The sequence below is a fragment of the Halichoerus grypus genome, chromosome 6, assembly GCF_964656455.1.
Source record: "Halichoerus grypus chromosome 6, mHalGry1.hap1.1, whole genome shotgun sequence".
Taxonomy (NCBI): Eukaryota; Metazoa; Chordata; class Mammalia; order Carnivora; family Phocidae; genus Halichoerus; species Halichoerus grypus.
The window spans coordinates 121,004,187-121,076,275 of NC_135717.1; the positions used below are offsets into that span (position 1 = coordinate 121,004,187).

The window sequence follows — 72,089 nt, forward strand, 5'->3', positions numbered from 1 at the left end:
ATATTAATTTTGGCAAATTCCTGGACACGGAGTGTTTACCATGAGAATGAGAAGATACTGAGGATTGTTGTAATACTAGATTTTGCCCCCACTAGTCCCACCAGTTCCTCAAGCTGAAGAACCAAGAAAGATCTTCTCTTGACTCAGGCAAGGACAGGGAAGAGTAACCATTCTGAAAAAAATCCCCGAATATTCTTCACACAAATGCCTACACTCCAAGGGAAAAGATTTTACCAGAAACACTTATGAAGGCCTAGGAACACAGGCTTACTAAGACTGAGATTTAATCATAAGATTATAGAATGCTATCCCTATGCCACAATTTACAACTATACCAACATATATTCAAAGTATCTCCACCAAAATACTTGATAATTTCAAAGGGGAACTTTATGATGGAGAGACCTGGAAGACACCCATTAACCAAGTTAACAAAGTTAACATCAGTAATAAGATGTAGATATCATATACTCCCTGATACAATACACTGAAAAGGGCATACGACCTCTGTGACATTCTCCACAAAAATGTATAACCTCGATATAATCATGAGAAAACAGTAGACAAACAAAATTCGGAGGCATTCTATAAAATACCTGATCAGTACTCTTCAAATACATTAAGGTCATGAAAAACAGGGAAAGACTTAGGATCTTTCACACATTGGAGAAAACTAAGGAACATGATCTCTAATACAATGAAGATTCAGGATTTGATCCTCAGCAAGTAAAGAACGTGGACAGAAAAATTTATGAGAACCCAAATAAAGTCTGTCCTTTAATTATTTGTATGGTACCAAAGCTAGTTTCTTAGTTTTGATAATATTCTATGGTTGAATAAGATATTGCACTTAGAGGAAGCTGAGCAAAATATATAAACAAATTTTGTAATATTTTTGCAAGTTTTCTAAATCTAAAATTATTGCAAAATGAAGATATTTTTAAATCCTATATCTAATCCCATCTTCCTAAATGCAAGAAACCATCCTACTAGCCATGAACAACCTCATAAAATGATACATGCTACGGCTACACCATCTCCCTCTTATTCAGATTTGTCTGTTAATTCCTTATTGATGAGAAAGAATTTAAATTACATGGACATCATAGTTACTTTATTTCTGACCAGCTCACAGGTTTTAACATCATTTTGAAGGGCACTATTCAATAATTCTCTATCTTATAGAGTCAAGTATAATTATATCAAGTTAGCCCCTGAGGAATACTTCTATTGTGCAGCCAACAGTGAAACTGTCTCACACGTATCTTAAAGAATCAGTTTTCAACTAGCTGAGGCAGGACTCAAAACCACATTGTGTTAGCTACTAAACTATTCTGTCTTTTGGGGTTATAATTACTTTTAATATATACTAGCACAGAGAAGTCAGATTATAGAAAAAATCTATAAATACTCTATGATGTATACTCTTTTTTCTAGCTTTTCCATAAATCTAGAATAATGGTTTCTTAAGGATACAAAAATATTAATTCAAAGAGATTACGTGCACCTCAATGTTTACTGCAGCATTATCAACAATAGCCAAATTATGGAGAGAGCCAAAATGTCCATCAACTGATGAATGGATAAAGAGTGGTATAGATATTCAATGGAATTTTCCTCAGCCATCAAAAAGAATGAAATCTTGCCATTTGCAATGATGTGGATGGAGCTAGGGAGTATTATGCTATGCAAAATAACTCAGTCAGAGAAAGACACCATATGATTTCACCCATGTGGAATTTAAGAAACAAAACAAGTGAACATGGTGGGGAGAGAAAGAGAGGCAAACCAAGAAACAGACTTAACTATAGAGAACAAATTGATGGTTACTGGAGGGGAGGTGGGTGGGAGGTTGGGTTAAATAGGTGATGGGGATTAGGGAGGGCACTGGTGATGAGCACCAGGTGTTGTATGTAAGTGATGAATCACTAAATTCTACACCTGAAACTAATATTATACTGTATGTTAACTAACTGGACTTTAAATAAAAACTTGGATAGAATAATGGTCTCTTGAATTTTCTTGTTGGTGTTTTATTGAATAAATTTTGAACATTTCTCTCCTTAGGATTATTTCTTTCCCATAACATATATAGGTAGATGATAGACGATAGATAGATGATAGATAGATAGATGATGATAGATATAGATAGATAGATGATAGATAGATAGATAGATAGATAGATAGATAGATAATAGATAGATGATGATAGATAGATAGATGATAGATAGATAGATAATAGATAGATGATGATAGAAAGATGATAGATAGATGAGAGAGAGAGATAGATGATAGATGATAGATAGAAGACAGATAGATGATGATAGATGATAGATAGATGATAGATGATGATGATGATGATGATGATAGATAGATAGATAGATGATAGATGATAGATAGATGATCAATAGATGATCGATAGATGATAGAGAAAGAGAGAGAGAGATGATAGATATAGATAGATAGACAGATGATAGATGATAGATAGATAGATAGATGATAGATAGATAGATAGATAGATAGATAGATAGATAGATAGATAGATATAGATAATAGATGATAAAATTTCCTTTCACAGTGTTTGGAAAACTTGTTTCCACCAGAGAATTAACATTACTTTACTTGCATCCTTCAAAGCAGAGGTGTGTGAGAATAGAACTATCCTAAGGGAAAATATTTTTATAAGACCCTAATTATGTTTGTGAAAGAAGCTGTTAGCATGTGCTAAGGTGTATTGTTTGTTTACTACAGAAGAAAAAGTCAAATAGGTACGACATACAAGTCAGAAAGAGATTTTTAAATGTGTTATAGATAAATTATATCCAGTATTTTTTATTTCTATATTTTTTGTTTTGATAATTGATTTATCAAATTTTTTATTTGAGTATATTTGACACACAATGTTACATTAATTTCACCTATACGACTTAGTGATGTGACAAGTTTACACATTATGCTATGTGAACCACAAGTGTAGCTACAATCTGTCCCATTACATCGCTATTAAAATATCATTAACGGCATTCCTTCTGCTGTGCTTTTTATTCCCATGACTTATTCATTCCATAACTGAAAGCCTGTCTCTCCTTCTCCCCTTCACCCATTTAGCCCAACTCTCCACCCTGCCCCCTCTGCCAACCATCAGTTTGTTCTCCATACTTATAGATCTGATTCTGTTTTTTGTTTATTTATTCACTTGTTGTTGTTGTTTTTAGATTTCACTTATGAGTTTCCACACATATGATATTTGTCTTTCTCATTTGTTGATTTAATTCACTTGGCATAATACCCCCTAGGTCCATCCATGTTGTCACAAATGGCAAGATTTCATTTTTTTGTGGCTGAGTAATATTCCATTGTATATTATTATTTCTCCTTTTCAGGGTAGATACTGAATTTTCAGAAGAGGTTTATACTGAAATATATGAGAATATGATTAATTAATGTAGGAATAGTGAATTCATATATGATGTAATAAATAGTATAGTTTAAAAAAATATTTAGTTTCTATATACCATAAAATCATTTTTCTCTAAGAGGAAAAGACAACAATGATTTTTTTAAGTGTGTGTATATTTTGTTTACTGGTGTCATAGCTTTCTTATTTCTTCACCTAATTTATAACTAAAATAAAGAATACATTAATAAAGAAAGAAAATAATAAGAAATTACACAGAAGTAACAGTTTATTCTTCCTGAGGTGACAAATCACCCAGAGTGACAAATTGTACTTCTCATATTTCTTCTTGTTACCTACATGCTAAGTGTGCTAAGTGTGACTGGGAACCTGGTCATTATTACACTCACCCTTTCAGATCTTCTGCAGACTTCATTGTATTTCTTCTCTCAGAACTTCTCATCTCTAAAAGTATAATTCAAGTCTGTCTGCATTTCAGGTTCTTTGTTACCACTGTGACAGAGGATAAAACCATTCCCTACAATGGTTGTGTGGCTCAGCCACCATAGTCACTATGCTATACATTATATTCCCAGGACGTATTTATCTTATAACTGGGAGTTTGTACTTTTTCACCTTCTTCACCCATTACCCACATTTCCATCCCTTGTCACTGGCAATCATCAATCTGCTCTCTAGATCTATGAGTTTGTTTTGTTTTGTTTTGTAGTTTAGATTCCCACATATAAGTGAGATCATACTGTATTTGTCTTTCTCTGTCTGACATATTACTTAGCACAGTGTCCTCAAGGTCCATCCATATTGTTGCAAATGGCAAGATTTCTTTATTATAGTGGGTAATATTCCATTTCATGTATATATCACATTTTCTTTATCCATTCATCCATCCATGGACACTTAGGTTGTTACTATGTCTTGGTTATTATAAATAGTGCTGCAATAAACATGGGAGTGCAGATGTCTATTCAAGTTAATGTTTTTATCTTCTCCAGATAAATACCAAAAAGTAGAATTGCTGGATCATATGGTAGTTCTATTTTTAGTTTATTGAAGACCCTCCATATGGTTTTCCATAGTGGCTGCACCAATTTACATTCCTACCAATAGTACACAAGTGTTCCCTTTTCTCTACATCCTCTCCACCGTGTGTTATTTCTTGTATTTTTGAAAATAGCTATTCTAACAAATATGAGGTGATCTCACTGCAGTTTTTATTTGCATTTTCCTGTGATTGGTACTGTTGAGCACCTTTTCATGTACCTGTTGAAAATAGATATTTTCTTTTGAAAAATATCTATTCAGTTCCTCCTCCTATTTTTAATTGGATTGTTTGTTTGTTTGCTATAGAGTTGTAGGTGTTCTTTATTTATTTTGGATATTAACTCCTTATCAGATATATGGTTTGCAAATATTTTCTCCTATTCCACAGGTTGCCTTTTCATTTTGATGATTGCTTCTTTTGTTGTGCAAAAGCTTTTTAATTTGATATAGTCCCATTTGTTTAGTTTGGTTTTGTTGCTTATGCTTTTGGTGTCATATTCAAAAAATCATTGTCAAGACCAATGTCAAGGATTTTTTCCCTATGTTTTTGTGTTTTTCTTGTATGAATAATTCATGAAGACTTTAAGATAATGGACAAAAGTATTCTTTCCAAGTGGATTTTTTTAAGACATTCAGTTTTGTGCCCTGTTTTTTTAGATGTAACTCAATTTAAAAAAAAAAAAAGAAAGCAAAAAAATTCAAATTCAGTTGAGTATGACTGAGTATATCCACTCCTCAAAGGTCAGGGTTCTCCTGGTTGATATTGGCGTAAAAGTGAGATAAAATCTCAAGATAGCCTTTTAAGTTTTATATTGTCTTTACCATTATTGATATGAGACACTGGTTACCATAATCATTACTTCCAGTCTTACAAATGTTCCCTATTATGTAAAGTAACAACTATTGTTTCAGAGTAGAGCACAGACCACATGGTATGACATTCCCATGACACCATTAATCAAAGCCTGGAATCCATTTGCTAATGACTTAAAATTAAACTAAAATACCCAATATTGGGTCCCACATTTTATCTATTCCATTGAAATCCAAGTATCAAATATATTTTAAGAAGTCTAATAATCTGCTAATTCACCAACTAAAAATGCATGGCCTTCTCCAAAGAGAACCTCAACTGTACTAAAAAAAATACTTCATCTTTGTTTGTACTGTAGAATCACCTATGTTGAGTTTTTTTTCTAGGACTCAATTAAGTTTAGACTTTATAATTCATGTTTTTTCATTGAAATTTACAAAAGCATCAATGAGAATATCTTTTCTTTTAAAATAATAATCAGAAGGATAATTTAAGAAATAATCAAGAAAGAGATAATTTTTTCATCAGTATTTCCTTTTACTTCATGCAAAGGCTAATATTATAGGTAGAATTCTATATTCCTCCAATATATAATGGCTCCCAAGGGAACCCAATTAAAAAGTATTGCCAAAATTAATTACATTTTAGATGCATTAGTTTTTCTGTCTCCAGAGAGGTTTCTGTTAGGTTTCCCTCAAAAACAAACTCTCCAATAATGGTATATATTCAAAAACACATAAAATGTGTCTTGCTTCTTTTGGAGAAAAGTTTCCTGGAAAACCTGTATCACTAAGCAGTATCAGAAAAATCATGAAACACATGACATTTAAATTCCAAAACAAAATATTTTTGAAAGTATGCTCATTAGATTTTCTCATCCTCACAGATTGGGTATTTTATTGAGAAATGTATGGTTTATAACAAAGGAAATCTGAACAAAATCTTTAAATTTTAAATAGTGAGTGCACAAATGTGAATTAAGTTTATAAAATATAAAAATGAAGGAACACTTTTCTACCTAAAACATTGTGCTTCTCTTATTACACATAATCAGAAAAATATCTAAATTTAAACTATGAGTTGGATCCATCAAGGACTATCATAAAGTGAGTATGTTTCCTCTTAATCAACATTATTAATTTATCTTTATAAATCATGGAACTCTAACAATTACTCTCTTTGAAATGTGTCATAGAAGTATTTTGTTAATTCTTGCATTATTTTCTCTTCCTATAGCTTCCTAAATTTGTCACAGCTGAGCTCATAAATGTATCACACTTATGTAGGAAGAAGTCAGGTAGCATTTTTTTTTAGCCAGACCTAATCTTGTATGACCACCTATAGTCATACCAGCTGCAGGATAACCCCATGTTATTCTCATCTGCACATTCCTAACACCTCACACTTTAATTCTGTTATTAAATTAGACTATCCTCATAGTATACTCCATTATTGCCAATCTGGTTTCTCTCTTTCTAGCACAGAACCCCCCCATTTGTGGGGGATATGTTCCAAGACCCCCAGTGGATGCCTGAAACTATGAATAGTACTGAACCCTATATAGACTGTTTTTTCCCATACATATATACACACCTATGATAAAGTTTAATTTATAAATTAGGCACCGTAAGTCATCAATAACCTAAATAAAATAAAACAATTATAACAATGTACTGTAAAAAATATGTGAGTACGGTCTCTCTCTCTCAAAATATCTTATTGTATTATATTCACCCTTCTTTTCTTGATGAGGTGAAATAATAAAATGCTTACATGATGAGATGAAGTGAGGTGAAGATACCCATGAGATGTAGCATTAGGCTACTACTAACCTTTCTTTCTTTTTTTTAAGATTTTATTTATTTATTTGACAGAGAGAGAGAGTGCACAAGCAGGGGCAGAGGGAGAGCGAGAAGCAGACTTCCCGATGAGCAGGGAGCCCAATATGGGGGCTTGATCTCAGGACCCCGGGATCATGACCCAAGCTGAAGGCAGACGCTTAACCGACTGAGCCACCCAGGTGCCCCTACTAATGACCTTCTGATGACAGGTCAGAAGGAGGGCCATCTGCTTCCAGACTGCAGTTGAAAGTGGGTAGCTGAAACTGGAAAACAAAACCATGCATAAGGGAAGCCTGCTGTACTGGTAGAAGCACACCATGACGAACAACATAGGTAAATATCTTTCATGATATTAAGCATCTACCTCACTGGGATTCCAAAACTCTCATTACCTAAAGTTCCCATTTTGTTGACACACACTGTTACTGGTCTGTTTATCTGTCAGGATTGACTAGTTCAGAATAATCGATGCATGAATGCAGAGCTAAACCCATACAGCCAAAGAAATCTCTGGATTTTTGAGGCATTCATATACATTATTCAATCATTAATGTGTTCTTTAATTCATCAAACAAAATTGAATCAGAATTTGTGTTAAGCACTAGGAATGATGCAGTCGAAGACAGACATGGATGCTAACCTATCTACATACACTGTTTATGTGACCTTGGGCAAGTTACATAACCACTGTGTACCTCAGGTTCCTCATCTGCAGAGTGAGTCTCTTATTAGGACCTACCAGAAGCATGTTGGGGTGCAAGATAAAGGCTGTTTGGATCTTTGCCATAATATTAATACGAATGATAAAAATAATAATAATCAATAATAAAACTTATTAGATTTGTTGTATGATTATTATCTTCTTTCCAATATACTTCCTTTCTCTATCACATCCTTGAAAACTACAGTTTAATAAACAAGAAAGTTATCAAATTATTATTTTTGAAAGCAGAGTTTGACAAAAGCAACAACTTTCTGAAATAATTATTTAATCTTATAGGGAATAATCTGATTTTTTATTGTTTACATAACTGACTATATTTAAGGAGTCCAATTTAAAGAGCCCTTTTACACTATGACTTTGTTTTTTTAATAAAGGTTGTCATTTTTTGTGCCAATTTTAGTCAAAGAGGAGCAAATAAGGTCAATTTTATATAAAGACTAAAAGGAATGGATTTCAATGAATTGCCCATAAATACAGTATTTTCTGCTTGATTTTTTACTATAAATATAAACCAAGACTTATTTAGAAAAATATTGCATTCTGACTCAAAAATAAGGTTTCCAATTGCAAAATTAGCATATAGAATTTTATGGGCATTAAGTTTCAAAAATAGTATATATTTCAATAACTTGTTTAATCTACTCAAATGATTTACTTCCACAATGAGATAAGCTAAGTATTTATCATTATTACTCTTTTTTATGACTGTAAAAAGACTTTCTGTATGTTAAATAATTAAAATATATAGCTGGGGGCGCCTGGGTGGCTCAGTCGGTTAAGCGTCTGCCTTCGGCTCGGGTCACGATCCCAGGATCCTGGGATCGAGCCCCGCATTGGGCTCCCGGCTCCGCAGGAAGCCCGCTTCTCCCTCTCCCACTCTCCCTGCTTGTGTTCCCTCTCTTGCTGTGTCTCTCTGTCAAATAAATAAATAAAATCTTTAAAAAATATATATAATATATAGCTGGAAATTATCTAAACAGATTAAAATCTAAGTTTTTAAAAATAAAACAGATTAATTTTTCTCTACTAAACAAATTCTGATATGAGTTTGCAATTCTAATGAATTATTTTTTCACTTCTTGATAATGCATGCTTTATTGTTCTTTGTGCAGAATAAGAGCACTACCAATATATTTGAAATTATCAAGAGCTGACTTCCACTCTTATTTTTATCTACAGAGCTACAGAATCCAGTTTAGTCATGCCAAATAAGACATCAATTAGAGAATTCATTCTTCTGGGACTTACAGATGACCCAGAGTTACAAACTGTGATATTCTTTTTTATGTGGATCACCTACTTATTTAGTGTAAGTGGAAACATGACCATCATCATGTTAACACTAGCAAATGTTCGTTTGAAGACTCCCATGTATTTCTTCCTCAGGAATTTCTTTCTTAGAAATTTCCTTCACAACAGTCTGTATTCCTAGATTTCTGATCACCATTGCTACAGGAGACACAACCATTTCTTATAATGCTTGCATGACACAAGTATTTTTTTTAATCCTTCTCGGATCAACAGTTTTTTCTTCTGGCTGTAATGTCCTATGATCGCTATGTGGCTATCTGCAAACCTCTACATTACACAACTATCATGAGTAACAAAGTCTGCAACCAGCTTGTAATCTATCTGTTCCTGGCTGGCTGGGTTCCTTATTATCTTTCCCCCTGTGATGATGGGGCTCCAACTGGATTTCTGTGACTCCAATATTATTGACCACTTTACTTGTGACTCTTCTCCTATGCTATTCATTGCTTGCACAAACACATTTCTAGAGCTCATGGCATTTTTGTTAGCAGAATTCACACTCATGGTAACTTTGGCCTTGGTGATTCTCTCTTATACACTCATCCTTAGAACAATTCTGAAGATCCCTTCTGCCCAGCAGAGGAAAAAGGCCTTTTCCACTTGTTCCTCCCATATCATTGCAGTTTCCATTTCTTGTGGGAGTTGCATTTTCATGTATGTAAAAACATCTGCGAAAGAAGGTGTGGCTTTGAGCAAAGGTGTAGCAGTACTTAATACCTCTGTTGCTCCCATGCTGAATCCCTTTATTTACACTTTAAGGAACCAGTAGGTGAAAGAGGCCCTTAAGGACTTCACCAAAAAAAATGCTATCAAACAAGCACTAATAATTATGAACTCTGTAGCTAAAATCACAAATAAGCCATACATAAATACAAATTGTTGTTCTGGGTAGTAGGTATACACACAGATACAAAAGTTCCTGTCATTGCAGCACTTATTTCTAGTGAAGGGACACACACATTAAACAAGCAACATAATAGAAAAGTAAATTTCTTAGTACTTTAGTAAATGACGAATGCTGTGGGGGAAAAAATGAAATACTTCAAGGAAAGGAGAGGAGAACCAAATTCAATAGAGTGGTCAATGGGCGTCTGGGTGTCTCAGGGGTTAAGAAATCGACTCTTGATTTCAATTCAAGTCATGATCTTAGGGTCATGAAATCGAGCCCTGCATCAGGCTCCACGCAGGTGTGGAGCCTACTTAAGATTATCTCTCCCCCTCTGCTCTTCCTACCTCCCCCCTGCCCAATTGCACATAGGCTCTCTAAATTAATTGATTAATGAATAAATGAATGAATGAATAAATAAATAAATAACAAGTGGTCAAAGATTTCAGTCATTTTAGAGCCCTTTTTTATTTCATTTTTCTTCATTCAAACGTATTTTTCTATATTCTCTACTTTTTGTCTTTTCTGTAGTTTTCCCAGGTCCATACAGTCATCTGTCTCACACATGTCAAACATAGGGAGACCATGAGATATGACTCTAAATAAACATTGTTTTTCCCTTTCAAAAGTAGCGAGATCTAGATAACGAATCCAAATTCTACTTGAAAAGAAATGATCAGAAATACAATGCACAGCAATCCACAGTTAATGGATGGAATGGAACCTAAATTCAGGGATTAGAAAACTATGCTTTATGATTACTTCTAGCAATGAACTCTGTCTCCTGCCCACTCTTCTTCCCTTATGCTATTGAATCAGATATTCAAAATCTGCATAGGGAAAAAATAGCTGATAAACAGTTATCTTCTACTGTGAAAATGATTTATTTCAAGCTGTCAGGTTACTTTTCCACCAAATCAGCTCCATCGGAAATATTTGTCTATGTCTTTTCAGATTATACAGCTCCGGTTAAACAACAAACTGGAATTTTGAGAGGCTGCAGCTGATGGGGAGGGTGATTTCTCCCATGAGTGCTATAAACTGAGATATTAGGAATGCCTGTTTTTACACCACATGCAGTGACCTTAATCAATTATTTGATATATCATATAATCAGAAAACAGAAAACAGAAACATATAATGGGAAATCATAAAAATCAGTCCATGAAGTCCATGAAGTTACTGAAAATCAATCGGACCCTTAACCAACTGAGCCACCCAGATGCCCCTATATGTAAACTAGTTATTTAGCTCAATTAAAAGAAATATTCCCTAAGGAAATTTTAGTTGGAATGATATCTCAAAAGTCTTCAATAATTCTAAAATTATTTTTTAAGCAGTGGAACTAAGTGTTTTTTCCTCAATAGTCTCTACCAGTTTGCCTTTCATACTGTAAACTGATTCCCCACAGTGTTAAAAATGATAACATTTTTGTTATCAATGACAACAGGTCATAGGAATATGAACATTAGAAAATGTTGGGGTTTTTTGTGAAGGTTCCCTCCTTCCCCAAATACCTGGTCATCATCCTGCTGGATAATTTCCTTAGACTTCTCCTGGGACACGGGTCCTATAATAAGCCAATTAAAATATACTCACCAAAGTTGATCTTGTGCATGATTCATCAGTACCCTATTACTATTTTCCCAAAAGTCATTAAGAATTTATCTCGAAGAATGTTTTCCAAATATTTCTGTAGCAAAACACATTAAAAGTGCTAGGTTTACTTTTTTCCTCAGGAAAATAAATGGAAATGGTCCTCTGTGAAATATCAGAATAACTGATCAAAAAATAACTCTAGGTTGTTTTTCTTTTATGACTTTTATCTAAAGATTTGCTAGTAAGATGTCAGGTGGGATATTTCAGGATTCCAGATTTGGGACAATGGTGGGGAAAAACATGAGAAAATTATTCCATTAAATATTTTGAGATGAAACATCAAGGTTTTTGTGAGGAAATATACAGCTTTGTGGGAAGACAGGGAAAAAAGGTATTTTTCCATGAAGCATTAGCCTGCCACTTGTCTTTTGATTTAACATAATTAAGTACATCAGTTTGCATTCAATATTCCACACTAACCATCAATCTTTTGATAATATGTAAGTATTCTCAGTTTATATTTATCTGATGTTTCAGCTTCTATTCTATTCATTGTATACCAGTGATTACCCTTTGGTGTGTTTCTCTATCTCAATATATATAATATACTACCTTATATATATATATTCAATAGTGCAATAAATTGAAATGTAAAAGTATTTTAAATGGTAATTTTTACCAATTAACTGAAATATGTGAAACATGGCATACTTTTCTTTTTTTTTTTTTAAAGATTTTACTTATTTATTTGACAGAGAGAGACACAGCGAGAGAGGGAACACAAGCAGGAGGAGTGGGAGAGGGAGAAGCAGGCTTCCCGCTGAGCAGGGAGTCCGATGCAGGGCTCGATCCCAGGACCCTGAGACCATGACCTGAGCCGAAGGCAGACGCTTAACAACTGAGCCACCCAGGCGCCCCTAAACATGGCATACTTTTCTTAATATTGATACATTTATACTTTAGAAAGACTTAATGGATATTCCTGGTGTGGGTGTCCAAGATAGTTCTAAATAATATATGTAAGGTGTTTGTATCTAATTTCTAGATATGAGTACTGCTGAACTTCATTAACAATATTTTGTGAACATATTTTTTGATGTTCAACTATTAACTAGATTTTTAAAAGTTATTTTATTATGAATCTTGAAATAATAAAGTGAAAATCACTAAGTTAAGTTTTCATATAGAGATACTTTTCTTTAAAATTTTAATTCTAATATAGTTAACATACATTGCCATATTATTTTCAGGTGTGCAATACAGTAATCCAACAATTCCATACATCAGCCAGTGCTCATCATAACAAGTGCACTCCTTAATCCCCATCACCTATTTCACCCATCTTCCCTTCCACCTCCCCTCTTGTAACCATCAGATTGTTCTCCATAGTTAAGAGTATGTTTCTTGGTTTAGAAAGACACTATTTTTTAAAGAATCAAGAATAAAGATAGGAATCCAAAGGCTCAATGTGTATCTGGGAATAGAATGTATAATGGCTTGAAAAAATACGGGTACTACTTATATAAACTATTGTTTAATACAAGTAAAAGTTCATAATGCAACATTAGAATGACTTGGTCTCTGAATTTTTACAATGAAAATAGCAATAAATCAACTAATAGAGGTAGTATTCACTACTTCCCCAAAAGAACACTTAGAATTTTCACTAGAAAGTGTTAATTAGGGTTGGGTTGATCACTAATTTCCATCAGCAGTAGGAATTTTATGCTCAGAAAAGATGACATAAGAAAAACATAATGTCCTCTATATTTTAGGGGGGAAAAAAGTGAAGCATGAGAAGAGCTCATGTTCAATCAATACAGTTCCCATGTAACATTTGTAAAAATGGAGGCAGAGTATAAACATATAGCAAAGAATCAGAGGACATTATTCGAGTAATAAGATTGATAGTAAACACAGAAGATATGCCCATAAGATATATAATAGAAGTGGGGGAAATGATGAATGTAATTATAGAAGGAAAAATTTTTAAGCCCCCAGGTACTTTTTGTGGAAATACAATCATTATTTTATTTTTTTTAATTTTTTTACAATCTTATTTTTAAAAATAGGGGCAGATAGTTAGATTTGTCTAACTGATTTATTATTGTCTGTATTAATTTGGTCAGTAAGATTTGTGAAAAATCAACCACCAGAAATGAAAAATAGAACATCAGTGACCAACTTCATCCTCCTGGGTCTGACTGATAATCCAGAAATACAGGTTGTAATTTTCTTCTTTCTATTTCTCACATATATACTGAGTGTTACTGGAAATCTCACCATCATCATTCTTACCTTGATGGATTCCCACCCGAAGACCCCTGTGTATTTTTTCCTGAGGAATTTCTCCTTCTTAGAAATTTCATTTACTTCTGTCTGTAATCCTAGATTTTTGATCAGCATCCTAACTGGAGACAAATCTATTTCCTACAATGCTTGTGCAGCTCAGCTGTTTTTCTTTATCTTTCTGGGCTCAACAGAGTTTTTTCTTCTGGCCTGTATGTCCTATGATCGTTACGTGGCTATCTGCAAGCCTCTACATTATACAAGCATCATGAATAACGAGATCTGCTACCAGCTTGTAGTCAGCTCTTGGCTGGCTGGTTTCTTGGTAATCTTCCCACCACTGGCCATGGGCCTGCAGCTGGATTTCTGTGACTCCAATGTCATTGACCACTTCACCTGTGATTCTGCTCCTTTACTGCAAATCTCTCGCACAGACACGAGTACTCTAGAGCTCATGAGCTTTGTTTTAGCTGTGCTTACTCTTATGTCCACTTTGATGGACATAATCCTCTCCTACTCTTACATCTTTAGAACAATTCTGAAAATCCCTTCAGGTCAACAAAGAAAAAAGCCCTTCTCAACTTGCTCCTCCCATATGATAGTTGTCACTATCTCTTATGGAAGCTGCATCTTCATGTATGTGAAAACATCAGCAAAGAAAGGGGTTGCTTTGACAAAAGGTATAGCTATGCTCAATACCTCTGTTGCTCCTATGCTGAATCCATTTATTTACACTTTAAGGAACCAGCAGGTGAAACAAGCATTTAAGGATGTTGTAAGAAAGATACTTTTTTCAAAAACATTGATCTGACCATAATTTATAACAAAAATATTGTGAAAATTAAAAGCAGGAAACCTCACTGAAGTGGACTTGGGATGCTAGAAGAGGAAGCTGAAAGTGGGGAGCCATACCACTCAATGTCAATTACAGGAAGAACTGTCAATTACAGACCTCACCAGAAGAATGGAGGGCAGAAAAGAATCATAAATTACAGGCCCCAACAGGGAAAGATGTACATTGCATCTCCTACAATAAATTAACTACCCCTACAACTCAGCCAATAAGAAATCATCATCACCCTAAATTCTTGCTTTTCTCAAATGAACTTTTGTTCAAAACAACTTCTCCCAGCTTCTACCTTCTTCTCCATAAAATAACATTCTTCTTTGTTGGATTTGCCTATAGCATTCATGACCCGAACTGTAATTCTCTGTCATTCGTTATTCCCAAATAAACTTATTTTTTTTCTGGTAAAATAACCAACTGTTTTGTTTTTAAGGTTAACACTATACACACAACACTTTTACCAGAAAACCAATAAATAATTTGTTGTTTTATTTCTTCTCTCTCCTTACTTTTATCAATTCTCAGGAATACAATTATTTATGCTATTTTGGATTCAATGTTCTTATATTACAAGTTCTCCTTATATGAATTTAAGCACAAAATCATTATGGAATGATTTGTAGTATTTTTCCCATGATATAACACAAAGAAATGACTAAATCACTTCTTACATAAATGTATGTGCTTCATATATACTGTGTTGATATTTATCACTGCATAATCTATTCAAAAAGCATATGGCATGGGCGCCTGGGTGGCTCAGTTGGTTAAGCGACTGCCTTCGGCTCAGGTCATGATCCTGGAGTCCCTGGATCGAGTCCCGCATCGGGCTCCTTGCTTGGCAGGGAGTCTGCTTCTCCCTCTGACCCTCCCCCCTCTCATGTGCTCTCTCTCTCTCAAAGAAATAAATAAAATCTTAAAAAAAAAAAAAGCATATGGCATTAGTATTTTTTAGTTATTAAATTATATACATATATGATTGTACCTACATATGTATGTATATATATATATACATACACACTGTTTGGGGTTTTTTTAAGATTTAATTTTTTTTATTTATTCACTTGAGACAGAGAGAGACAGAGAGAGAGCATGAGCAGGGGAGAGAGGCAGAAGCAGACTCCCCACTGAGCCGGGAGCCTGACACAGGGCTCAATCCCAGGACCTGGAGATCATCACCTGAGCCGAAGGCAGACATTTAACCATCTGAGCCACTCAGGCGCCCCTATGTGTGTGTGTGTGTGTGTGCGTGTGTGTGTACTGTTTTAATGATTTTTTTTAAATGATCCATAGAGGAAACTTACAGGATAGAGGGATAGCAGATATACAAACAAACATTAAATTAAGAGTCAAACAATGTAGAGTAGGGGGACATTATTTCTTATATTGATCAAGAAATTTAACTCACAATTTACTTAATTTCAATATAAAATAGAAAACTTGAATTACATGTTTGTCATTATGACAGCAAAGCAATAAGAGCTAGAATAAACTTTAGTAGTTTTTTCTTTTGTCTTTAAAGCAATTCATTGTATGAGTGCTTAAATAACAATAATCAATTAATAAACTATGCCATTAAGAACAAATTTCCTGAGTGAAGAACTTTTCTAACTGGAGTTATTACTTAAAGGAAAGACAATAGCATATAATCATCTTCCTATAAAACATTTTACAGACAACTAGCATCATTTGGCTTGGTAATGAAGCTCTCTAGGGACCTTTATCCAAGACTGTGGTTTATAATTATATAACCATACAATATCTTAGCCAATAGTATTGTTTTTTTCTCTAAGTTGTCTCAGTCTAATTTTGATAAGATTCCCCTACTGTAGTATGTGGGATTATAGTGTTGCCTAATGCACATAAAAAATAAGCCATCTCCTCTTGCTTAAAAATGAGAGGGAAATAGTTCTTAGGCAAAGAAAATACCATCTAATTTATATTAGTCATCTTCATTTGGCCTATTTGGTTGTATGGAAAGCACACATAACTGAAGATGCAGGGGCCCTCACAAGATAAAGGCCACCCAAGGATGCATATCAACACTCTTTAAACAGTGGCATCCTTCTGGTGAATGGTCAACTGTTTGCCTTGTCCAAGTGACATATTTGATCAGATTTGGACGCTACCATTTGTAATCACAAGAGAGTCAAATATATAGATAGCACAATATAAATGTAATCACTTAAAAACGGTTAGTAGTTCCTGGGATTGTCAGATGCCTTATGGGAAGGAGCCACACTCTTATCATCAGCATACTAAGACACTGAGAAAAACAGGATGATATAGATAATAAATATCATTGTTCTTTTTTCCTTTGTTTGTCTTTTTCTTTTTACCTAGACATAAAGATACGTGATGAATCATCCCTTCACCTAAAAGCATCTATGACAAGTCTAAATGCTGTAGACCAAATGTATTTCTACTAAGTTACACTAAATCAATACTGCTAAATTCTGACTTTGGATATTTTGTGTGTGTTTTTATGATATGCTTAACTCCCTTTAAATGACTTGTACCAACTTTATTTAACCACTCAGTGTCTTGGTTTTATTAATTGTCAAATTGGGTGAATAATCCATAAGTCACATTTTTTATTTGATTGATTTTTTATTTGTTTGACAAGGATAAATTAAGTCATTTAAAGTGTTTATTTCAGGAGCCCAATAAATATTTGGTATTATTTTATCATATAATCTCTCTTTTTTAGAACACCCTTCATCCCTGGATTTAAAGAACCATACACTTCCTCTCTTTTCTCTCATTTTGCTTTCATTCCCAAGTTTACCAGTAACTATTTGTCTTCTGTAAGTAACTGTTGATAGTATTTTGTTCTCTCATTCTCTGTATCCCCCCTTTTAAAATTTTATCACAGAGCTTAATATTACATTCTGAGATAACGACATCTAAACCAATGATTAACCCACTCCTATCATGCAGCCAAGGCCTAAATATCTGACTCCTAATTTTTGACGTGTTTACGTGGTTTGAGTAGTGGATTTACCCAAACATTTTTTGGCCTACAACCTCAAAAAAGCATGCTAAGAAAAAACACCATCCTTGCTACATAAAATCATCTAAGATATAATTGTCTTAGTGATAAACCAGATATGAAGATTGCCCCCATAGCCATCTTTCCTATAGAGCATGTCTGGAGCTGCCAACATGCAAGCATCCCATCTACATTTCTACATGGATATCTGAATGCATATCAAAATCAGGGTTCAGAAATTGGAAGTATCCTCTTCTCCTTCCTACCAACAAAAGTCAGTGGGCACCTAAAAATCCTATTCTGACCAGCTGTAATGAGGAGTCCCCCCTTCATCTTGATGTGAAAGAGGCCAAGTAGGGGACCCACATCTGGTGGTAACAAGGCTCAGTACTTGCCTTCTACTTCTGGACCGGTCTCAGAGGAAGCCAGCTACAACAGAAAGTCTAAGTAAGATCCAGAAACTCCTAACATAATGACAAATCTGTCCAGATTTCAATAAAAAAATCACCTGTAATACCAATAACCAGGGAAATCTTAAATTAAATGAAAAAGACAATCAATTGAAATCAACACTGCAATGAAAGAGGTGTTAGAATTACCTATAAAGCAACTATCATAAAAGTACTTCAACGAACAATTATGAAGACACTTGCAGAAAAGAAAAATTAGAAAGTCAAGAGAGAAAAAAGAAAGAAAAGAGAAAGAAAGAAAGAAAAAGAAAGAAAGAAAGAAAGAAAAAAGACCCCAGCAAAGAATAAAAGACATAAAGAACAATCAACTGGAAATTTTATGAATGAAAAAAATAACTGAAATTAAAAAATACTTTGAGAAGGTTCAAATTTTAAAAAATTGAGTTGGATTTATTTGAGCATTTTATGAAAACAACAAATGGGAACACAGTAAATTAAAAGTATTAATCAGATGAGGGAAAAGAAGTGCCTTAAAGATTTTTTTCTGGTGATGCTAAAACTGAAATTACTCCAAAGATGGACACTGAAAATTTGAGGAAGTTCTGATAAGATGGTGAGCAAATACTGAGAGCTGTCTTCCTTCCCAAACAATTCATGAAGCTCTCACAAAAGTAAAAAGTGTGAAGATCTGAAGATATAAGGTAGAAAAAACAAAGATGTCTAGAAAGACTAAGGTGTTGTGAGCTGGTGTGAAAAAAGCCAGGTAGGCTCAGAGAAGAATATGCATGAAAGATTTAGTTATAGAAACAAATTCAATGGACAGGCTCAACATAAGAATGGAAGCCACAGAGAAAAGATTCAGTGAACTTGACAAAAGAACAACATACATTTACAATCTGAATTAGGGAGAAAATAAACTGAATATTAATAAGCATAACAATAATAATAAACAGAGCCTGAGGGACCCCTGGGACAATAACAAAATATCTAACATTCTTGTCATCCTCATCTCTGAAGGAGAAGAGAGGGTGGGACAGAAAAATTATATGAAAACTCTAAAATGAAAATACAAAATATCAAAAAATTTGGGATAGCGCAAAAGCGGTGCTGAGAGAAGAGTTTATAGCACAAAATACTTACATTAGAAAACAGAAAAGTGGGGAGGCAGGTGGGGGTGGGCTAAATGGGTGATGGGTATTAAGGAGGGCACTTGTTATGATGAGCACTGGGTGTTATATATAAGTGATGAATCACTAAATTCTACTCCCGAAACCAATATTACACTATATGTTAACTAATGGGAATTTAAATAAAAATTTGAAACATTTAAATACATACATACATACATACACACATACATACAATTTAAAGAATAATATATAAATAAAAAAAAGAAAACAGGAAAAGTCTTGAATCAATAATCTAAGCTTTCCTGGTTCAACACAAAAAAGTGGAGCAAATAAACTCAAAGCAGGCAGACAGAAAGAAAGAATAATGAGAAAGGCAGAAGTACAATAAATGAAAACCAGAAAAACAATAGAGAAAATCAATGAAACAAAAAAGCTGTTATTTTGTAAAGAGCAATAAAATTGGCAAGCATCTAGTAAGAATGAAAGAGAGATAGAGAAGTAAAAGAAAGGCTCAAATTACCAATATCAAAATGAAACAAGGCATATCACTAGAGACAAAGTGATCTCTACACTTTGATCTCAGACATCAAAGTGATAATATGGGAATATTATGGACAAATCTATGCACACAGATTTGACAGATGCAGTAGACCAATTCTTCAAAACACACAAACTGTCATAGCTTACCCAATAGGAAATAAATAATTTTAATATCTTTGTAATTATTAGGTAAATTGAACTCATAATTAAAAATAAAATAAAACTTCCCCAAAGAAATATCTAGGCCCAAATGTTTTCACTGGAGATTTCTCAGTGTTTCTACTCCTTGAACACATGGTATGTTAAAAATCTGCTCAGTGTGTCTTTTCTTCATTTTTATTTATCTCTGCTTTCAAGTTCTACAACTCTCCACATTATGGCTCCAGGCTTCAATGTTTTAGAACCTCAGGCTTCATTAATTTGTTTTTATTTTGTCAATATGCTTAAGCATTGGTTGGTGGAATATTATTTATTTGTTTTGTGACTTTTCACAGCCGTGTAAGTAGGCTGTGAGAAAAATGATTTATTCTGTTAAAGGAAAACTGCTAAATAAAAACAGCAACAAATTAAAAGGGCATTACATTACTGAACCTAATTTCTGTTCCCCTTTATCTTACTGTGTTCTTCCGTCAGGATTCTGAAAAACATACCATTTCTCCATAATCTCTTCAATACCATACCATTTGCTACAAGCAAGTTATGCGTGTGAATTTCAGAAGACACTGAGTGCAGTTTCACCAGGGAAGGATAAGAAAGTCAACTAATAGATAGGTTAAGAAAGTGGCATCTAACTATATTGGAATTTAGCTTTTTCTAAGAATAAAGTCCAAAAAAAGTTGAATTAAATAAATATGTATTCCATTTCTGACAGCGCTGGACTAAATGGTTTATATCAACCTGTATACTCTGAATTAAAAGAAAGATGGAAAAATATATTTTAAAGTACAGTTAATAATTGGAACACTATCAATATTGTTCCTCAGATTAAGATTGCCATCATTTAAGGTTAGTTTTCCATTGGGACATCTGCCGATACTGAAATTCAACAATAAGAAAATGCACAACTCAATTAAACAATGGACAATGATCTGAACAGACACTTCACCAAAAGTGATACACATGGCATATAAGCACATAAAAAGATGTTCAATATCATACATCACTAAGGAATTAGAAATTAAAACAAAAATGGGGTGCTGCTAAAAGCCTGTTAAAAAGGTTAAAATCCAAAATATATATAAAAGGTTAAAATCCAAACATTGACACTACCAAATGCTGCTAAGGATGTGTATAAACAGAAAATCTCATTTCTTGCTGGTGCAAATGCAAAATGGTACAGCCCCTTTGGAAAAGAGCTTGGCAATTTCTTAGAAAACAAAACATACTCTTACCCATACAGCCCAGCAATTGTACTCCTTAGTATTTACCCAAATGATCGAAAACTTAACATTCACACAAAACTCTATACACTAATGTTTATAGCAGCTTTATTCATAATTGCCAAAACATGGAAGCAACTAAGATATCTTTCAGTAGGTGAATTGATAAAGTGTGGTACATCTAGACAATGGAATATTTATCACCACTAAGAAGAAATGAGCTATCATGGAGAAACCTTAAACACATTATTACTAAGTGAAAGAGGACAATCTGAAAAGGCTACATACTGTATGATTCCAACTACATAACATTCTGGAAAAGGCAAACTATGGATATAGCAAAAAGATCAGAGGTTACCAGGGGCTAGGAGAGAGAGGAAGGAAGCAATGAATTGGTGGAGCATAGGGGATTTTTATCCCAGAGAAATTATTCTGTATGATACTACGTGCTGCATACATGTCATTATACATTTGTCACAACTCATAGAATGTACAGCATAAATATGAGCTGTGGAATTCAGCTGCTTAAGAAAAGATAATAATCAATATTCCCCCAACTAAGCAAACATAATTTTGAACAGTTTTTTTTTAAGCATTATGTTTCCTTACAAGGGATGCATCTAAAATATGTGCACAGATTTCAAGTAAAAGCATGGAAGGTATACATAATACAAACACTGAAAAAAAGGAAGCTTGTATACCTATGTTAATAATAAGGGCATGTATCCTACAAGATCAAATAAAAAAATCACTAAAGATAAAGATTTCATAATGATAAAATTTTCACAGTTAAGGTAATTGTAAATTCATATGTCTTTAATAACATAGAATCAAAATATACACAGTAAAATCACTAGAACTTTCAAGAGAAATAGACACAGTGAGTATTTTAACAAACTCCTCTCAGTAACTGATAAAGAAAATAGACAATAATAAATGTGTAAAGAATATAAAACATATCTTTAAGGATAATACACTTGGTAAGTATAATATGCAAGTTTGAACTAACTGACATATATAAAATACTACATCCAACTACTCCAGCATTAGTATTTTATGCAAGTAGTTATAGACTATTCGCTGAGAATAGCCATATATTGAGCCATGAAACAAATATTAAATATTACAAAGGAGTAAAATAACCCACAGGATAAATTCTGAACAGAATGGTAATAAAGAAGAAAAGAACTATTGAAAATAACCATACATTTGGAAATCAGGAAATAGCATCTAAATATGACATTGGTCAAAGAATAAATCACAATAAATATTAGAAGGAACATTTTATGTCCTACGAAGATATGAAGTAACAAATTTGTGGGGTAAATATAAAGTGGTGATTAGCAGCATATTTAGATCCAAATGCATTAGAAAATTAAAGATAAAACCTTGAAATCAATGATCTAAGCATTAATCCAAAGAAGTTTAAAAAGGCATGACATTATACCTAACTAAATTGGAAAAAAGAAAGTAATAAATATTAAAACAAATATTATATAAATAGAGAAAAAGCAAATAGAGAATGAGCAAAAAAAATTTTTAAAAACCTGCAATGCCAAAAGAGGAATGTCTAAATGGACTAATGAGATCATTAAATCTCTCCCAAGGGTGACCAAAGAAAAGAAGAGAGGAATTCAATCATTATATTAGGAAACAGAGTACACATAACTACACATAATACAGGCATAAAAGTAAAATAATTATGATTTTTCCAATAAACTTGTAAATAGTGTTGAAATTTCTACAAAAAAAATACAACCTGGCACAACTGGTACAGCAAAAAATATAAAATCTGAATATTCATATATTAGTTACAAATTTTGAACCTCCAACTAAAAATCACCTCATAAAACTTCCAGAATATAATGGTATCAATTAAGTATTTAGTAAATATTTAGGAAATGTATACCAGTTCTACACAGACATTTCCAGGGCATAGCTATAGGAGTATCTACACATTGTAAAAAATGAGAATAGCATAATCTTGATATAATAGTTGATGATGATATTATAAGGGGCTCTCAATGGCCGAACCCAAAATCAAATCCACAGAAAAAGGAGCTTATTCATGCAGTGTATTCTGGGCAACCTCCTCAAACAAAGAGCAGGATAAAGAGTACAAACAGAAACTAAGTGGCCCTTGAATTCATCTATTAGGGATAAAGAGGAATGTGATCAGAGATGGACAAACAGGAGGTTTCTAAGGTACAGGTAATGTTCCGTTCCTTAACCTAGCTTGTGGATACCTACCTCTACAATGATACACTGTTTTGTATGCATGGTAGATTTTTTAAAAATAAGTCTTATTTAAAAATTATGCAATAATACAACTCTATGGTATTGTAAATCCCACTGGTGAATCCATGGAAAAATTGTTATAATATACTCATGATTATATGTTTGAAAAATCTAAGATTCATCTGTAAAAAAAGAGGACTTGTTATAAGATATATTTATTAAGATCAAGCCCTTTCTAAATGCAAAAATATTAGATATATTACATATATCAATGTACTACATACATTAAAAAAAGATAAGATAAAGGGATGAAAAGAAAATTTAAAAATATCTAGGACTAAACTTTTTGAAGTTGCACAATATTACATGCATGATATGATTTGTTCTTATTATTTAAAATCCAATGTATAAAATCATAGTTTTTATAAATCTTAAATTCACTATTTATCCTCTTTCTATTCCCCAGACCAAAAATTTGAATACTTACTGGCCTGATAAGAACCTATTCCAGGATGCCTGGGTGGCTAAGTTGGCTAAGCATCTGCCTTTGGCTCTGGTCATGATCCCAGGTCTTGGGATTGAGCCCTAGGTCAGGCTCCCTGTTCAGCGGGGAGTCTCCTTCTCCCTCTGCCCCTCTCCCCCTCATGCGCAGCCTCGCGCACTCTCTCTCTCTCAAATAAATAAATAAAATCTTTTAAAAAGAACCTATTCATATAATATATTGTCTCCCACAACATAAATCCTAATAATAAATCTTTATTGTGTGAAAAATATTAAAAAGAAGAATAATTTTAAAAACAAATACTTGCCTTAATTAAAATATAAAATGAAAATTAGGGAAAGAATCAGAGAGGGAGACAAACCATGAGAGACTATGGACTCTGGGAAACAAACTGAGGGTTCTAGAGGGGAGGGGGGTGGGAGGATGGGGTACCCGGGTGATGGGTAGTAAGGAGGGCACGTGTGGTGATGAGCACTGGGTGTTATATGCAACTATTGAATCATTGAACACTACATCAAAAACTAATGATGTACTATATGGTGGCTAACAGAACATAATAAAAAATTAAAAAGAAAAGAAAATTAGGGAAAGAAAGCCATAGAAGCTATGCTGGTATAATAAAACAAATAAATATATTTATTATATATATATATATAATAAAGACAGATTAGCTTTATTTATTCAAGCATTTTGCAACAAGGGCATTTTCTCCTTCCTTTAATGTAGGAGCTTTCTTTCTTAATCATGACAAATGTATTAATCATGAGCCCTAATCTACCATCATCAAACCATAACTCCTAAAGCAACAAATATGTAACCATACAAGGTTTTTCCAGATTTCTAAACAGTCATCTCATCCCCCAACTACTGTAATTCCTATTATAATTGACCAAAAGCAACATTTCTTAACCAGTCCTTCAAACCTTAGTTTATGTCTTAAAATATTTTCAGGTGGGTCCCTTTTAATACATATTTCAAATTCTCAGGGGCAGATACTTCACAGCAGAAATTATTAGAGCCATGGTTTTTAGTCGAGTGAAATGTTTTTGAGTCATCCATGTAACCATGGTCTTATCAAACATCGTCTGTAGGCAGAATAAAAAATATGTCTGCCATATATATTTTTTCCCGTTTTTCAAATGTAGGTAAATACTCCTGTGATTAAAAAAATAAATTCATGCTACAATATCATTAAACATAGTAATTTTTTCAATACATATTTTCATATTAGATACTTCACAAACAAAATGATATCAGGGGAGATTAGGTAAGGCAAAATATTTTGATTATTAAAGTCTCCTATACCCATATCTCTAGAAAGTGTAGTAGAGAACTGAATCAGGCTTGCACACTTTTTCTCATTAGTGCAATGGGCACCTGGCCTCTGATGCTGCTGTTCTATCTTATTGTCTCAAAGGACAGCATCCCTGCTGCTGTCTGTTTTAGTTGCTTTGCCCAAGTTCATTAAGCAAAAGATTCCTTAGTGACATTAGACCCCAGGTCACTAAGGACCCTTTACTTTATTCATACATGTGATCGCAGTGCACCCCCAGAAGAGAGAGCAGAGGAACATAAATATCATTATTTTTAGAGTAGGAAAGCCAACTCCTGGCTCAGAACAATCAGAGCTCTTCCAAAACCCAGGGAAACTTTACTTGTTCTCCTCCCTTACATTAAGGTTTCTTCCTTCATGACAGAGACCAAAGGAAAATGCTTCCAAGGCTTAAAAATAAGAGTCTCTAATGAGAGTCTTTATATGATATGAAAACGGGAAACTCAAAGAACTCAATACCCTCCAGAAAATGCCTGAAGAGTGACTGTGAGTTGATGATCCCGTTGGACCTGGGCTGAGGCACATCTTCCATACAACACAGTGAAACACAGGAAGAAGCTGCCAGCTAAAACCACGAATAATTACCCAAAGAGTAAGTGCTGTAGGTAGACATGAGAATTACTTTCTCTTTTAAGAGATAAGAGAAAGAAATATTTGTTGGCATTTTCTTCTGTAATATGGTTACTTAAGCCTCTTTCAACTTTTAGTGTGGAAAATTGTAGTAGACATGTTATGAACTATTCAGTAGCCCTTTGTAAGGCTTAAGGTCATAGCCAAAGCTATATTTTTGTATTCCTAAGTAGTCACCCATGCAGTGTAATTTCAAGAACATACAGAAATATACCTTCCAATTCCCAGAATTTGTACCCAAAAAGAATATTACATTGCTTAAAATGTCAATATTTTCTAATTTGTAAATATTCTTTTATGATGAATCCCTCCTAAACACCTATTAGTTCAACAGAAATGTTCTCTTAATACCTAATTCCTCAGTAACAATAATTTGAGTAACTTGATGACTGAGGAGAGAGAGGCCATTTTTATTGTTCATGGAGCACTGTTCAGGGTAGCAAGGTTGAGAAGAGTATTTCACTAGGGCAACTTCTCCCTGGTGTGTATCCAGAGGGGAAGTATGAAAAAGGAGATGAGAGCAGGATGTCAAATTTTAGTTACTTCGTAGATAGTTCTACTTATGGTCCTTTTGGTAGCCCTGAAGTAGTTAGAATCAATTCTTAGATAAACCAAAATCAAAGGACAAGACAAAGAATAAGCCATAGTAAATTATTAGCACATTATTTTACTTGTATGAAAGAGAAACCATTGATAAATTGAGCTTTTCTAACATAAGCAAAAATAGAATTGCCCAGAGAAAGAGGATTGAGGGGAAATGAAAAATCTCGAAAAGTTTGAAAACAAAGAACTCTGTTTTTCTTTCCTTGTATAAGCCATTGATTGGTATGAAAGGCTCATAAAGAGACCGCTCTTTAGGAGTGGAAGAGTCATTAAAGAAACAGTTTCAATGATTTGAAAAACCTTGAGAGTTTAAGCATCAGGTAAATGCATGTGACAGGCTTTCCTTAAGCATGAGGTAAATGCATGTGACAGGCTTTCCTTACATAAGGTTAGCCAGTAGCTTTTTTTTTTAAGATTTTATTTATTTCTTTGAAAGAGAGTACATAATGGGGGGGCGTGGAATGGCAGAGGGAGAAGCAGAGTGCCCGCTGAGCAGGGATCCTGACTCAAAGCTCAATCTCAAGACCCTGGAACCATGACCTGAGCCAAAGGCAGACAGTTAAGTGACTGAGCCCCCCAGGTGCCCCTAACGTTGGCCAGTAGCTTTGCTAGCGTCTTCACTTTAGTCGTACCAGGTCTACACTATTTCCTTTATCAGAATTTTTCATTAGAGTCCCTTCAGGAGCGTCCATTTTCCTGTGATGATCCCTTTAAAGCAAGGCTTGCCTTGCCATATATACCTCATAAGCCTTTAGAAGGCACATGTCCATAGGAAGAGAGGAATTAATGTTGCCAGACTCAGAGGGCTCATGTCATTTGCGGGAAATATTTCAAAACCAACCTAGTGAAAAATCATTCATATAACAAACTAATTGACGTCCCCTGGGGAGATACTATGTCATTCAGTAATGGAGAAATAGCAGAAACCCTAGAGACTATGTTTTCAGATAGGACATATTTTCATAGCTACCATTATAAATAATTAATGCTAATTGAGGACTAAGAGCGGTTACTGCTCCACAAACAGAAATAGAGTCTTTTCCTATTGTTGACTAATATACATAATGGCCACATATAATATCAACAAAATAAGACTCATAATATAGGAAAAGGGAGCCAGTTAATATTTTACTCATCGTTCATGTGTATCTCCAATTATAACGTAAATATATAAATGAGGTGACTGTACATGCTATAACAGCACTGATTGGAAGGGAGGCGTGGAGATGAGTGATGAGGTTGGGCAACAAACTTCCTTACTTGTCTGGGTGGAGTTCAAATATTAACATGCATATGAAATTCTTGATCACCATAATGAAAAATAAGAATGCTGAGCCATCTGACCAGAATAGGCATTAAAGAAGATTGCTTAGCCAACTCTTTTTTGTTTCTTCAGTTCACATTTACATAACAACCTTCATGTGTCAGACATAAGGGAATAAAAGGATATATAAAAACATAACCTCTATTTTGGAGTTTACAAAAACATAGAGGAGAAATATAAGTATATGGAAGTATACCACGTGATCTATTTCAAGAAAGAGTAAGTAACAGGTGTTTATAAATAACATGGTATCATAATCTCACATACTCTGGAAGGGTGAATGAAGATTTCCTTGGAAAACTGATACCTAAGGAGAATTCTGAAGGACCAACTGACATTAATCAAAGATTAACCCTTGAAGAGAAGACAGCATGTGAAAAATATGAAGGATACAAGGAGTCAGTGTTTGTGGATTTTTTTTTTAAGATTTTATTTATTTATTTGACAGAGAGAGACACAGCGAGAGAGGGAACACAAGCAGGGGGAGTGAGAGAGGGAGAAGCAGGCTTCCCGCGGAGCAGGGAGCCCCATGTGGGACTCGATCCCAGGACCCCTGGATCATGACCTGAGCCGAAGGCAGACGTTTAACGTTAAACTGAGACGCCCAGGCACCCCAGTGTCTGTGGAATTCAAGTTATCAGAAAAAAAGATAAGGAATTTGTAAACTATGAAATGAGAAAATAAGGAAGGTCCTGTCCATGAAGAGCCTTGCAGGCCACACACAAGAGACTAATCTTTATCAATAAATAGTTAACACTAGAAGAGAAGGCTTGGAGAAGGACCATGATTTCACTTTGAATTCATGGCATATGAAGTGTCTGTGGAACATTCAAGTGGTGATGTACACTTAGCAATTGTTTTATTTGGAAAAGTTCCGGCCTTTGGAATTCATCATATAAATGACAATAAAATCAATTGCATGAAGTGAAATCCTCTTGGAGAGCATGGAGTAAGAAGAACAAAGAGAAAACAAGAAAAGAGAGGTCTCAAGACAAAATACTGGGGAACAGAAATATTTCATAGGTGAATAGAGAATGAGGAGACTGTAGGTCACTAAAAAGAGAGATACCTGGGTGGCTCAGTTGGTTGGGCAACTGCCTTCAATTCAGGTCGTGATCCCGGGGTCCTGGGATTGAGTCCCACATGGGGCTCCCTGCTCAGCGGGGAGCCTGCTTTTCCCTCTCCCTCTGCCTGCCACTCCCCCTGCTTGTGCTCTCTCTCTGTCTAATGAAAAAATAAAATCTTAAAAAAAAAAAGGAGAGAGAAAGAGAGAGATAGAGTCAGGAAGAAAGTCAGGATGATGGCATGGAATCCATTTGAAGAATGATGGAACCTTAACTTAAAAAAATATTGTGGGGATGTCAGGCAAAATAACTACAAAAAAATATGCCAATGGCTTCAACAGTAGTAATGTTCCTGTGGGTGATAGAGCAGTGGGAGGCTGGACATGAAAGTTAGGCTGCAGAGCCTTAAGACCTAAACTAAGTAGGGGTAAGATGAGAAGGTGGAGATGATAGTATCTTTTCAAAGAAATTAAAAACATAATTAAAGATGCACAGCCTGCAGGGAGCCTGGGTAGCTCAGTTGGTTAAGTGTTCCAATCTTGATTTCAGCTCAGGTCAAGATCTCAGGGTAGTCGGAGACTGAGCCCCGAGTTGGGTTCTGCACTGGCCATGGAACTTGCTTAAGATTCCCTCCCTTCCCTGACACTCCCCCCTCCCTCTCTAAAAAAATAAAAAATAAAAAGAAGATGCACAGCCTCTGGAAGACTGTATTTATTGATATTAAACATAGATTTCATTTCAGGGCTTTTGAGAGATAAGGAGCCACAGACAAATGAAAAATAACATGTATGCATATGAAGATATTCCTTTTCTCACACTATAGATAAAATAGTTGTATATCAAACCATCTTTGAGTTAAGAATAAGGAATACGAGCAGATAAGAATGAAGAGAAAAAGGAAAATCTCAGGATCCAGTGTTGTGTTTTGTTGTCATTGTTGTTTGTTTGTTTGTTTTCCAGGGGAAATGCATCTTACCCTTAAAACAATCCTTTGATAATAACAACTGAAGAGAAGTCATGTTCTTCATTATCTGGATATGATATATATCCAAGATTTGTCTTGGATAAACAACATTTAAGTACACATTAAGTAAAATCAACTTTTTTTGCTCTAACTTATTTGTAAATCCAATCCATGTGATGAATTACAAATAATCAACATGTACAGTTGCAAATTTTGAGGGGCAAAGAATGATCTGAGAAAACGTTGGATTGTTTTACAGAAACGAGAATTCTAAAGGAATAATCTTTACTGCTTATACATGGAATATTCAGGAAGGCTAATCAGAATAGTGGTAATATTGATTATGAAGTGAAATGAGATAATAAATATAAACTTGGTTTACTAGGCTTTTATATTCAGTCTTTTGCTACAGAATTCAAATATTGATCTCCTCATAAAAATCTCTTTTATTTTCACAAGCTGATTGGTAGATTCAAAAGTCAGTGATGAGAAACTACACAGCAATAACAGCTTTTATCCTGCTGGGACTGACAGATGACCCACAACTGCAAATCCAGCTTTTTATCTTTCTATTTCTCACCTACATCTTGAGTGTAACAGGGAACCTGACTATTATCACACTCACATTAGTAGACTCTCATCTTAAAACTCCTATGTACTTTTTTCTCAGAAATTTCTCCTTCTTAGAAGTGTCATTTATCACTGTCTGTATTCCTAGATTCCTGTACAGTATATCAACTGGGGACAATGCCATTACCTACGATGCTTGCACAAGTCAAATATTTTTTATTATTCTCTTTGGAGCAACAGAACTTTTTCTCCTGGCAGCCATGTCCTACGATCGCTATGTTGCTATCTGTAAACCCCTTCATTACATGACCATCATGAACAATAGGGTGTGCACCTTATTAGTCCTCTGCTATTGGGTGTCTGGCTTGATGATCATTCTCCCACCCCTTAGCTTGGGACTCCAGCTTGAATTCTGTGACTCCAATGCCATTGATCATTTTGGCTGTGACGCAGGTCCCCTCCTGAAGATCTCATGTTCAGATACATGGGTAATAGAACAAATGGTTATCCTTGTGGCTGTATTTGCTCTCATAATCACCCTAGTGTGTGTATTTCTGTCCTACACATACATCATCAGGACAATTCTGAGACTCCCCTCTGTCCAACAAAGAAAAAAGGCCTTTTCTACCTGCTCATCCCACATGATTGTAATCTCCATCACCTATGGCAGCTGCACTTCATCTATATCAAGCCGTCAGCAAAAGAAGAGGTAGCCGTAAATAAAGGTGTTTCGGTGCTCACCACTTCTGTTGCACCCCTGTTGAACCCCTTCATTTATACCTTGAGGAATAAGCAACTGAAACAAGCTTTTAATGATTTCATAAAGAAGATGACATTTCTCTCAAAGAACCTGAAGTTTTGACGAATCAGTGTAAAATGAAAGAAGAAAGTCCTCTAAATATTTAACTACAGCTTATGACTTGTTTCATTGCTTTGTGTCTATAATTTAGTCATATTAACCCTCTCAAAGACATTTAATAATACATCCTAATCTCACCTTAATCAAACTCCTTTTTCTTTCAAACCAAACTCAGACATAGTGGCTTGCCTCACTGTAAAACTATAAAATATATTTCCAAGTAATTAAATTTATCTCCACTTCTAACTTAGTCTTTTCTTCAATGTTCTAGGGAAGGAAGGAAAGTAATAATATTTAAAAACTATATAAATTCTATAGAAGACAATTAATAAAACTAGTTTCTTCCCCTAATTGAAGTTATCAAAATTAATATCATAATCTAAAACCCAAATACAATATAGAAAACAGCAACAGCAAAGATGCACCAAAATAAACCAAAAAGTCATTCTAGCCTAATTAAAATAATGAAAACAACAAGTGGAAGAGATAACAAAGGGAATTTGGGAATCAGAATTGAAGAGATGGAAACAGCTTCATGAATCCTGATAAGATGTATTAATTATTTACTCATATTTATGACAGAACTTCACTTAAAAGGCATACATTTAATTTAAAACAAGTGTAAACAGGGGCACCTGGGTGGCTCAGTGCGCTAAGCGTCCGAATCTTGGTTTTAGCTCAGGTCATGATCTCATGGTGGTGAGATCAAGCCCTGCGATGGGCTCCGTGTTCTGTGCAGAGTCTGCTTGTTGATTCTCACCCTCTGCCCCTCCCCCCACTCGTTCATGCTCTCTCTCAAATAAATAAATCTTTAAAACATAAATAAATAAAAAATAAACAGGGGGGCCTGGGTGGCTCAGTCATTAAGCGTCTGCCTTCCGCTCAGGTCATGATCCCAGGGTCCTGGGATCAAGCCCCACGTCGGGCTCCCTGCTCTGCGAGAAGCCTGCTTCTCCCTCTGCCACTCCCCCTGCTTGTGTTCCCTCTCTTGCTGCCTCTCTCTGTCAAATAAATAAATAAAATCTAAAAAAAAAAAAAATGTAAACATTATTTCACTTATTATAGGTTACAAAATTAGAATAAATGCATAAGAGCAAAACTGGAAGACCAAATTTTAAATGATGATGAGATAAGACCATTATTCACATCAACACAAGGCTAAGTGAATGATTTAAGAAGATATCAAGGATGTCTAACCAGTAGAAATAGGAAAAAATAAGGAAATACAAAACAGATAAATTTTAAATTTTAAAAGTGGGCTTAAGGAGGGCACATGATGTGATGAACACTGGGTGTTATATGCAACTGATAAATTATTGAACACTACATCTGAAACTAATGATGTACTATAACTTGGCTAATTGAATTTAAGTTAAAAAAAATAATAAAATAAAGGAAAATAAATTAATTAATCAATCAATCAATTACTTAAATAAAAGTGGGCTTTGAGAGGCTTCTGCATGGCTCAGTCAGATAAGTGGCCAACTCTTGATTTCAGCTCAGGTCATGATCTCGGGGTTGTGAGATAGAGACTCCTTGGGACTCCTCACTGACCAGGAGTCTGCTTGAGATTCTCTCCTTCTCCCTCTCCCACCTCCTCTGCCCCTTCCCCTGCTTGCCCTCTCTCTCTCAAATAAACAAATAAACTTCTTTAAAAAATCAATAAAAATAAAAGTGGGCTTTGAAATAGCACCTAAACATTCTTTTTCTTTTAAGATTTTATTTATTTATTTGAGAGAGAGAGAGAGGATGAGTGGGAGGGAGGCAAAGGGAGAGGGAGAAGCAGACTCCCCCACTGAGCAGGGAGCCCAACGCGGGTTCAATCCCAGGACCCTGAGATCATGACCTGAAACAAAGGCAGACACTTAGCCAACTGAGACACCCAGGCGCCCCGCTTTTAAATTATTTCTATTGGCAGGGCGCCTGGGTGGCTCAGTTGGTTAAGAGTCTGCCTTTAGCTTGGGTCATGACCCCAGGGTCCTGGGATGGAGCCCCACATCGGGCTCCTTGCTCAGCGGGGAGCCTGCTTCTCCCTCTCCCTCTGCTTCTCCCCCTGCTTGTGCTCTCTCTCTCTCTCTCTCTCACTCTGTCAAATAAATAAATACAATCTTTTTTTTAAAAAAATTAAATAAATAATTTCTATTGGCGTAATTTTGAAAATAACTGCCTTTTTCGAACTACCAATGATATGTCAAATTCTTTTCAAACATTATTATTAATGCCCTTGCCAATCCTGGAAATACATTTAGTTGTATTAAAATCTAGACAGAAGAAGATTGAGTACATTGACCAATACATCTTAGGTAGCAAATAGTGGAGCTGTATTCTGATATCAAGTCATGTTCAGTCCACTACAACACATGACCTTTCAAGCAGTAGTGTAGTTTTGCTGGGAAGGGATGAGAAAAGACACTGATTGAAAGTATGTAAGCTGACATAGTAGTTGGGATCTCTCTCTGCAATCATACATTCAGTTCACTGATGTGTCTGCTTTTCTCTGTGGATTAAATTGATTTACTGACATCAAAGAAAAAAATTAAGTTGTCTAAAAACTTCAAAATTTATGTAATAGATTTTATATACTATGCTATTCATGGAAAAAATCAGAGTGGTTTTTGAAATCCCATGTTATTGTGTTATTCTAATCCTTTTTTTCCAATCAAAAATGCATTGTGGTAAGGCAAGTCTGTGAGGGTAACATTGTTTCGAGATAATTTTGAATCTTCTCTTGTTTGCATATGAAACAGAGTCACTTTCAAATATTGATTTTTTTCCACACTTATTAATCTGTAACATGATATAACTATATTGAGATATGAAAGTTAGAATCATAGTCCTAAATTTTAAGGCAACTTTTCTGAGTTCAAATTTATTGAACAAAGATTATGAGCATTTTCATAGTGCAAATGTCCTTTATCTCCTGATTTATAAGAGGAAAATTTATTCATCTGTGTTTTATAGTATATTCCTTACACTTCTCTGAGATATTTACATCACTGATAAAAACTTGAGGCTTATTTAAAATAAAACCTTGTTGTCTTGAAGATAATTGCCTCCAGGACACCTGGATGGCTCAGTCAGTTGGGCTTCCAACTCTTGATTGCAGCTCAGGTCATGATCTTGGGGTAGTGAGATCAAACCCCACAACAGCTCGATGCTCAGCACAGAGTCTGCTTCAGATTCTCTGCCATTCTTTCTCCCGCTGCCCCTCCCCTGGCTTGTGTGCTTACAGGTGTGCATGCACATGCATGCTCTCTCTCTCTACAATAAATTAATTAGTTAAATCTTAAAAAAAGATAATTGCCTAAAATAGCTATAGTAACTGTAAAATTTCATTTTACTTCTCCTCTCTCTAGGAATTTACTTATAACATAATCCTTTGCTCTTCTAATTAAACATTTTATTGAAAATAAATGTATTAAGAAAATCTCTTTATAATGCCTGAGCAAATGATTTTGATATGGAGCTAGACTTAAAATCTAAAGCTTACCGCAACTTTTCTGGAGCTATTTTATCTTGTTGTTTAATCTACTAATATTGTATTTAATTCATGCAGGCTTATACCATTCTTACTAATTCACTCTCTTGCACACGATCTATATGCAATGTTCTTGTACCTCCATCACTTTCTCTCTGCTAGTTTCAATTCTGGCTGCTCTGTGGCTTCTTTGTCAGAGATGAATGGGAACTCAGTCAGTTTAGATGCTAACATTTGATTTTTCTCAGCTTTTTGCTCAGCAGCCTATCACCCCGTGTTTCTGGATGAAGAGCTAGCACAGTGACTGGAACATAAGCCCTCTCTGTCTTTGATTCCCTATGATTCCTGTAACTAAAAAGCACGACCACCAAATACATCAGCGATGCAAGCTGGTTAGTTAGTTAACACATTCTATCATGTCACCTCACCTTTCAATCTCCTCTGCTAACAAGACAAGGATTTCCATAAAGTAGGCTGGCTATCATGAAGTTAGGGTTCTAAAGGCTAGTAGGTCTTCCAGTCCAATCTGCAATTCTTTATATCCCTCTCCAGAACTACGTTTTTTATTGAGGTCACATTTACATAACATAAAATGCATCATTTTAACTGTTTTACGGTGTGCAATTCAGTGGCTAGTCGTACATTCACACAGTTGTGCAATCATCACCATTACCTACTTCCATAGCATTGTCATCACCTCAGCAAGAAATTCCATATCTATCAAGCAGTGATACCCTGTCACTTCCTTCCTCCAGCCTCTGGCAACCATTGAGATGCTTTTTGTCTCTAGGATTTACCTATTCTAGACATTTCATATAAATTGAATCAGAATATATATTGCCTTTTGTGACTAGCTTCTTTCACTTAGCATAATGTATTCAAGGTTTATGCATGTATCTGAATCTATCAATACTTCATTATTTTTGTGGATAAATAATATTCCATTGTACAGGTATACCACACTTATTTAGCCATTCATCAGCTGATGGACATTTAGGTTGTTTCCACTTGGGTGCTATTATGAATAATGCTGTTATGAACATTCATGTATAAATTTTTGTTTGAATCATAGCATATTTAGATGTGCTTTCTAATATTTAAAAGAGCTGGTGATGACATTAGAGAGGCATAAAAAATTGGAGGGATGATCATATACATTGTGAGCCAGCGATATCACATTAGCAGTAGAAATATAAATAAATCATATTTTATTTGAAATACATTCATATGCCTAATACCTGGAAATCTTAGAAAATAAATTTATCATTAAAATATTGTTGCTACATGCCATTGTCATAATTATGTGCTCTTAAAATTACTCCAAAATCCAAAAGGGAATTAATGAATAAGGGTGAATTTAATCTAATAATAGTTTCACATTAAAAAGAGAATATGATAAGTGAAAATATCAGTCAATGTAAGATCATACTGTTGATGAACGGAAAACAAAGCATCATTTCCTAAAGTTATGAAAATGTTTGAGCACAGGTAAAATCATCCCATATGTTGTACAACACCCAAGCTTCTTAATAAAGACCAAATACTAGGTTTCAAAAAACTAATAATATTCTAACATTTGTGTATGAACATGAAATTCTAGAAACTCTTTTTTTTTTTAAAGATTTTATTTATTTATTTATTTGAGAGAGAGAGAGAGAGTGAGAGAGAGAGCGCAAGAGGGGGTAGGGTTAGAGGGAGAAGCAGACCCCCCGCCGAGCAGGGAGCCCGATGTGGGACTCGATCCCAGGACTCTGGGATCATGACCTGAGCCAAAGGCAGTCGCTTAACCAACTGAGCCACCCAGGCGCCCGAAATTCCAGAAACTCTTAATGAATCCATTATTAGGGTATTTAATAGTTTTCAGTCATTTGTAAGCCACCTACTCTCAAACAAGAAAATGATTTGATTATTTTAGGACAGTCCATATTCTATCATGACACCCCTTGTAAGGCAAATCCAGAATGAGTCATATTGAGAATAGTTGTTTTAATCCAAGGCTGTTTTTGTAACATTTTTATAATTTAAACTTAAAGACACGTTCCAAAAATAGTACAAAGTACTACATAGCCCTTTATCTAGTCACAGTTGTTTACATTTTGTACGATTTATTTCATCATTCTCTCTACATATATACATACATGCACTTTATATTCTATATATACAAATACTAATACTATAAACTTAAATATGTATACACACACACATACATATACATGCTTTCTAAACCATTGAATAATAAGTTGGACATTGTGCCTCTTTATCTATCGCAGGGTATATTTCCTAATAAGATCATTATGTTACATAACCAAAGTGCAATGATCAAAATCAGAAAATCTGACATTGATATATTATCTAATCCATAGTCCATATTAAAATTTTATAAATTTTTCCAAGTGGCTTCTTTTACATCTTTCTATTCCCTCTAGATCCAGAATAATGCAGGATTATACATTGCATTTAGTTCTCATTTCTGTTTACCTCTGTCAATCTAGAACAGCTCCTCAGCCTATATTTCACCTTATTGTCTTAAGATTTTTGAAGAAGACATGTTACTCAAGCTCATCTGATTTTTCTTCAAAGTTAAACTGAGGTTTGGGTTTGTTGTTTTGGTTTTTTGGGTTTTTTTAAATTTTTTTGTTTTTGCAGGAATAAAACAGAAGTGATGATAGATCCTTCTTAGTCCACGTTTTCAAGAGCCATATAATGCTGATTTTCCCACTAGTGGTGATAACTGATCACTTGGCTAAAGTGGTCTCTTTCAAATCTCTCTAGACTGCAAAGTTACTATTTTCTCCATGTAATAAGAAGTAATTTATTAGGAGATATTTTGAGACTGTATAAATATCTTGTTCCTCACGAAATTTTCATCCACTAGTTTCAGCATTCATGGATGGCTTGCTAACTTAAATCACTACTTCTATATTGATTAGTCCATATATTTTACTAATAAAGATGATTTTTCTTTTCTCCTGTATATATTATTCATTTATTATAAGGAAGTATTGATTCAAGGACTCTCATTTTACTCAATAAGTTATAATCTCTTAATATCATAATTAATTAGATATCCAAATTCCCCAAATATGGTGAATGGGAGCCTCTTTTTTTTTATTTTATTATGTTATGTTAATCACCATACATTACATCATTAGTTTTTAATGTAGTGTTCCATGATTCATTGTTTGCATATAACACCCAGTGCTCCATTCAGTAGGTGCCCTCTTTAATACCCATCACCAGGTTAACCCATCCCCCCACCCCCTACCCTCTAGAACTTTCAGTTTGTTTCTCACAGTCTATAGTCTCTCATGGTTCCTCTCCCCCACCGATTCCCCCCCTTCATTTTTTCCCTTCCTGCTATCTTATTCTTTTTTTTTTTAACATATAATGTATTATTTGTTTCAGAGGTCTGTGATTCAACAGTCTTACATAATTCACAGCGCTCACCATAGCACATACCCTCCCCAATGTCTATCACCCAGCTACTCCATTCCTCCCACCCCCCACCGTTCCAGCAACCCTCAGTTTGTTTCCTGAGATTAAGAATTCCTCATATCAGTGAGAACATATGATACATGTCTTTCTCTGATTGACTTATTTTGCTCAGCATAATACCCTCCAGTTTCATCCACGTCGTTGCAAATGGCAAGATTTCATTCCTTTTGATGGCTGCATAATATTCCATTGTATATATATACCACTTCTTCTTTATCCATTCATCTGTCGATGGACATCTTGGCTCTTTCCATAGTTTGGCTATTGTGGACATTGCTGCTATAAACATCAGGGTGCACATAACCCTCTGTTTCCCTACATTTGTATCTTTGGGGTAAATACCCAGTAGTGCAATTGCTAGGTCATATGGTAGCTCCATTTTCAACTTTTTTTTTTTTTTTAAAGATTTTATTTATTTATTTGAGAGAGAGAATGAGAGACAGAGAGCATGAGAGGGAGGAGGGTCAGAGGGAGAAGCAGACTCCCTGCCGAGCAGGGAGCCCGATGTGGGACTCAATCCCGGGACTCCAGGATCATGACCTGAGCCGAAGGCAGTTGCTTAACCAACTGAGCCACCAAGGCGCCCTCTATTTTCAACTTTTTGAGGAACCTCCATACTGTTTTCCAGAGTGGCTGCACCAGCTTGCATCCCCACCAACAGCATAGGAGGGTTCCCCTTTCTCCATATCACTGCCACCCCTGTCATTTCTGACTTGTTAATTTTATTTTATTTTTTTTTTTTTAAAGATTTTATTTATTTATTTGAGACAGAGAGAATGAGAGAGAGAGCACATGAGAAGGGGGAGGGTCAGAGGGAGAAGCAGGCTCCCTGCCGAGCAGGGAGCCCGATGCGGGACTCGATCCAGGGACTCCAGGATCATGACCTGAGCCGAAGGCAGTCGCTTAACCAACTGAGCCACCCAGGCGCCCTCTGACTTGTTAATTTTAGCCATTCTGACTGGTGTGAGGTGGTATCTCATTGAGGTTTTGATTTGGATTTCCCTGAGGCCAAGCGATGTTGAGCACTTTTTCATGTGTCTGTTGGCCATTTGGATGTCTTCTTTGGAAAAATGTCTGTTCATGTCTTCTGCCCATTTCTTGATTGGATCATTTGTTCTTTGGGTGTTGAGTTTGATAAGTTCTTTATAGATTTTGGATACTAGCCCTTTATCTGATATGTCATTTGCAAATATCTTCTCCCATTCTGTCTGTTGTCTTTTGGTTTTGTGGACTGTTTCTTTTGCTGTGCAAAAGCTTTTTATCTTGATGAGGTCCCAATACTTCATTGTTGTCCTTGCTTCCCTTGCCTTTGGCGATGTTTCTAGGAAGAAGTTGCTGAGGCTGAGGTCGAAGAGGTTGCTGCCTCTGTACTCCTTTAGGATTTTGATGGACTCCTGTCTCACATTGAGGTCTTTCAGCCATTTTGAGTCTACTTTTGTGTGTCGTGTAAGGAAATGGTCCAGTTTCATTCTTCTGCATGTGGCTGTCCAATTTTCCCAACACCATTTGTTGAAGAGACTGTCTTTTTGCCATTGGACATTCTTTCCTGCTTTGTCAAAGATTAGTTGACCATAGAGTTGAGGGTCCATTTCTGGGCTCTCTATTCTGTTCCATTGATCTACATGTCTGTTTTTGTGCCAGTACCATACTGTCTTGATGATGACAGCTTTGTAATAGAGCTTGAAGTCCGGAATTGTGATGCCGCCAGCTTTGCTTTTCTTTTTCAAGATTCCTTTGGCTATTCGGGGTCTTTTCTGGTTCCATACAAATTTTAGGATTATTTGTTCCATTTCTTTGAAAAAAGTGGATGGTATTTTGATGGGGATTGCATTGAATGTGTAGATTGCTCTAGGTAGCATTGACATCTTCACAATATTTGTTCTTCCAATCCATGAGCATGGAACGTTTTTCCATTTCTTTGTGTCTTCCTCAATTTCTTTCATGAGTATTTTATAGTTTTCTGAGTACAGATCCTTTGCCTCTTTGGTTAGATTTATTCCTAGGTATCTTATGGTTTTGGGTGCAATTGTAAATGGGATCGACTCCTTAATTTCTCTTTCTTCTGTCTTGTTGTTGGTGTATAGGAATGCCACTGATTTCTGTGCACTGATTTTATATCCTGCCACTTTACTGAATTCCTGTATGAGTTCTAGCAGTTTTGGGATGGAGTCTTTTGGGTTTTCCACATAAAGTATCATATCATCTGCAAACAGTGAGAGTTTGACTTCTTCTTTGCCGATTCGGATGCCTTTTATTTCTTTTTGTTGTCTGATTGCTGTGGCTAGGACTTCTAATACTATGTTGAATAGCAGTGGTGATAGTGGACATCCCTGCTGTGTTCCTGACCTTAGGGGGAAAGCTCTCAGTTTTTCCCCATTGACAATGATATTCGCTGCAGGTTTTTCATAGATGGCTTTTATGATATTGAGGTATGTACCCTCTATCCCTATCCTCTGAAGAATTTTGATCAAGAAAGGATGCTGTACCTTGTCAAATGCTTTTTCTGCATCTATTGAGAGGATCCCATGGTTCTTGTTCTTCCTTTTATGAATGTATGAATGTATTGTATCACATGGATTGATTTGTGGATGTTGAACCAACCTTGCAGCCCAGGGATAAATCCCACTTAGTAGTGGTGAATAATCCTCTTAATGTACTGTTGGATCCTACTGGCTAGTATTTTGGTGAGAATTTTTGCATCCATGTTCATCAAGGATATTGGTCTGTAATTCTTTTTGATGGGGTCTTTATCTGGTTTGGGGATCAAGGTAATGCTGGCCTCATAAAACGAGTTTGGAAGTTTTCCTTCCATTTCTATTTTTTGGAACAGTTTCAGAAGAATAGGTATTAATTCTTCTTGAAATGTTTGGTAGAATTCCCCTGGGAAGCCATCTGGCCCTGGGCTTTTGTTTGTTGGGAGATTTTTGATAACTGCTTCAATTTCCTTAGTGGTTATAGGTCTGTTCAGGTTTTCTATTTCTTCCTGGTTCAGTTTTGGTAGTTGATACATCTCTAGGAATGCATCCATTTTTCCAGGTTATCTAATTTGCTGGCATATAGTTGCTCATAATATGTTCTTATAATTGTTTGTATTTCTTTGGTGTTGGTTGTGATCTCTCCTCTTTCATTCATGATTTTATTTATTTGGGTCCTTTCTCTTTTCTTTTTGATAGTCTGGCCAGGGGTTTATCAATCTTGTTAATTCTTTCAAAGAACCAGCTCCTAGTTTTGTTGATCTGTTCTACTGTTCTTTTGGTTTCTATTTCATTGATTTCTGCTCTGATCTTTATTATTTCTCTTCTCCTGCTGGGTTTAGGCTTTATTTGCTGTTCTTTCTCCAGCTCCTTTAGGTGTAGGGCTAGGTTGTGTGGCATCTATGTGTTTTAAAAACTGACAGAGTAACCCTAGTTTTATAGAAAATAAAACATAATTCTATCTTTAAAGAAGTCATTTGAATTATGACAAATTCATATTTGATATCATTTACCACGGAAAACTTGTACATAAGTAAATGCTAATAACTATATGGCAGGAATTAAATTCATCATATATTCCCATTTATTCAGTAGATTCATTGACATGTTTAAGAGATTAAGCTTGTTCTATGTTTTTGAAAAAGATTGTGTGAGAAATCAAGTACATGTGTACTAAATCATATTTTATTTTTTACTGCAATTTTAAATATTTATCCAACATAAGTACTAAAATAAGGGGTGACTGGATGGCTCAGTCAGTTAAGTGTCCAAATCTTGATTTCAGCTCAGGTCATGATCTCAGGTTCATGAGATCGAGACCCGCTCTGGCTCTGTGCTCAGCAGGGAGTCTCCTGGAGATTCTCTGTCCCTCTCTCTTTCCTTCTCCCCCTGCTCACTTTCTTTGTCTCTAAAATAATTAAACAAAATCCTTAAAAAAAATACTAAAATAAAATGACACAAATGAAATGCATGATTCATTTCAAAAAAAACTATGCTTTCTTACCATGTTGACAATTGACATTACAAAAAAATAACTTTACAAAATATTTCTTTACATTACAGAAAGTTAAAGTCAGAATACATAGAATGGAAAGAGTTTCTAAGCTCAAGTAAACTAAAGAGATCCAAATAATTAAATTTTAAAGATCAATTCTAAATTAGAAGAGTCAAAATAGTTTTTGTTCAATGTTCTTTTTATGTTTTCATGTTAATTATTTCTCGTTACTTGTCTGAAACAGAAAATATCTTACTAAACACATCTCTGAAGGCTTGTTTAACTTGCTGGTTTCTCAGAGTATAAATGAATGGATTCAACATAGGGGCAACTGAAGTATTGAGCACAGCTACTCCTTTGCTTGAAGTGACTCTTTCATTTGCAGATGGCTTTATGTACATGAATATACAACTACCATAGCTGATGGATACAACAATGATGTGAGAAGAGCAGGTAGAAAACGCTTTTTTCTTTTGCTGAACCGATGGGAATTTTAGAATTGTCTTGATGATGTAAACGTAAGAAAGGATTACTAATAACAATGTGACAATGATGATCATCACAGCTAAGAAAAAAGCAATCAGTTCTAGAAAATGTGTGTCTGAGCACAAAAGTTGCAGGACAGGAGAAATGTCACAAATGAAATGATGAATGATATTTGAAGCACAGAAATCCAGGTTAAGAAGAAAAATCAGTGGAGGAAAAACGACCAGGAATCCAGTTGCCCAAGAACTGAGTACAATCTGATGACAAATTCTGCTGCTCATGATGGATGTATAATGCAAAGGTTTGCAGATGGCAACATAACGATCATAGGACATAGCTGCCAGAAGGAAAAATTCTGTAACCCCCAAGAATATGTAAAAAAATAACTGAGATATACAGCCATTATAGGAAATGGCCTTTTCCCTGGTTACAATGGTGATTAGGAATCTGGGGATGCAAACACTTGTGAATGAAATTTCCAGGAAAGAAAAATTACGGAGGAAGAAATACATTGGGGTCTTGAGATGAGAATCCAATAGAGTAAGGACAATGATGGTTAAGTTTCCTATCATACTCAGCATGTAATTTAGAAATAAAAATAAGAAAATTACAATCTGTAACTGAGAATTATCTGTCAGTCCCAGAAGGATAAACTCTATCTGTTTTGTATGGTTCTTCATTTCTCTTTTGTGATTTCAAACAAATTCTAGAAATAAAAAGGTACAATGATAAGAAATACATGAGTAGCCTTATATCTAGGAAATGATATCTAAAAGGATCCATATTCATATACACACCCATTTATGAGGAAATACTCCATGAGGTTGAAGATGTGACCTAGTACCTTGCAACAGACACTATTTTTTAAAAGCACAATAGAAGTCAACTCAGTTTTGAAAACTGACCTGCAAAATCCATAATAGTTTCTTTTTTCACCATTACTTACAAGCTTCCAGCTCAATTGTACCTAATTCCAAATTTGTTCATTTCTTAAATAAATTAGATAAGATCTTGGTTCCAGATTCAAAAATAATTTATTCATTTTAATTATTAATTTCATCAAAATAAAATATGCCAGTATAATGAATTAAGACCTACAGTTAAATTCTGAAATTTTAGGTTTCATCTTAAAGTGGTATTTGTTTAGAGCCCCGTTATACCCTCTTGCAACTTTTCTATGAACTACTGAGGGAGGCAGAAAATGACAAAAAGAAAAAGAGTGTAAGAGTGTAATACCACAACAAAATAAATACTAGTTGAATCTAGAAAAAATTGAAACAATATAAAGAAGATATAACCACATTTACAAAAGTCCAGTAATGGATCTGAGCAAGAAGAACATATTAATGGCTACTGAGGAAAAGGACAATCCACTCTTAAGACTGAAGTTTTGATGGGTCTTTTATTGTTTAAGAATGAACATTTAAAGAATATCCAAAAAGAATATCCAAAACAATATCCAAAATAATAACTTGAAACTATTATAACAATAAGTTCAGTAATGTGAAAAAACTTTTTTCCTTTACAAAGGAAAAAAAATGTTTAGAATACGTAATGGAATATTTACCTTTCTCAAAAGGCAATTCAATTTTCATATTACATATAAGCTATATGTCATGGCACAGTTTGAGTGAAAAGTAGAAAACAATCTAAATATTTAAAAATAAGCAATTCTTGGGCGCCTGGGTGGCTCAGTTGGTTAAGCGACTGCCTTCGGCTCAGGTCATGATCCTGGAGTCCCTGGATTGAGTCCCGCATCGGGCTCCCTGCTCGGCAGGGAGTCTGCTTCTCCCTCTGACCCTCCCCCCTCTCATGTGCTTGCTCTCTCTCATTCTCTCTCTCTCAAATAAATAAATAAATAATCTAAAAAAAAAATAAAATAAAATAAAATAAAATAAAATAAAATAAATAAGCAATTCTTTAAATAATTTTAGTCATTCAGATAATTACCTTTTGAAGTCATTTAAAATATTCTAAATGTATTTTAGATACAAAATTGCAAAAAAGTTTATACAAACTGACCCCATTTTTATTAATGTCTGCATCTGATACATGAAGGTATGATTTCTGCAAATATATGCAAAAATAAGAGTAATTAAAAATAAAGTACTTTCAATGAGTTGTTAAATTATAGGGCATTTATATTTTTCATTAAAAATTCAGTCATCCTTAATAATATCCTACCAAAGAAATATGCAATGAAACATGCTTTCTCTAACTTTTCTAATTTACTATTTTATAAAAGCAAAATAAAAACAATGTGAGTTCAGAACATTTATTAGTTATATAATTTAGAGCCATATTTTCAATTAAAATAAATCTAGTGATGCACTTTATTTTCCCATTGACCTGAGGAATTGTTATCAATTTGCTAAATAAATAAGGTATTTCCAAATAAACATAAGCACTGGCAGAGAGAGAAAAAAAACTATATCATATAGTATATGTTTTATTTCCTTTAAATAAAAAAAATTTAAATTACATCCCTTATTAATATTGTCAATCAATTATCTTTGCCTGTTCTGAAATTGTTATTCTTTTTATTATTGAATACATAATATTTTTCCTTTTATATGATTTAGCTCATTACCTCATATACAAGTTCACAAACCGCACTAATTATCAAGGATGTTTTTATTGCTCAAAGTGTTAATCAGAATTAGCACCTCCAAAGAGCAGTCTTTCCTATTTTTAAAAAATGTATTAAAACACGTAAAGCCAATTCTCCAAGAAAAAATATCCTCCAATCTTGATATGTTTGATTGACTTGTAGAGTTGTTCAGGCACTCTGTTTATCTAGAGAGCACTAGGATAATCCTCATTCCCTCCACAATTATGCAGTGCAGTGTCTGGTTTAAACCACTTAAGTATTAGAAATGCAAGTGGAAATGCATAAGTCAAACTTCAAGATCTTGCATTTGTGAGCAATAATTAATGCTTTATACAGGAGCAATAATAAAATATCATTTTTATCACTGCTATTTATTTGTATATAACTTACATGGTATTTGTAATTATTCTTAAATTTTGAAAGAAAATAACACCACTATTTTAAAATATCACCACTATTTTACTTACCACGAGCAGTTTATGTTGGTATTTTTTTTTCTGTAGATTACATGAGCAAGGATAAACCATAATGAAAGGCAAACATACTCACTAGAAAATAGTATTTAATTCTGTAGGCAGAAAGATTAATATAAAATAATCTCATGTTAATTCAAAGCAAAGAGATAAAGTGTGAATACTTTAATAATGTGATTTTTCTGCACTATCAATATATCTAAACATAGGGTGGAATCTATGCCTTGGATAGTAAAGATTTCTCACAAACTTCTGGTTTTAATGCCGTATAATTTATAAAATGTGTGTCCAACTAATCCCACCTCACAAACATTCATGAAGATTATCACAGCTGAGATGATTACATTGAAACTTGAGAAATATTTATTAGTTTCAAATTATCTAAAATGAATGAGTGCATCTCCACAGGAAATCTAAGGGGAGGGTGTCTCTAAGGAGAAATAGGAGAGATGAAAAAACATTCAGAAGAACCTACAAAACGCCAGTTGGCTTGTCTTTATCATTTCATTAAATAGAAGCTTATTGTTTCAAGCATGATGATAAACAACTGTTAAAGTTGTCACATTAAAAAATGCTCATTTCAACACAATCATATAAACAATCAGCAAGACAGTCATCCTCTAAACTAGCAGATTATTTTGGATCATGCATAATAATACATGCCAAGATACCAATAATATGTGCCAAGGTAATTCCTTTTGAGGTTTTGTGGGGTTTTCTCCCCAACATGTGAATCTATCACTGGGACAATAGCATTTGGGTACCTAACTCAAATACTTCTATTTTTTTTTACAAGCAGCTGTGTTCAATATTAAGAAAAGAAATAGAACTTCTGCCTAATATTATGATTTGAGAATGAATATTTTCTTCAGGGATTTGAGAATGTATACCCAAGGTCAACCTTTTTGAAATATTACTAATCATTAGAACACCTATCATTTATTGAATATTTACTATGCATGAAGTACTATGCTGATTGTCATACATACATTATTCAATTTAATCATCAGAGTAGGCAAAGTACACATAATTTTGAACTTTCTTGGCTGTTGAAAAAACTGAGAATTAGGGAAATCAATTTACGTGCTCACACTCATGACAAAGTTTAGAAATTATAGAGACAGAATTGCAATTAGATCTTTAATTCCAAAGTGATGATAGATTGATGATGATAGATAGATAGATGATAGATAGATACAGATAGATGATAAATAGATGATAGATACGTAGATAGATAGATAGATAGATAGATAGATAGATAGATAGATAGAAGAAAGGGCTATTTAATTTGGAAAATAATCAACAATCTAATGCCTGATACAGAGGATATGAGTGTTGAACTTTTTTTTGAATGAATAAATAATGATGGAAAAATTGACATTCTTATATCATAAATGCAAAAACGTGTTCAAGAAATGAAATGAACTCATGAAGCTTTTTGGAGTATACTTTTAAACTAAAAATTTTATTTTTCAACCATAGTTTATATATTTTAAAGTTTAAAACACCATATTACGGGAAAAAACTTGAATATAAATAGAAATAAATGAAGTAACAGTATTTCACACTGAACAAACCACAGGGTAAAAATAAAGATAGAGAAATAATTAGTGTGTAACTCTCTAAAATATCATGCTCTGATCATTGACTATCCATGAGATATATTCTAAAGAATAAAAGGATGACAGGGGCGCCTGGGTGGCTCAGTTGGTTAAGCGACTGCCTTCGGCTCAGGTCATGATCCTGGAGTCCCGGGATCGAGTCCCGCATCGGGCTCCCTGCTCTGCAGGGAGTCTGCTCCTCCCTCTGACCCTCCCCCCTCTCATGTGCTCTCTCTCTCATTCTCTCTCAAATAAATAAATAAAATAAAATAAAATAAAATAAAATAAAAAAAAAGAATAAAAGGATGACAAATCTGACTTTGTTTGTTATCATTGGTGGTACTGATGGAGTGATTCTAATTTCATTTTGTATCAATTTTAGCATTGGACAAATTAATAAATATGTTGATGTTGACAACAACTTTTCTCTACAGTGAGGTGTTGAATCTCACTATAGAGAAAAAGGGGGGAAGGAGAATCAAATATGAATGAGAAAATAATTCAGAATGATGGATTAGAATTAGAGGCAGCAATGTCAATTAATGATTTTTTTAAAGATTTTATTTATTTATTTGACAGACAGAGCGAGAGAGCACACACAGGGGGAACAGTAGAGGGAGAGGGAGAAACGGGCTCCCCGCCAAGCAGGGAGCCCGATGCGGGGCTCAATTCCAGGACCCCGGGATCATGACCTGAGCCAAAGGCAGACGCTTAACAATCAGAGCCACCCAGGCTCCCCGACAACTAATGATTTCTTTTTTTTTTTAATTTTTTACTGTTATGTTAATCCCCATACATTACATCATTAGTTTTAGATATAGTGTTCCATGATTCATTGTTTGTGCATAACACCCAGTGCTCCATGCAGAACGTGCCCTCCTCAATACCCATCACCAGGCTAACCCATCCTCCCACCCCCCTCCCCTCTAGAACCCTCAGTTTGTTTTTCAGAGTCCATCGTCTCTCATGGTTCTTCTCCCCCTCCGATTTCCCCCCCTTCATTCTTCCCCTCCTGCTACATTCTTCTTCTTCTTTTTTTCTTTCTTAACATATATTGCATTATTTGTTTCAGAGGTACAGATCTGAGATTCAACAGTCTTGCACAATTCACAGCGCTTACCAGAGCACATACCCTCCCCAGTGTCCATCACCCAGTCACCCCATCCCTCCCACCCCACCCCCCACTCCAGCAACCCTCAGTTTGTTTCCTGAGATTAAGAATTCCTCATATCAGTGAGGTCATATGATACATGTCTTTCTCTGTTTGACTTATTTCGCTCAGCATAATACCCTCCAGTTCCATCCACGTCGTTGCAAATGGCAAGATCTCATTCCTTTTGATGGCTGCATAATATTCCATTGTATATATATATACCACATCTTCTTTATCCATTCATCTGTTGATGGACATCTTGGCTCTTTCCACAGTTTGGCTATTGTGGACATTGCTGCTATAAACATCAGGGTGCACGTACCCTTTCGGGTCCCTACTTTTGTATCTTTGGGGTAAATACCCAGGAGTGCAATTGCTGGATCATATGGTAGCTCTATTTTCAACTTTTTGAGGAACCTCCATACTGTTTTCCAGAGTGGCTGCACCAGCTTGCATTCCCACCAACAGTGTAGGAGGGTTCCCCTTTCTCCGCATCCCCGCCAACATCTGTCATTTCCTGACTTGTTAATTTTAGCCATTCTGACTGGTGTGAGGTGGTATCTCATTGAGGTTTTGATTTGGATTTCCCTGATGCCGAGCGATATTGAACACTTTTTCATGTGTCTGTTGGCCGTTTGGATGTCTTCTTGTTCATGAGATTGAGCTCCGAGTCTGGCTCTGCACTCAGCGCAGAGTCTGCTTAACACTCTCCCTCCCCCACCCCACACTCTCTCTCTCTCTCTCTCTCTCAAATAAACAAATAAACCTTAAAAAAAAAATGTTACAACCACTTTGAAACTGCCTGTCAAACATGAACTTGCATTTGATCAGACAATTGAGATGTAGGTATTTACCCGAGAGAAATGAAACACCTGTCTACACCAAAATTTGTAGATTAGTGTTCATAACGACTTTATTCACAATAACCAAAACCCAGAGACATTCAAAATGGCCATCTATTATTGAATAAACAAATTGTGATGTATCTAAATTGTGGAATATTTCCTGGTAAGACAAACTAACTACTGATACATGCAAAAGTAAAGATGAATATAAAAAACACAGAAGGGAAAAATACCATGTATGATTCCATTCATACGAAACACAAGAAAAAGACTTGTGTTTGAAAAAATCGAATTTAATCTAAAATGATGGAAAGCAGATTGCCATTAGCTGGGAACAGAAGGTTTTACTAGGAAGAAACATAAAGGAACTTTGTAGGGAAATGAAAATATTCATAGTATTTTTAGTGGTGGTAATAATTAAAGAGGTATATTTTTGTAAAAATTCATCAACTGAAATATTTAAAAGGATCCATTATTGTATGTAAATTTTACTTTAATAAATCTGTAACCCAGCCTTGACCCATGTTAATCCATAAATGAATGAAGGTAATAATTATTTAAAGGAAAAGAAGATGTATGTTCATGACTTGGGTGTATGCACAAAGATGCTCTTATATAACTTTAAAGGAAGATATTAATTATTACTTATAATAACGATTATTAATAAAATTATTAATTAAAATGCAGTTAGAAATATATCAATATTATGAAGAAAGTTCAGTTCTATCAATTATCTGACAACGTACAAAAAATATTTTCATGGGACACCTGGGTGGCTCAGTTGGTTAAGCACCTGCCTTCAGCTCAGGGTCCTGGGATCGAGCCCCCATCGGGCTCCCTGCTCAGCGGAGAGCCTGCTTCTCCCTCTCCCTCTGCCTGCCACTTTGCCTACTTGTGCTCTCTCTCTCTGTCAAATAAATAAATAAAATCTTTAAAAATACATATTTTCACAATTTTTTATCATTGTAAAATTTTTTATAATGATAAAAAATATAAAAGAAAATAAAATGATTTAAGGTAACTGGAAACAGCATAATTATCCATAGAGTGATATTTTACAATGCTGAAACTTTGGAAGCAGCATACATTTACAACAATGATAAATTTTGGGTTAAATTCTGTTATATTAATACAGTGGACTAAAATTAAATAGATTTAAAATGATGCATATCAATAATTATTAAGATATAACAAGGTTCACACACTTCTAAGGGTAAAATAGCTGAGACAATCTGTATATCCCAATACAGAGGTATTTTTAATTTAATGTTTGTGCATTTGTAATTATTACATTTGACAAACATGGGTATATTTACAGGAAGGAAAGTACGGAAGGATATTCTCCAAAATACTACCTTTTGTTACATCTAATTTTTCACTGTGGTTTTTTGTTGTTGTTACATATCTAATCAAATGTTTTAATATATAATTTGTTCATTTTATAACTATTTGAGAAAGCAGAGAGGGAGATCTATCATCTTTTAACTACCTTATGTGATAAGAATTTGTAAAAAAAAAAAAACTGGACTAGGTTAAGAGTCAATGTTGTCCTACCAGTCTCTTACATGATTCTGTTGCTTTTCTTGTCTCTAAAGGCCATGTTCCCACTGCTACTGTGTTAGGTTTGTTTTTATTTTTGTTTTTGTTTTACCCTAAGGTCAGATGATACAAGATGATTACACAGATGACTCATTAGTGATTTCTGAACCTGGGTCACCAAAGACTCTTCTGTTTATTAATTTTGTTGCAGATTTGGCAAATAGATACCAAGCTTCAAATTGGAAATTCTCTCTCAGCAAAACAGTTCAGAACATTGACTCTTCCGGAGCTGCTAGGCGCGCCCTTAAACCTGCTTTTTTGCTCGATGACTGAAAGTTAAAAAAAAAAAAAACTATTTCCTAGGCTTGTGATGGCACTACAGCTATTGTGAGGGAACTGATGCAATCGCCTGAAGATAAAAACTTCAAGGAAATTATGTATATTCCCAAGAGCTGTTACTGCAGGAGCGGCCAGATTCAACCAGTAGTGACCAGAAGTGTTCTTGATAGTTTTCAACATTATATTCATCTTCAAGTTGTAGCTATAATAGTTTTAGTTAACTTAGTAGAGAGAAGCTATGATTAACTGCCTGAGTGTAAGTATTATAAATCCTGTCATTTCAGTTACATTTTTTTTGAGACTTGGGTCATGTTCACCTCTAGTAAATGAATCTTTACTGACTGTATAAAATTTAGCAATGGAGGTGGCTCCGTCGGTTAAGCAACCGACCTTGGGTTTGGCTCAGGTCATCATCTCAGGGTCCTGGGATGGAGCCCTGCATCGGGCTGGGCTCCATGCTGAGCGCAGAGTCAGCTTGGGATTCTCTCTCTCCCTCTTCCTCTGCCCCTCCCCCACCTCACACACTCTCTCTCTCTAAAATAAATTAATAAAATCTTTTTTAAAAACTTAGCAATGGAAGTTCTAATATGGATATGAAACATCATTTTTAGAGTATTTTATTCTTGGATAGTGTATAGTTACTGATAAGATTAGTTTAAGCAACAATAAATAAGAGGTCACCTAAAAGTTGCATAGTTTGAATGCCATGATGAGGTGATCCATTTCCCAAATACAAATTCTGAAAACTAACAACTAATGGCTGAGTATGTGCATTCCCAGCAAAACTGGAGACTCAGGACTGAGATGGAGTGGGGAAACACAGGGCATTGGATGGAAGATTACTCCAGATAGATAATCCATGTAAGTGCTTGTTTCAGTATCTAGCATATAGTAAAGGTTCAAAAAATATACAAGTTTGATTATTTAAAAAACACAAGGGGAGAAATAGGATGAGAGTGTAGAAAATTAAGAGTTTCATTTTGGAGTTTTTATGTCTGGAGTGCATTTGTTTCTATAACTGAAGAGCAATCATTTTTAGAGATTAGGAGTTCAAGAAAATACTCAAAGGGAGTGTGTGTGTTAACAAGTAAAAAAAGTATTAAGAACTATTTCAACATAAGAGAGACAAGCAAAAAAAAGTATCTGGAGATTAGAAAGCAAAAAGATGGCAGGTAAACACATATGTGGTATTAAGGTAAGTTATGAGAGAATGCTATGAATACTGGGTGGTTAAAGGTACACATTTTACTTAGAAATTTCCTAAACTTTAAAAGCGAAAAAAAAAAAAACTGATAAATTCTGGCATAAATTATTTCAGTAGATTCATGAGAACAAAACAGGACTATAGCATATTGATGACTGAATGTATGGTAACTAAAAGGAAAATCATTCTGGACAAGGTCACTGAAATAGTTAAAATATATTTATCACTCTTTATCAGCCATGTGCTTTTTAAGTACTTTATATATTAATCTTTAATTTTTCAACTTAATATATATAGATGAAGAAAAATATTACTTCCATTCTGTAGATGATAAAAACTGAGTCACAGTGAAAGCAAGCCACGCTTGGAGAATGTGTTTAATAGCTCAATCTGAAATTTTTTGTAGTTAGTTATATTAATAACAATATTTTGGAATGTGTTTCAACCTCAACTAAATGGTTTGAAAACTAAGAAAAATTGTAATGATTTTTTACATCCCTATATATTTTTCACCCAACACATACATCTTATCATTCTATACACTACATTTGTCGTCAAAATACTTCCTGTCTTCTGTGCCACAGTGGGAAATGAGTGTAATTTTAAACAGAAAATTATGAGAGTCCGGGAAATGGGTAAGAAAGAAGTTGCTTAAGGAAAACACATATTTTTAAAATTATACTACTAGAGCTCGACACCTTCAGTAATGAACATGGAGAGCCTATATAATGAGCCCAAACTATTTGTGATATATTTGTTCTTTTTTAATTTTATTATGTTATCTTAATCACCATACATTACATCATCAGTTTTTGATGTAGTGTTCCATGATTCATTGTTTGTTCTTTATCAAAACAAAACTTCAAGGAAACGCATGAAGGTGATAATGAAAGTTTAAGATTCAGCTTTAGGATTCAGTCTGTGAACAGGGACAAAATGATCTCACAAAACATTAGCAGTCAAATCTATCTATAGGGATAAATTGCAAACAAAATGTAATGAGAAGGAAGCACCCATAATATTTTGAAGGGTGATATAGATTTTTCTGATTTTTTAAATATCTCCTGAATTTACCAAAAACACACAATTGTAGAACCTAGAATACCAGTGTATTGATAATATTTGTAAGCAAAAATTTTTGAAATGCATGTGATTGCTTGCATAGTTTTTCTCCCATTAATTACCACTGGGTGCATATCAAATATATCTGAATTCTAAATGCAGATTGAATTGAAGTCAGAAGTCAATGATGAGAAACCACACAATAACAACTTTTATCCTGCTGGGACTGACTGATGATCCACAACTGAAGATTATGATTTTCATCTTTCTATTTCTCACCTATATGTTGAGTATAACTGGGAACCTGACAGTCATCTCCCTTACCTTCATAGATTCTCATCTTCAGAATGCCATGTACTTTTTCCTACAAAATTTCTCCTTCTTAGAAATCTCATTTACCTCTGCTTGTATTCCCAGATATCTGTACAACATATCAACAGGTGACAAGACAATCACATATGACAATTGTGCCATTCAAATTCTTTTTACTGATCTTTTTGGTGTAACAGAATTTTTTCTCCTAGCCACCATGCCCTATGATCGATGTGTTGTCATCTGCAAACCCCTGCATTATGTGACCATCATGAACAAGAGGGTCTGTAGAAGACTCATCCTTGGATGCTGGACAGCTGGCTTCTTGATCATACTCCCGCCACTCAGCCTGGGCCTAAATCTGGAATTCTGTGACTCTAACCTTACTGACCATTTTTTCTGTGATGCATCCCCCCTCCTAAAGATATCATGCTCAGAAACATGGCTTATAGAGCAGATGGTCATAGTCTGTTCTGTGTTGACCTTTATTATGACCCTCATATGCATAGTTCTATCCTACATATACATCATCAAGGCCATTCTACGATTCTCTTCTGCCCAGCAAAGAAAAAAGGCATTTTCTACATGTTCTTCCCACATGATTGTAGTCCCCATTACCTACGGAAGCTGTATTTTCATCTATGTTAAGCCTTCAGCAAAGAAATCAGTGGCCATTTATAAGGGTGTGGCAGTCCTTACTACATCCATTGCTCCTATGCTGAACCCCTTCATTTACACCTTGAGAAACAAGCAAGTAAAACAAGCTGTCAAAGACTCAATCAAAAGAACTGCATTATTCTCAAAGAAGTAATGGAATTTGCTAAAGTAGAGGAATCACATTTTCCTAAAAATATCATTAGTTCTTAAGTATATATCTTTAGATTTTTAAGTCATTCCTTTCTAGCAAGGAAGTTATTTCAGGAAGCACTCTTTAAAAAAAAAAAAAAAGATTTTATTTATTTATTTGAGAGAGAGAGCACAAGGCGGTGGGGGGGTTGGGGGGGGAGCGGCAGAGCTGAGCAGGGAGCCTGATTAGGGGCTTGATCCCAGGACCTCGGGATCATGACCTGAGCCAAAGGCAGACCCCCAACTGACTGAGCCACCCAGGTGAAGCTCTCTTAAAAAGAAAATGTGATACCTGATATGAGGAATTCTTAATCTCAGGAAACAAACTGAGGGTTGCTGGAGTGGGGGGTGGGGTGGGAGGGATGGGGTGACTGGGTGATGGACACTGGGGAGGGTATGTGTTCTGGTAAGCGCTGTGAATTGTGCAAGACTGTTGAATCTCAGATCTGTACCTCTGAAACAAATAATGCAATATATGTTAAGAAAGAAAAAAAGAAGAAGAAGAATGTAGCAGGAGGGGAAGAATGAAGGGGGGGAAATCGGAGGGGGAGAAGAACCATGAGAGACGATGGACTCTGAAAAACAAACTGAGGGTTCTAGAGGGGAGGGGGGTGGGAGGATGGGTTAGCCTGGTGATGGGTATTGAGGAGGGCACGTTCTGCATGGAGCACTGGGTGTTATGCACAAACAATGAATCATGGAACACTATATCTAAAACTAATGATGTAATGTATGGGGATTAACATAACAATAAAAAAATTAAAAAAAAAAAAAGAAAATGTGATACATTTCTAGGAAACAAAAAAAATGACTTCACGTCTTAACAAGCCTTTACAAAACTGCAAACAAAACGACAAAATAAGCAGAACCAGCAAGTTAATTATATATTTTGGATAGATTAATTGTGTTTATTGCCTTTTCCAATTCTAGCTTTCAAGAGCATTTTTGATGCCAGGCACCATTTTAGGCACTGGAGATAGAGTAGAAACCCTGCAGATTTCTTGCCCTTAAATGCCTTACACTTGAGAAAGGATATGTGACTAGTGCATTAAATAAAATATAAACATCACTGTCAACCTACAATTGTCAGGAGGCAATAGTCAAGCAAAAGTGTGTATTTGGGATCAAAGAATTACAACTCAGGTACACAGATTTGGGCAGCAACCCAAATAGTGTTCCACTAGGGAGCAAAATCAGGAGGTTTTAAAGACAAAAAAGGGAATGCTCATGTAAGTTGTCTACAAAAATTCTGATTGGTGTTGGCGGCAGAAAACTAATCTCGGCACGTAACTGGTTGCTAAGGCCATCACTAAGCACAAGTCCATTACTGTAGCAAGTTGCAAATGTTCTTGCACAGTCCTTGAGGCATTTGCGGTTTGGCCCAGTTCAGAAATTCATGGTTCTACCTGGTGAGGACTGCATACAGCCCACCTCCTTAGTTGCCTCCCAGATTCATTTTTAAACCCCTTCACATAAATGACTCCATTTTATTTCACCTTTCACAATTACAAACAACAAAAATATCTTTAAAAAAAAAAAGGAAGCTATGACAAATGTTTGCATCTTAATGCAGAAGCTGAATTATAAAATGTAGGCTCGTACAATTTTGAATACTCAAAAAATCACAGACTAGCAGTTAATTTGAAGTAAAAGTGCTAACAATTCTTCTGCAAAGATGAGTAAATTCCTAAAGACAATGGTTATATATCTGCATCTGTATTTGTTTCTATACCTTTATCTATAACTATATGCATTGGCTCTTGAGAAACTAAAATGATTAGGAAGATTGTGAAAACATGTAAAAAAGTGTAAACAAGTAAAAACATGAAATGCACCCAAATTAGGCACAGAAATGACTACAACTCAAAGGAAACCTATAGAAGCAGTACTTTCATCTATATAACACAATCAGCCATGGAAACAGTGGCTATTACCAAGGGCGTGACAGAGCTCCATGCTTCCTATGTGCAGAACTTCTTCCTGAACCCCTTCATTGACACCTTGAGAAACAAGGAAGTAAAACAAAATTATGACATTTCAGGGACCTTGATTGAGATATATCTCAAAAACAATTTTATATTGATTACAGGTTGAAATAATATTTTGATATATTCGATTACATAAAATATACCATTTAAACTGATTTATTTTTAATTTATAATATGGCTATAGAAGTCTGAATTAAATATGTGGCTCACATCACCTATCTATTGGAATGCTTCAGATATTTAAGCAGTGCTGGTTAGTAGTGGACTCAGAATTTAACTTCTGTTTATTAGACCCAAAATTCTGTATTTGACTTAAGGAAGCCTCACCAAAGAAACACTTTCAGCAAAAAGATATTTTCAAGAGACTCCTAAAGCAAAACCTACATGTAACGAAATCAGTATAAGTAATATTTAAAAATATTAACCCTAATATTAAAAACTGCTCACATAGGCGTAACCTATAAAATGCAGTACATGTTTTTAATATAAGATTGATAATGCACAAATTAATCTGTGGGTTAAAAATGAAAAGAACTTTTGAATGAAAATATAAATGTAGTGACCACTAGCATAACTCTAATTTTCTTTTAAAAAAAGTTGAACTTTTAAATATATACAAATTAGGGGCACCTGGTGGCTCAGTCTTTAAGCATCTGTCTTCGGCTCGGGTCATGATCCCAGGGTCCTGGGATCAAGCCCCGCATCAGGCTCCCTGCTCGACGGGAAGCCTGCTTCTCCCTCTCCCACTCCCCCTGCTTGTGTTCCCTCTCTCGCTGTGTCTGTCTCTGTCAAAGAAATTAATTAAAAATCTTAAAATATATATACATACACAAATTAATATAAATAATGGGAATCTGAATATGTAAGCCATGTGATTTTTTTAGAACAATACTCCTTGGCATCAAGTAGGTAGGAAGGACGGCTGAGTGCAATGAGTTCAGGAGCCTTGGGAAGCTCTTTCTAATGCAGGCAGAGCTTTTTGGCAACTCATTGTGTCAACTGTTCTACAGCATTAACTCCAGTTCATGCAAAAGCTCTGACTCTGTGGTGGATTCATTTTTTCCACGTCATTTTTCACCTTTGCCTGACCTTCTCACATGTCCTTCACAGGTCTAGTCGATGCCCTCACTCCCAGATAGACAGTACTTTTAAAAATTATATTCTCCTTGTCCTGAACCCCTGATCTGACAAACACTGGGTGTTTCCAGAGATGAGTGGACTTAATGACTACTAAGTTATTAGAAACTGTCAGTTTCTGGAAATTTAGATTGCAATAATAACCCTCGCCTGTCTTGAAACAAGGAGCTACACAAGGCCTGCATTATAGGAATAAAAGTCCTTACTCCTCAGGCCCACTAATAATAGCTTACCTGAGGGCCCAGACTGAGAAATTATAGTCCTCCAGGTCTTGTTCTAAGATGCCTGCCTTTTTCAGCCCAGGAGTAATTACAACTAGTTTCCTAAATTCCTTAAAATGTCCAAAATGTTAAAAACATCTTAATATCAACAACAAATATTTTTGAGTGTTTAATCTACCCCAAGCTGTGTGTTAAGCACCTCATTTCTTTTAAACTTACATAGAGAAAATTTCCTAATGCACAGTGCTGTATTGATCATATCAACAGGTATCAATTTATAGCCAACTTGTTTCATCTACAAACAGGTCCATTCCTTCCAACCCCTGGTTGATTATTTGAAACAGATACGTATTTTATTTCATATACACTTTGGTATGACTCTCCAAAAATATAAATACTTTTTAAACACTGATGATAATATATAATATAGAACATAATTCACTGTGCACAGCTTGATGAGTTTTCATAAGCATTGATACTCATGTAACCATCACACAGATCCAGATACAGCACATTTTCAGCATCCCAGACATCTCTTTCATGCCACTCTATAACAGTATCCTCCCAGATGTATCTGCTATGCTGACTCAATGCCAAAGATCAGTTTTGTATAATCATGACCATCATACAAATAGGAATACACAGAATGTACTCTTTGGGGTCTAGTTTCATTTGCTTGACATTATGTCTGTGACAGTTGTCCAAGTTCTTATGTTATCAGTACTCAATTCCTTTAATTTATAAGTTGTAATCAATTATAGAAATATAGCACAATTAATTTAGCCATCTCCTATTAATAAATATTTATGTTGTTGGGGCGCCTGGGTGGCTCAGTCGTTAAGCGTCTGCCTTCGGCTCGGGTCATGATCCCAGGGTCCTGGGATCGAGCCCCGCATCGGGCTCCCTGCTCCGCGGGAAGCCTGCTTCTCCCTCTCCCACTCCCCCTGCTTGTATTCCCTCTCTCGCTGTGTCTCTCTCTGTCAAATAAATAAATAAAATATTTAAAAAAAAAAAAAAATTAAAAAAAAAAATAAATAAAAAAAATAAATAAATATTTATGTTGTTTCCTATATATAACTATTATAAATAAAGGTCAAAGAATATTCTTGTACATGTTTTTTGGCAGACATATACACTCATATCTGTAGAATATAGAACTACAAGTGGAATTGATAGGCTATATGGTAGCCATATGTTTAGCTTAGTTGACATTGTCAAACAACATTCGAAAATAGTGTACCAATTTATCTTCTTATCAGCAATGTATATGGGTTATAATTGCTCCATATTCTTGCCAACATGAAACTTTGTCAGACCTATTAATTTTAGCCATGTTATGACTGAGGATGTGGAATACCCTGTTATAGGTTTTTTGGATATAAGACATCCTATTTTGTGAAGTGCCTATTCAAATAATTTGTCCTTTCTATTAGATTTCTTTCAACTTGAATTTATTTTTAGGAGTTTTATAAATTTTCTATATATCAGTCCTTTGTCAGTGGTATATACTGAAGTTATTTATCCCTTATCTATGTCTTGCCTGTTCATGTTGTTTATGTTAAATTTGAAAAACAAAAGTTCTTAACTTTAATGAAGTCCAATCCATCATTTCATTTCTGTTGTTTACAGGGCTCTTTGTTTTTTGTTTTGTTTTGGGGGTTTTGTTTGTTTCAGAAATTTTTGTTAACTCAACATTATGAAGGTAGGTAATTACGTTCTATTCTATAAGTTTCACTCACAGTTCTTACAAATTAAGGTTAATGGCCCATCTGGAATTGACTTTTTCTATGGTTTGAGATAGGGAACTATGTTCTTTTTTTCCATGTGAATATTGAAATAACTCAGAATCATTTCTTGAAAAAATTTCCCCTTTCTCCTTGAATTCAGTGGCAATTTTGTCATAATCAATTGCTGTTGTGTGAGTGAATCTTTTTCAGGGTTCATTATTTAATTCCATTGATATGCTTATCTCTGAACCAACGCTATACTATTCTGTTTATAGTAGCTTTATAATAAGTTTTCATATCGGGTAGTATAATCCAAACAACTGTCTTCTACTTCCTCAAGTTTACTTTTTTCTTATCAGCCCTTTGTTTTTCATAAAACCTTAAAAACCTTGGCAATTTCTACAAGGAAAAAAATTCTCTTCAGTGATTTTAAGTTAAGATTGCATTTAAACCAACAGGCCAGTTTGGGGAAAATCCATGTTATTATAACATTGAGAATTCTAATCCGTTAAAACAGTCCCATTTGTGTCTTTAATTACTTTCAAAAATATTTCAATTTTAAGTGTATAGAGGCCTTGCACAATATTGATAGACACATTACTGGTATTTTGATGGATTCATTACTCAGCCTTTGATAATATGTTGTTATTTTATATGGATTTTTTTAATTTTTATTTTCTAATTGTTGCTAGTTTTAGAGGTACTATTGTTTTTGAATATTGATTTTGGTCTATCAACCTTCCCAAATTTAATAATTACTAGTTATTAAATTTAGTAATTAATTCTAGTGATTTACCTGTAGTGTCTTTTAAATATGTCAAAACACAATCAAATAATATGCAAATAATGACAGGCTATTATATTTATTTTTCTTTTCTTTATTGCTCTGTCTAGGCCCCCCAATACAATGATAAATAAAAATGGTGGGAGTGGACATCCTGTCATATTCCTCAACTAAAGAGAGAAGATTTCAATATTCAAAATAAAATACCTAGGAAGAAATGTAACCAAGGAGGTGAAAGATCTGTACTCTGAAAACTATAAAACACTGATGAAATAAATGGAAGATACAAATAAATGGAAAGATAATCTATGCTCATGGATTGGAAAAATTAATATTGTTAAAATGTCCATACTACCCAAAGCAATCTACAGATTCGATGCAATCCCCATTAAAATACCAATAGCATTTTTCACAGAACTATAACAAAGAATCCTAAAATTTGTATGGAACCACAAAAGCCCCCAAATAGCCAAAGCAATTTGACAAAAAAAAAAAAAAAAAAACCCAAGCTGGAGGTATCACATGCCCTGATTTCAAATTATATTACAAAGTTATAGTAATCAAAATAGGATGGTGGTACTGGCATGAAAACAGACACGAAGATCAGTGGAATACAACAGAAAGCTCAGAAATAAACCCACACACATAGTTAATCAACCTATGACTAAGGAGGCAAGAATATACAATGGGGAAAAGATAATCTCTTCATTAATGGTGCTGGGAAAGCTGGACAGCTATGTTTAAAAAAAATGAAATTGGACCACTATCTTACACCATATACAAAAATAAATGCAAAATGGATTTAAGACTTGAATGTAAAACCTAAAATCATGAAACTCTTAGAAGAAAACAAAGGCAGTAAGCTCTTTGACACTGGTCTCAACAACATTTTTTTTTTTTTTGGACCAGTCTCCTCAATCAAGGGCAACAAAAGTTAAAATAAACAAATGAGATTACATCAAACTGAAAAGCTTCTGCACAGTGAAGGAAACCATCAACAAAACAAAAAGGCAACCTACTGGGTGGGGGAAGATATTTGCAAATCATACATCTGTTAGGGGTTGATAATCAAAATATGTAAAAAAAGGGCGCCTGGGTGGCTCAGTTGGTTAAGCGACTGCCTTCGGCTCAGGTCATGATCCTGGAGTCCCTGGATCGAGTCCCACATCGGGCTCCTTGCTCGGCGGGGAGTCTGCTTCTCCCTCTGCCCTTCTCCCATCTCATGCTCTCTCTCTAATAAATAAATAAATAAATCTTAAAAAAAAATATGTAAAAAAAGTACACTGAATATCAAAAAAATAAACAACCCAGTCAAAAAATGGACAGAGAACCTGTCTCTCCCTCTGACAAATAAATAAATAAAATCTTTTTTAAAAAAATGGACAGAGAACTTGAATGGACATTTTTCCAAAGATATGCAGATGGTCAACAGGCACATGCTCAACTTCACTGATCATCGGGGAAATGCAAACCAAAATCACAATACATATTACCTCACACCCGTCAGATTGGTTATCATCAAATAGACAAAAAGTAACAACCATTTGTGAGGATATAGAGAAAAGGGAACTCTTGGTGGAAATTTAAATTGGTCCAGCCATTTTGGAAAACAGTACGCAGGTTCCTCAAAAAATTAAAAATAGAACTACCATATGATTAAACAATTCTACTTCTGGGTATTTACCTGAAGAAAACAAAAAACACCAATTTGGGGCGCCTGGGTGGCTCAGTTGGTTAAGCGACTGCCTTCGGCTCAGGTCATGATCCTGGAGTCCCGGGATCGAGTCCCGCATCAGGCTCCCTGCTCGGCGGGGAGTCTGCTTCTCCCTCTGACCCTCTCCCCTCTCATGTGCTTGCTCTCTCTCATTCTCTCTCTCTCAAATAAATAAATAAAAAATCTTTAAAAAAAAAAAAAAAAAAAAAAAAACACCAATTTGAAGAGACAAATACTGCACCCCTATGTTCATTGCAGCATTATTTACAATAGCCAAGATATGGAAGCAACCTATGTGTTCATTCATAGATGAATGGATAAAGAAGATAGGATATATATAATATATACAATGATATGTTATTTATAAATATATTATATGCATATTTAATACATTTTATATAATTTAATAAAATATATTTATATGATTATATATTATATAATAAATATATGTAATGGAATATTACCCAGCCATAAAAAATAATGAAATCTTGCCATTTGTGACATGAATGGACCTAGAGGGTATTACACTACATGAAATAAGAAAGACAGAGGAGGACAAATACCATATAATTTCACTTACATGTGGGATCTAAAACAAATGAGCAAAAAAACAAAACAGGGAGTGCCAAGGTGGCACAGTCGGTTGAGTGTCTGACTCTTGGTTTAGGCTCAGGTTGTGATCTCAGGATCGTGAGATCAAGCCCCACATTGGGGCTCAGCACAGAGTCTGCTTGAGACTCTCTCTCCTGCTCTCTCTGCCCCTGCCCCCTATGCTCTCTCTCTAAAATAAATAAATAAATCTTAAAAAACAAAACAAAACAGAAACAGACTCATAGATAGAGGAAACTGTTGGTTTCCAGAGGAGCTAGGGGTTGGGTGGCAGGTGAAATAGGTGAAGAAAATTAAGAGGTACAAATTTCCAATGATAAAATAAATCATGGGGATGTAATGTACAACACAGGGAATATAGCCAAAAATATTGTAATTATTTTGTACAGTGTCACATGGTAGCTAGACTTATCGTGGGGATCATTTTGTATGTATAAAAATATTGATTCACTGTAATATACACCTGAAAATAATAGGATATTGAATGACAATCTTCACTAAAAAAATAAATAACATATTTTCTAGATTCCCTTCATCAGACTAACAAACTTTGTTTCTATTCCTAATTTGCTAAGAATGTTTAATAATGAGTGGGAATTGTAGTTACAAAATGCTTTTTTCTGCATTATTGAGATGATATTTTTTTCCCTTCATTCTACTAATGTGGTGGATTACATTTACTGATTTTCAAAGGTTAAACCAACCTAGAATTTCTAGAATTCCTAGAATTTAACCTCTCTTTATGGTTACACATATCCTTTTCTAACACTATTTAACTTGATAATTCATATTTAAGGATTTTTATGATTATTATGACAAAAATCAACCTGTAACTTAACTTCTTGCAAAATCATTTCCAATTTTGGCATGAAAGTTATACTGCCCCCATAACCAAGTTGAGAATTATTCTTCCTTTTACTCTTCTCTGGGTTGGTTTACATAAAATTAGTATAATTTTTTCTTTAAATATTTGGAATAATTTACTAGCAAAGCCATTTGGCCCTGAATTTTCTTTGTGAGAATATTAGTAATTATGGATTCAGTAATTTTGACTTACATTGGAATATTTATATTTTCTTTTTCTTTCTCTTTTTTAGTTGTGTTTTTAACATAAACTAATATATTATGTAAACTATTTTATTGGCCTAATGTTCTTTATGATGTGCTTTATTATTATTTTAATATTTGTTGCATCTGCATTGATCCTCCTGTTTTTCATTTGGATAATTTCATTTTGGATAATTTCTTATTTTTTCTCTTTTGCTTCTTCTTGACTATACCTACAAGTTTTCCTTTTTTAAAGAAATCATTTAATAGTTGCATTTATTTCTTTAATCTTATATTTATTCTCTATATAACTGATTTCTACTTTTATTATTCTTCCTTCTATTTATTCTGTTTTAGCTTGTTCTTGTAATCTCTTAAAATGAACCCTTAGGTCACTGGTTTTTCAATATATTACATTTTAAGTAAAAATTTCCCTCTAAACAATGTGCTGCTATATTGCACACATTTTGATATGTTACATATTATTGTAAGATGAAAGAAAAGTTACCATTACAACCCACATCTCAAGAAATTACTAGAGCATAAACTATAGTTTTTTTTTTCCCAAGTGCACAGGATTAATCCAAGGAAATAATATGAAAATGAAAAGCAGTAGTGAATGCCCAAACCAGGTGTTTATTGTGTAAATATAGTAGCTTGATGTGAAAACTATACATGATAATACGCACAATTAAGTATATTGTAAAAAGAAAATATATATTTACATGAGTTTAAAAAAACTATCTTTATGGGATGCCTGGGTGGCTCAGTCGGTTAAGCGTCTGCCATCGGCTCAGGTCACGATCCCAGGGGTCCTGGGATCGAGTCCTGCATTGGGCTCCTTGCTCGGCAGGGAACCTGCTTCTCCTTCTGCCTACAACTCCCCCTGCTTGTGCTCTCTCTCTTTCTCTGACAAATAAATAAAATCTTTAACCAAAAAAAAAAAAACTATCTTTATATGAATCTATATATGACCAATCTTAGGAAGTGCTGAAAGGGGAAGATGGAAAAAGCATTTTTATTTTTTTAAATATTCATATATATTCATACCTTTCCTTAAAATATTAAAACGATTTAGTTGCTTTGAGTTTTCTAATATTTTCCTATTTTATCCTTTTTAATGATTGAGAAAAAATGATTAATGGAATAGAGTTGTGATCTTTCAGCTTCCATATATTTTAGGGAAGAAAGGCAGGAAACGCAGACTACTTCTTGACCATCTGTTTTTTTTTGTTTTTGTTTTTGTTTTTGTTTTTTAAAGATTTTATTTATTTATTTGAGACAGAGAGAATGAGAGAGAGAGAGCACATGAGAGGGGGGAGGGGCAGAGGGAGAAGCAGACCCCCTGCCGAGCAGGGAGCCCGATGCGGGACTCGATCCCGGGACTCCAGGATCATGACCTGAGCCGAAGGCAGTCGCTTAACCAACTGAGCCACCCAGGCGCCCGACCATCTGTTTTTTTACTGTTGCATCTTGGCCTGTGCCTGATGCTATTGTTTATCTTTGTGTCTCTAAGGACACTGCCCCCACTGCTGCATCTTTTAGGATTTTTGCCCAGATTCATTACAAAGGCTAATTAGTGATGTTTGAACCTGGGTCACCAAGGACTTAGTTGTTTATTATTTAGTTTGAAATTTAGCAAATAAATCAAATATAAATCTTAATAATGTAAAAGCCTCTTATCTTTTCCAGAGAAATCGTAACAGTGACTTCAAACAAGAGGAGAAAATATTTTAACTATATTTTACTTTCAACCAAGAGAGAGCTAGAAAATACTTCCTAGACATAAAAAGGACCAAAATTCTTGAAATTCTTCTGAAATTTCTGAAAATCTGAAAATCTGAAATTCTGAAAATCTTCTCAGTGTGTTGAAGGTGAAAAATACAAGGAGTTCTAGGCTCTCCCAGAGCATCAGTCAGGGTAAGTAGAGTCATAAACTGAGACCAAGTAAATGCCACACAAACCTTTTCTAATAGATCCTCTTCATCACATTAGCTTTTAGGGCTCATTGTTAAATAATCAACTGAAGCTAAAATTAACTCTCAGAAGATGAGGCCATTTCATTTATTTTCATCTTTGGTAAATCTACGTGTCAATTTTTCTCTGAGAAGCAAATTTGACAAGATTTACAAAAATCAGACATAAGTAATATTTGAATTATTATATAAAGATGCACAGATATTTCTGAGATGTATTTTTTGAATGCTGCTTTTTATAGTTTACATAAAGATAATGTGGACTTATATGCAGTGAGAAGTTATCTTGGCCACACACTCATTTTCCTCTTTAAAGAGAAAATGTCTACCTACATTAAAAATCACTGATATGACAATTTACATAATATTGGCAAATTAGTTATCCTAGATCTTTTTTAAAATATAAAACTCTTTGGGGACGCCTGGGTGGCTCAGTCAGTTAAGCAACTGCCTTGGGCCCAGGTCATGATCCCAGGGTCCTGGGATCCAGCACCGCGTCGGGCTCCCTGCTCCTTGGGAGCCTGCTTCTCCCTCTCCCTCTGCCTCTCTCCCCACTCCTGCTCTCTCTCTCTTCACTCTCTCTCTCTCTCAAATAAATAAAATCTTTAAAAAAACTTAGAAACTTAAAACATTATATATATATGTATATATAGAGAGAGAGAGAAACTTAAAACATAATATATATGTATATATATATAAAACTTAGAAACTTAAAACATTATATATAGATATATATAGATATAGATAGATAGATAGATAGATAGATAGATAGATAGATAGATAGATAGATATGCCAGCCAGGCATCCCATAGTTTTTTTAAACTCATGTAAATATATATTTTCTTTTTACAATATACTTAATTGTGCATATTATCATATATAGTTTTCACATCAAGCTACATATTATATTTACACAATAAACACCTGGTTTGGGCTTTCATTACTGCTTTTCATTTTCATATTATTTCCTTGGATTAATCCTGTGCACTTGGGAAAAAAAACTATTGCTTATGCTCTAGTAATTTCTTGAGATGTGGGCTGTAATGGTAACTTTTCTTTCATCTTAAACCTCGTCTCTTAAAAACAGCATTAATGAATGGAATAAATGAAAAATATTTTGGAACAAGGGCCACCACCTAGAGGGTACAGGAAAGAGCACATTACCATGTAAAGCTCTAGGAGCCACTGGAATGAGAAATAATGAGAAATAATGGATTGAGGAAGTTAGGCAGGCTGAAAAGAGTATCTTTCCACTTCATTAAAATTATCTATTATAGTTATTATGGTGTGCCCCTTTAATTCCTAGGAATGTCAAAATTCTTCAAAAAAATCATTGTCATCTCTCCTGTCCAATGAAGGTGATAGTAAACCTTGGGCTTTAATTGTAGTAACTGGGCATACAGTGAGAGATGATCCTGCCCTCATCTCTGGAGAAAGTGAGTATTTTATGGAACAAATGACAGCCAATCACAGCACAAGCTAATTAATTTTTGCCAGGAAATTGAAAAGCATATTGCCTTCTATTCATTTATAGGAGACACTCAAATCCTGGAGATACTAGTTCAAAACTAAAAAAGTTTTTGAGTATGTTAGTAAAACTAAGTGTGATAGCTGAGGAAAAACTATAGAAGAACTATTAAGCCAATGCAAAAATTAGAGAGTTCTTAAACTCCAGTTTTAAAATATGAAAATATGCATTGAAGAAACATAAATGGAAATTTAAGAGGGAAAAAAATCTTTCTCTGCAGAAGACAAGAATGAGAGTAAACTGAACAGATGAATATTTCATGGTGAAATTGTGTGAATTAACACCCAATGGCACTGGCCTTTATAAAATATGTGTCAATAATCTTGAAAAAAGGTACATGATACATTGTAGTAATTTCAGCATGGATACAATTAAAGTCCCACAGTGAGTTGAAGGAAACCATGATAGGAACAAAGTTTTTTTTTTTTTTTAAAGGGAAATATGTCCTTTCTTTTTTTTTTTTAAAGATTTTATTTATTTATTTATTTGTTTGAGAGAGAGAGAGCGGGGGGGTGGGGCCAGAGGGAGAGGGAGAGAAAGAGAATCTCAAGCAGACGCCCCCACTGAGCGCACAGCCCAACGCGGTGCTTGATCCCACAACCCCAAGATCAGACCTGAGCCAAAACCAACAGTTGGACACTTAACTGACTGCACCACCCAGGTGCCCCAGAAAGCAGTTTCAAGATGAAACCCAAATAGGACAGAAGATAGCTTTGAATATGTAGGCAAATGAATAAGATATATACGTGTATGTATATATACAACAATATGTCTTTTTTTTTTTTTTGTCTTTTTCTTTTTTATTTATTTGACAGAGAGAGAGAGACAGTGAGAGAGGGAACACAAGCAGAGGGAGTGGGAGAGGGAGAAGCAGGCTTCCCGCTGAGCAGGGAGCCTGATGTGGGGCTCAATCCCAGGACCCTGGGATCATGACCCCAGCCGAAGGCAGACGCTTAACGACTGAGCCACCCAGGCGCCCCTATACAACAGTGTCTTACCATTGACTATAAGTCTAGGATTGTTAGTTTTAGAGCTATCCCAGTAAAAAAGACAAGAGTCGCTATTTTCAACAAACTTACTTTCTCACTGAAAGTGCTAAGATGGCAGTAACAATTATTTGTTATGAGAGCACAAACAAGGACCAGTCAATACATAGAGTTTAGAAGACTTCTCAGTAGAAGTGATGTTCCATGTGAAAATCACAAATAAGTAGATTTACCTGGGTAGTTTTGGAGACTGGGAAGTAAAGATGCAGTGTGGAAGGACAGAGAGAGAGATTGAGGGGGGGATTTTTTTTTTTTTTTTTACCTATCACATGGTAAATTTTCAGTAAACATAATCTATTCCTCTTACTATAAGAAATGTGGAATAGAAAGAAGATATGACTTACACAGAGCATAAATCCCACTCAGGATTTTGTGGTTTTGAGTTCACGTCACATGACTTACCTGTAGGAGTCCAGATAATACTAGCTGGCATATATGAAGCATATACTATGCATCAGCTTTTATTATAAATGTATTACCTCGTCTAATTATTTTAACTGTATATGGTAGATACTCTTATTATCTCCATTTTATAGATTAAAAAACTGAAGGCCGAGAGGTTGGGAAACTTGCCCAAGGTCATACAGAGGTGGGCAGGAAAGCCAGGTATAGTGAGATGGAGATCTCGCTATAGAAGGTGTTCTCTGAATCAGCATGATGCTGCCACTGCAACTTAGAGTGAGAAAGAGAGTAAAGACAGGTGTGTGGAGAGTATATTTAGTATTTTTAATTTGATTTTGAGCTTAGTGATAATGAGGTATTACAGTGTTTTCCATTCTTAACTAAACAGACTGAAATATGTGGGCTTTTTTCCAGCTGTGTATCAGTGATCCCAACATTTCTTCATATGCAGCAGATAAACTGTGCATTAAAATACTCTCTGTAGCATGTATCCAGTGGACACTGAGTATAAATTGCATACTACCAGAGAAACATGAGAGTCAGAGGACTGATCCAACAATGTGGAAGTTGCATGTTAAAACACGAAACAAAACATAAACACATGCTTGGTCACCGTGGCACGATGCAAAATGCAGGTCACAGATGGATCAGCAGAGCCTGATGGAGCCCAGGTCAGTTTTTATATATTTATATTTTATCATGACCACATCTTCAAGAAAAGATATAAAACAAATTAAATCGAGATATTCACTTTTGAAATAAAGAAGAGGGGCGCCTGGGTGGCTCAGTCGGTTAAGCGGCTGCCTTCGGCTCAGGTCATGATCCTGGAGTCCCGGGATCGAGTCCCGCATCGGGCTCCCTGCTCAGCAGGGAGTCTGCTTCTCCCTCTGACCCTCCCCTCTCTCATGCTCTCTGTCTCATTCTCTCTCTCAAATAAATAAATAAAATCTTTAAAAAAGAAATAAAGAAGAAATGTTAGATATAAGAAGAAATTATAATTTTGTTGAATAACACACCACAATGTAGGTCATATCTAATCACATGAGAAAATCCATTCTTGGGTATAGATTAAAACTGTGAAAGAAAAGAGGAAAATGAGATGGTAGAACATTTTTTAAAATATGTTTAATATTCTAGAGGGGAGGGGGTGGGGGGATGGGTTAGCCTGGTGATGGGTATTAAAGAGGGCACGTTCTGCATGGAGCACTGGGTGTTATATGCAAACAATGAATCATGGAACACTACATCAAAAACTAATGATGTAATGTATGATGATTAATATAACATAATAAAAAAAATAGTAGTAGCCACTCACTAAAAAAAAAAAATAAAGTTTAAACATCTCTCACAAAACTGCCAAAAGAATAAAATAAAATAAACAATTGAGTAGCCAGAGTATTGGCAATATCAATCATTAATTTATAGAAGAAACCACATGTTCCTTTGTATGCTGTCTCTGGTAGTCACTGTTTATTCCCATCTAGCTTTGACACCACTCTATTCAAATAAAATATCTCTAAATTTTATGTGAAATTGAATAAAATTCAGTAGTCAGGGATGAAAAACCACACAGTAACAACCTTCATCTTATTGGGACTGACAGATGACCCTCAACTTCAGATTCCAATTTTTATGTTTCTATTTCTTACTTACGTGTTGAGTATAACTGGGAACCTGACCATCATATCCCTCACTTTAGTTGACTCTCATCTTAAAACACCAATGTACTTCTTCCTACAGAATTTTGCTTTATTAGAAATTTCATTCACATCTGCATGTATCCCTAGATATTTGTACAACATAGCAACAGGTGACAGGTCAATTGCATTTAATATTTGCGTTATTCAAGTGTTTTTTATCGACGTCTTTGGAGTAACAGAATTTTTTCTCTTGGCTACAATGTCCTATGACCGCTATGTGGCCATCTGCAAACCCCTGCATTATGTGACCATCATGAACAGCAGAGTCTGCAAGAGGCTTGTCCTCTGCTGTTGGATGGCTGGCTTGTTGATCATATTCCCACCACTTACTCTGTTCCTAAATTTGAAATTCTGTGATTCAAATGTGATTGATTATTTTTTCTGTGATGCATCTCCAATCTTGAAGATTTCATGCTCGGACACATGGCTCATAGAGCAGTTGGTTGTGGTCTGTGCTGTGCTGACCTTCATTCTGACCCTTGTGTGTGTTCTTCTGTCTTACATTCACATCATCAAGACCATTCTACGATTCCCCTCTGCCCAACAAAGGAAAAGAGCCTTTTCTACTTGTTCTTCCCACATGACTGTTGTTTCCATCACCTACGGAAGCTGTATTTTCATCTATGTTAAACCTTCAGCAAAGGAATCAGTGACTATTAATAAGGGTGTGGCAGTGCTAATGTCATCCATAGCTCCCATGTTGAACCCATTCATTTACACTCTGAGAAACAAACAAGTGAGACAAGCCTTCAGTGAGTTCTTCAAAAAAACTGCATTGGTATCAAAAAAGTAAGAGAATGCTCAAGTCCAGAAATAAAATAACAAGCTAAGCATAAACCATGAAGCTCTAAATCTGTTTGTCTCTTTTTAATCTGATCTCTACTTAGGTTAACTTTCTCAAACATTTATTGGATCCAGAATGAATACCCTTCACCACATGAATTCACTCCTTTAACCTCCCACCCTGCAAACAAACCCAAGATCCCAATCAGAGGACATGATAATAATTTTCTATTAAACGTAAGCCCGATTTTACTTCTAATCTCACAAACAAAATTGAAATGCAGAAAAATAAAACAAATGAGAACCAAACGAGGAAATAAATAGCTTATCTTATATTTTCTTGGACTTGCAAAAAATAATGGATTTAAAGTGCTCTTCTAATCTTCTAATCTAAATGTTGCTGAATGTTAATTGATTAAATTAAAATGTATTGAGTACCTAGTCCTGGCAGGTCAAGTTCTAAGCAAAAAAATTTTTTAACTAGGCACCATGCGCAATGTGGAACCCAGCACAGGGTTTGAACTCGATCTTGCCATCAAGACCTGAACTGAGATCAAGAGTCGGGGGCTTAACCAACTAAGCCACCCAGGCACTGCTCTAGGCATAAATTTTTGATTAGTAATATCCCTGATTATACTTAGCTCACTAATAATCCTGTATTACTAAATTTTTTTAAAAGCACCATTGGGAAGAGGTGTGCAGGGGA

At 34.9% G+C, this 72,089-nt stretch overlaps 5 protein-coding genes and 1 pseudogene across 6 annotated transcripts in view; 5 read left to right on the forward strand and 1 right to left on the reverse strand.

The window, feature by feature from the left end:
* The first annotated feature begins 9,039 nt into the window (after positions 1-9,039).
* Positions 9,040-10,041, forward strand: LOC118532146 (olfactory receptor 6C65-like; annotated as a pseudogene).
* Positions 10,042-13,792: 3,751 nt separating this feature from the next.
* LOC118532156 (olfactory receptor 6C76) lies at positions 13,793-14,734 on the forward strand. The gene has a single exon (XM_036086544.1). The coding sequence runs from the start codon at positions 13,793-13,795 to the stop codon at positions 14,732-14,734; it is 942 nt and encodes a 313-aa protein (XP_035942437.1).
* A 15,630-nt stretch (positions 14,735-30,364) lies between these two features.
* LOC118532147 (olfactory receptor 6C2-like) lies at positions 30,365-31,311 on the forward strand. Its single transcript, XM_036086538.1, is given in 2 exon segments — positions 30,365-31,121; positions 31,124-31,311. Coding segments are annotated over 2 exon segments (945 nt in total).
* An 11,166-nt stretch (positions 31,312-42,477) lies between these two features.
* On the reverse strand, positions 42,478-43,443 carry OR6C70 (olfactory receptor family 6 subfamily C member 70). Its single transcript, XM_036086543.2, has one exon. The coding sequence runs from the start codon at positions 43,414-43,416 to the stop codon at positions 42,478-42,480; it is 939 nt and encodes a 312-aa protein (XP_035942436.1). The 5' UTR covers positions 43,417-43,443.
* Positions 43,444-53,750: 10,307 nt separating this feature from the next.
* On the forward strand, positions 53,751-54,686 carry LOC118532152 (olfactory receptor 6C2-like). Its single transcript, XM_036086542.2, has one exon. It carries the CDS (start codon positions 53,751-53,753, stop codon positions 54,684-54,686), a length of 936 nt encoding a protein of 311 aa, XP_035942435.1.
* Positions 54,687-70,457: 15,771 nt separating this feature from the next.
* Positions 70,458-72,089, forward strand: part of LOC118532157 (olfactory receptor 6C2-like) — a 4,569-nt gene continuing 2,937 nt past the window's right edge. The window contains exon 1 of one of the 2 annotated variants that reach the window (XM_078074115.1): positions 70,458-71,356. In XM_078074115.1, the coding sequence (XP_077930241.1) occupies positions 70,458-71,356 (899 nt within the window). Of the gene's footprint in view, positions 71,394-72,089 lie in introns of those variants that run through there. The other variant, XM_036086545.2, reaches the window with a different exon arrangement.

What these genes read in the sequence shown, in the direction of transcription:
- LOC118532156 (XM_036086544.1), top strand. Translation starts at nt 13,793, where the DNA reads ATGAAAAATAGAACATCAGTGACCAACTTCATCCTCCTGGGTCTGACT.
- OR6C70 (XM_036086543.2), bottom strand. Translation starts at nt 43,416, where the DNA reads ATGAAGAACCATACAAAACAGATAGAGTTTATCCTTCTGGGACTGACA.
- LOC118532152 (XM_036086542.2), top strand. Translation starts at nt 53,751, where the DNA reads ATGAGAAACCACACAATAACAACTTTTATCCTGCTGGGACTGACTGAT.